The 72089-nt window shown below is 39.1% G+C and overlaps 1 long non-coding RNA gene across 1 annotated transcript; it reads left to right on the top strand.

Moving 5' to 3' along the window:
• The first annotated feature begins 32045 nt into the window (after window positions 1–32045).
• Window positions 32046–63933, top strand: LOC131492783 (uncharacterized). The gene is made up of 3 exons (XR_009252291.1): window positions 32046–32327; window positions 60576–60728; window positions 62988–63933. It is a non-coding gene; the product is annotated as an uncharacterized LOC131492783 (long non-coding RNA).
• The last annotated feature ends 8156 nt before the right edge of the window (window positions 63934–72089 follow it).

Here is a 72089-nt window from a genome sequence, read left to right as displayed (position 1 = left end):
AGTTTGGGTGGCAAGGCGACCCATTAGCAAAAGCAACAGGCACATGTGCCACTTCCAGGAAGCTCCATAAGAAGTTTCCACACGTTATCCTCCCTTCTGTTTCAACTTGACGGGAGTAAATTCCAGACACATCACGTAGCGAAGTCTCAAGATGGCAGGAGACTTAACATGGTAAAAGGTCTTAATTCTAAACAGGGACAACTTCACTGATCTGTGATATAAGTGAGGAATAAGCTTTTATTGTATTAAATTTGGGATTTGTCTGTTAACAGCAGCAAGCATTTCTCTAGCTGATGTCGTTTTCCACAAATAATTCTAATATTCCACAAAAATGATGTGTTTTTAGAGTTTGTATAGTCGCATCTCTTCTTCAGATTAAGGAAGTTTCTTTCTATTCCTGGTCTTCTGAGAGTTCTTAACATAAATGCATGTTGAATTTTATCAAGAGATTTTTTTTTTTACCTGCAGCAATTAATATAATTATACTTTTTTCTGCTATCCGATAGAGTGAATTCATTTGCAGATTTTCCATTGTTAGACTACCCTCACATTCCTTAAATAAAGTCTACTTGTTTCATATACAGTATTGGATTTGGTTTTTATTTGTGATTAAAAACAAAAAAGGGGAGCCTGGGTGGCTCAGTCAGTTAAGCGTCCAACTTCATCTCAGGTCACGATCTTGCTGTCCGTGAGTCCGGGCCCTGCGTCGGGCTCTGTGCTGACAGTTCAGAGCCTGGAGCCTGTTTCGGATTCTGTCTCCCTCTCTCTCTGCCCCTCCCCTGCTCATGCTCTGTCTGTCTCTGAAAAATGAATAAACCTTAAAAAAATTTAAAAAAAAAAACGTTTATTTATTTTTGAGAAAGAGTGAGAGAGATAGGGAGGGGCAGAGAGAGAAGGAGACAGAGAATCCAAAGCAGACTCTGTGTTGTCAGCACAAGTTCGACATGGGACTCAAACCCATGAACTGTGAGAACATGACCTGAGCAGAAGTCAGATGCTCAGCTGACTGAGTCACCCGGGTGCCCCTTTATTTGTAAGTTTTGAATCTGTAGTAAGAATCTCTCTTGATGTTTTCAGTGGGACTAGTCTGCACATATATCAAGGCACATGTAGGCTTCTGGGGAAACTCATCCATAAGCAACTGCCTTTATATTCTGAATGGAAGACACTTCCGCATTCCTTGCTTCTTTGTCCTGGGTTTCTCCCATGTCTTGGCTTATCTCTGGCTTTGGTGACCTATTTGGATCTACCTTCTCTGATTTGCCACAATTACTGTGCTCAGTTTTATGCTCAACCTCACATGTTCAACACTCTCATGGCTTCAAGTAAAAGAGAGCCATACATACATATAGACTCAACCCCACAAAACCAAAGACCTTGACACAAATAGAGGGACTGATGTGGCAACCCAACAAGACTCTTTGATGTTTGCCTAATACTCTTTGCACATCACTCTCTCTGGCTTTGAATGTATTTGTTCCTCTCCCTGAAATAGCCTTTCTCATTTCTGCGCTTCCAAATTCTACCATTTTTCAAGGTTTGACTGATACGCTCTCTCTTCCATGACATACTTCCTCATAACCTCCATAATACTTTGGGTTTTTCTTAGAAGAGTTTCGGTTATTATTAAGCTATCTATTGCTACAAACGTATTGCAAACTTAAAATGACACAAGCACTGTTATCTCAGTATCAATGGGTCAGGAGTTCAGGAGGGGTGCAAAGTGGTTCTGCCGCAGGGTCTATATGGAGTTGTAGTCAAGGAGTGGGCTTTGCTGGATTTGGAAGATCGGCTTCTATACTTGTTCCCTCATATGGCTGGTAAGTCCATGCCGGCTGTTGGCAGGAGGTCTCAGTTTCCCTCTACATGATCCTTCCATAGGGCGGCTTAAATGTTTTCACAACATGCAACTGACTTCTTCTAAAGCAAGTGGTCCAGGAAAGAGCAAGGAAGAAGCTGCATTGTCCTTTATCACTAAGCCTCGGAAATCACGTACTTACTTCCTCCGTATCGTATCGGTAACACAGATGATGACAGTTCAGCATGGAAGAGGGTTATGGGAAGGTGTTAAAACCAGGGCGTGACGATCACTGGGGACCATCTTGAAAGCTGAGCACTACACTTATTTTCTGCATTATGATTACTTTTATTTATACCATGACAGATCTAGGCGGAAATTCATTTTGGGGCTCTGATTTTCATCTTTTTTTTTAATCTGTTATGTAATTTTCATACAATAGATCCATAATTCGTGTTTCGTGAGAGAATAAGTAGAAAACAGACGATAGGTAATCCAGGGTGCGCATCACAGAGACTACCAGTACTCCCATTTAATGGTATCATCCAGACACAGGTATCTTAGTCATAACGCTCAGAATAGGAACAGAGGTGCCTGTTTGGAAACTACTGTAATTGCAAAAACAAGGTGACCTACCTCTGGCATTTGATTTCTCTTAATATGTTTCATATTTATGTGGGGGAAGGTGCTCATTCCTTGAAATATGGCGTGCTTAGAAATGTTTCTGTCAGAGCTATCTACCATCATAAAATGAATGCTTTCCTTTATGGAAAAACGGATGTCAATTTAGTTTAATCTGTAACATTTTAGTTTTGTACCTATTTATGCCAGTTTTTACGGTTGGCGTTAGAATTCAAAAAAAAAAAACAAAGAACTAAAACACAAGTCATTCTTTTTGTTGTAAAGGAATTCACAATACATTTCTATACCTACAAAATGAACATGATGCAGAGTTTATAGAGTTAAGCCAAAGAAAGAAAGCACTGAGGTTTTAACATATTCGATTATCCAGAAAAGCAAATCCATTTTGTTTTTGTTAATGGCACCGAAATTTGCATGCCACTCTTTTAATTAAAGCAGTTGAGAACACATGTTGTTCGCTTCATGTCTATATATTTCCTCTGGGAACAAGTCAAGCTTTATGATAAAGCATAATGAAAATAATTTATATGTAAAACAATAAACCCAATTCTCTAACCTAGAATTTTCCAAATGAGCTGTTTTCAGATCACCTGTCTCGGAGCCTCTCTGGGAGCGAGGGTGGTACTGGTTAGATTGTTGATTACTAGGACGCATCTGAAACCTACAAATGGAACCTCCTAGAGAGAGACCAGGGAATTTCACAAACTGGTCAGATGATGTGTAAATACACTAATTTTGGACCCCAACCTTTCAACAGCAGAAATCAGTGTATACAATAAACAATGGAGAGCAAACTTCTGAGGTTTATATGCATAACCTAAAAGACAGAAAAAGAACAGCTCTCTGTACCCTCCCCCATGACCCACCAAGCACCCGGAGATGGTGAAGACTTCCAATATATTTCCCCCAGACATTGTCATATCAATTCTCTCCTTGTGTAGAAGTCACGGCCCGAGAAGAGAATAATAATGCCCATAGCCACAAAATGAGTGAGTACATTCCTACCGAGTCTGGGACAGGAAGCAGAGGGAGGTTTTGAGTTTTTGGTTTTGTTTTCCATATCTCTGCAAGACCTACCACTGCAACAGGTGTGAGTTTGGAGTTTGGTCCAGGGATTTCCTCTGTTGAGGAAACCCTACCTCTCCTTATTTTCTTTAGGCAGCTAGAAGGCAGACAAGATAGAGAAAAGTTTCTAAAGAAAAGGAAAGGAAAAGACAAAGTAAGTGGTGCTGTCGAGGTTTGCACATACTTTCCCATAAACACTTCTCATAAACAAAAACACTGAAGGTGAGCAAATTTCTTCAGGTCTCTTTTCCACATGGCTGCGATTCTATTCACTCTGGAATCAGTAGAGGAGAACGGACGAGACCATGGTCATTCACTCCCCCACCCATTAGGTTTCCCTTACAAGAAGAGGTACGTTCAAAAAAGAGAATAAAGGAAGCCTGTGCAGCTCCATCGTCCGTTGAGTGTCAGATCCTTGATTTTGGCTCAGACCATGATTCCAGGGTCATGGGATCAAGCCCTATGTTGGGCTCCACACTGAGCATGGAATCTGCTTAAGGTTCTTTCTCTCTGTGCCTTTCTCTCACACGCTCTCTCTCTAAAATAAATGAATAAGTAAATAAATAAATAAATAAATAATAGCTAGATATCAAGCATGCTTTCTTCTAAAAAATAAAAAGAATGCTTCCAGACTGTCAAGGCATCATTTTGTTAAATTTCACCATATAACTGATGTATGTGCACAGTGGTTATAAAGACACTAGAAACAAAACATGCATGTTTTTTAATTATGTTATATGGAATTTTCTAACCTATTCTTAGCTTCGTTTCAATGACTACTAAAGTGTTGCCGCTTTAGTTGGGATAATCCATGGAAGAGAATGGACCCCCAGATCTCAGTGATAAAACAAGGTTTCCTTTTCTCATAACACAGTCCACTCGGGAATGCAGGTATAACATGACTCTATTTCCAGGTTTCCATGACTCTCAAGGCAGGAAAAGGCAACAAGAAGAAACATGTCCAATGTCTTCAAGTATTCGCCCAAAAGTGAAATGTATTTCATTGGGCCAAAGTGTCACATGCCCACATTTAACTTCACAAAGACAGAGTAGTACAACTGTGTTCCAGAAGGAAGAAATGGAGGGATATTTGTTAATGACTACAGTAACACGCAAGCAAACCTAACACCCTCCTTTACCAAGAAATTGGAGTCCCACCTTGAAGCACTTGTAATTTTCCTTTTTCTGTTTTTTTTTAATTTTCCGTAGACCATGTTTATCATTGGTAGGCATCTATTCAATTTTATTTAATATATCCTCAGACACCCTACTATTCTTTTCCTATTTGGCTCACCTTTTATTAATTGTAATTCGTATCAACATTCTCCTACTACCATTGTGGTTTTGCTAAATATTTATATGGATAGATGGTAGATAGATCAATTGATAGATATTAATACCGAGCCATTTGTCATGTAATGGGTCATGGTTATTATGCCATTGTTTACAGATTGTGTCTACATTGTAAATGGAGCAGGAGTCAGTCATATGAAGACAGATGGGTAAAGTTAAGGAGTGCACTCGAGATAAAGGGAAAACCCGTATTCAAGCACACTGACCAGAGATAACATGGAGCTTGTAGATTTACAAGCTTGTAGAATTGCAATCTATCGCTTCTTGCTTGTTAGACAATAGAATTGGCCAGAGAATGGTAAGAAACAGGACTAGAGAGCTGGACAGGAGCTGGGTCATGGTGTAGCTTTTGTCTTTGTTATTCTGAGATGATTAAAATGAAGAGGACGAAAGATAAGTGCAACAGCTGTCACCAAAAATGTTTTGAAATGATGTGATGATTAAAGTCATCTTGAACTGAAAGAAAACAAAGAACGTGTTCAATCAGAATGACTTTAATCTCAGTTATAGAGTCACCGATATTGCCGAAATTAGTATCAGCTTAGGGTTTTGTTATCCTAGAAGAACTAAGCACTATGTTTTGTTAGATCTGGGCACATAAAAATTCATGTTTTATTTCTGATTTTTGTCACCAGGTAGTTCTATATCTTTAGATAGCTCTGATAACCCTTGTGATTCAGTTCCTTCATAAATAAGATTGATATTTTTATAGTTTTCTTATTTAATGCATAAGGTTATGACATAATGGGTGTGTAAAGGTCCCATGAAAAATAAAATTTAAATTAGCATAAATAATCAAGGTATTCTTGATCCCCATGATAAACAATTCATAGGACATGCCATCAATATTCAAAGTAATAAAAATCTGACATTTAGTTCAGGCCTTCGGTACTGATGAAATATTCTTGTAGTTGTTTTTTTTTTTTTTTTTTACAATACATTCCATCAAGATTAGAATCGCTTCCTTAATAAAGAAAAATGTATTATTTGAAGATCAAGCCTTTCAAAAATTAAACTAATGTAAATTGGACCAAATTTTAAGCATTTCTTCTAAAGCACATAAGTACATACGATTCGTATAAAAATGTTTCGTCATTACTGGTTGCCTAGACTTTCATTTACAATCTCATCAAAATAATTAGCATGATCACTTTTGATTCTGGAATATGTCATTTTGTCAACTATTGTAATTTTCCATTAATTATAAATGTGACCCTTTGACCAATCAGAACATTTTCTATCAGTCCAATTATTCCTCATGAATCCCATTTACTTTGTCAATAATCCAAATAAATGCCATTAATCATGAACTTTTATGTGCCATTTAATAAAGGTTATGTTAATCTGATAGTTAAACCACTTCTGCATGTCCCTTTTGAATGTGGCGTTCATGTGCTCACTTGCACGTCTGGAGCTAGGAGAATCTTACTAAGCAAAAGTCCAAGAAGTGGCGGGTCATCTGAATAACCCAAAAGAAGAAGAGCCAGCAGATTTCTCTGTAGAATCCAATGTACTGATAGGGATTAGGCTTTGTCTTCCTTTTTAAACAAAATATTTCATTCACATGTGTTTATGGAGGCCTTAACATACACCACGCACTATAACTCTTAGAATTTCAGGAACTTAAAATTTTGTTTTGTTTTTCTAACTAAGGCAAAATGTACATAGAGTGAAATGCCCAGGCGTTACATGCACAATTGCATGAATATTGACAAAGGTATTTATCTGTATAACCAACAGCCCAATCGTAATACCTGTCATTTCTGTCACCTCACAGTGTGTCTGCAGCTCTTTCGAGTTAACCTCCACCTCTGATGGGCAACCGCTGTCCTGATTTCTAGTATAGACATTAGTTTGACCTGTGTCAGAACTACATAGAGATGGACGCCTATAATTTGTATTGTTTGTGTCTAGCATCACTTAGTGTAATGTTCTCGAGATTCATCTATTTTTTATGTGCCAGCAGTCCATTCTTTTTTATTACTCAGATGGTATTCCATTGCATGAACCTGTTGCTATTTGTGGTGTTTTGCATGTTTGAGTGAGTTCCTGTTTTGACTATAATTAATAATAATGATAAATTATAATTATAGTAATAAATAATGTAATTAATAATAATGCTGTTATAAATATTCTATAATGGACTTTTTGGTGAACATGTCTTTTTTGTTTCCCTCGAGTAAATACCTAGGAGAGAATGGCTGGATTATATGATCGAAGTATGTTTAACTTTAAAGGAAATTCCTAAACAGTGTTATAGCAAGGTGGTTATAGCATTTTACACTTAACCAGAAATATTTCGTCGTTCTGTTGGTCCTTATCCTCATCAACATTTGGTGCTGACAGTGAAGTAGCATCTTATTGTGTTGTGGTTTTTCAAGTTACATTTTCCTTTTCGTGTGCTTATTAGCTGTGTCTATGTATTTATTCTTTTGTGAAACTTCTGTTCAAGTCTTATTTACAGCTTTTAAAATTGGGCTGTTGTGCTGGGCATTAGGAGTTTATGAAGACACATTCTGACTGTAAGTCTTAGATCAATATATTACAAATATTTCCCTAAGTTTTGGGCTTATCTTTTATGTGTTCTCAAAAAAACTTTTTTAAGAAAGAGAATTGTTTAATTTTTAGGAAGTATAGTTTATAATTTTCAATTTTTGGATGGCTAGTGATTTCTGTGTCTTCTCCTAAATTTTTTTCTTACTATAAGATTGTATACCTATTGTCTCATATTTGCCAGCAGCTTCGCGATATTAGTTTTTATATTTAGGTCTATGATGTACCTTAAATAAATTTCGTATTTGATGTGAGGTAGAGATCAATGTTCACACTTTTCCATTCATGTATCTATTCATTCCAGTACCACTTACTGAACAAAAACAAACAAACAAACAACTCTCCCACAGTAAACTGCCTTGAAGCCTTGTTGAAAATCCATTGACGTCATATTTGGGAATCTATTTCTGGGCTCTGTTCTCCTCCATGGATCGCTGTGTCTATCTACACACCAGTGCCTACTGTCATTGTAACTTTATGGGAAGCCTTGAAATCCAGGTGGCATTAGTCCTCTTTTTTTCCTGGATTTCTTTGACTTTTTTAGATCCTTTATATTTCCATATAATTTTTATAACTACCTTGCCAGTTTCAAAAAAAAAATGCTTGCTGAAGTTTTGACTGGAGTTGCATTGAATCTACAGATTAGTTTGGGGAGAAATGGTTTCTTAACAATATTGACTCTTTCAATCCATGAACACACTGTTTGGGCCAGACCTTCATCATCTTCTAGTCCTACATAGAATTTCACATCTCTGTTCAGCTCTCAGTTCTGCAGCAAGCACTTTCTCCTCGGCCTCATGGATTCCATCACTGTATAGGTACAGCCCAACCCTCGGCCAAGAGCCCACTGGAAACTCTCATGCAGACTCTGGGCCATTTTCATTCCCTTCAGCAGCACTATATCCCAATCACAGATTTCTCAGCTCAGCAAGACCACCTTGCTCTGCTGGGATCCACCTCTGTGTGCACCTGCTTGGAATGTTTTCCCAAGAAGAAAGCCAGAGCAAACAAACATGACACTAAGCTTGTGTTTTCCCCTTTACTCAAAGATCAGGATCCTATGTTGCCTGCTGTCTGATGTATAAAAACAGTGGGCTCTGATTTTGTCCAATGTTATGGCCGTTTATGGTGAGAAGACTAGTCCGGGATCAGGTACGTCATCATGGCAAGTAGAAGAATTATTGCATTTTATAGTTTTAAGGAGTCAAACATCGAATACGTAATTTTTGAATTTCAGAGAGAAATACTGCACCGTATGTTTCTGTGTTTGTCAGTCAAGGGGTACATCTCTACAGTTTAGAGGTTCAAAGGATGCCTCCTGGAGCACTTGATTTTAAGTAAAGATCTTGAAAGTTGAAGCGGAGTCAGGCAATAAAGAGAGCAGGGGAGTCAAAATGCTCTGTTTTTTAATTATGAAGCATGGAGGCTGTGATCAGGAGCTATTGCCACGGAATCGGTGGGTAAGGCCCAAGCATGTGTGAACACACCATTGTATTCCTTGAATATCCTTCTCTGAAAGGCCATCATAGATGATGCTTCTAGATGAGGAACATGCCTCGGACTGCTAAGGACTGCTAAGGATTCCCAGTAACTAAAATTTAAATGGGATTTTTTATGGATGGATAGTTTCTGTCTCAAAACAGTTTAGGCCAAATTATCCAGATAATATAGAGTTACTTTTTATGATGCTGTATTTCTAGATAATTGAACAAAAAAATGCAGTTTGAAACCACAATTAACTAAGTGGCCTATCCATGTTCAAAATTTATTGAAGAACTTCAATATTTAATTTGTTTGATGAATACAGGAATCTCCTATCGGTCTTCACCTCCACTCAAAAAGAGATAACTTTAGAATATATTCATAAATTAAACTATTCCACAAAAGGAAAAAAAAAACAGTATCTATTCTATCGTATAAATGTCAAATGATCGGGTTTATAATCTCTGTCATAGACTGTCCACGGAAACTGGCCCAAGAGGTGTTAGAGGAAAGCCCTTCCTTCTCCATCATTTTGCTTTTTGTTATGTGTTGCTTAAGCTCCCTAAGAATATAAAAGACGTGTACGTAACCTACAGGGACTTACTTTTTTTTTTTTAAGTTTAGCAACGTAAAACATCAGTACAATTTTCCTGGTATATTCACTCATCTATTGAGAGTTTAAATCACATTAGGAATTCTTGTTTTCAATTAAATTTCATTTTCTATATTCTTCAAATACCAGGAGGGAAAGTATAAGGCCAAAGGAAAAGTTATTAGGTAAGAACGTAATCTCAGTGTGTCTCATTATTCTATGGTTTTTAGTGTCTTTCCTGTCTTCTGCGCCTTAGAGACTGTAGTCAAGCTACATTTGTACTTGCAATCTGATGGTCTATTTTAGATTTGTAGTTTGACCAGTTTTTTGAAAAAAAAAAAAAAATCTGTTCAGTCTGCAGTCATATATATTTATAGTGCTCTGAAGGATAACTCCTGCTGGAGGCATTAAACTTATAGACTCAGGTCATATTCAGCTCATGTTGTCTGAGGTTCAGAATGTACAAAAATATTTGGTCATTTTGGTTTGTTTTTGAACATGTACTTGCTGGTTGAAATGTCAGCAAACCTGCTCTCAAGTCAAAAGATGAAAAATAGGATTGATTCTTTCCCTGAGTCCACACACCTATTCCTAAGAACTTCTAAAGAAACTCCCAGGGACGGAAATTTGACAAGAAACAAGTTTAGTTTTTTAGAGGGCTTTAATATGAATTTAAAAATGAAATCATGTCTTAAACATTTTTTCTTAAATAAACCTTTCATTTTAGAATAGATTTAGGCTTACAGGAAAGTGGCAAAAGGAAGACCGTTCCCTTATGACCTTATACCCAGTTTCTTGTGTTATGAACATGTTGCATTAGTATGATGCATTTGTCACAATGAGTGAATGAATATTTGTACATTATTATTAACTAGGGTCTGTACTTTATTTAGATTCCTTAGATTTTACCTAATGTCCTCCTTGGGTTCTAGGATTACATTCGCTTTAGTCATCATGTCTCTTTAGGCTCCTGTTGGCAGGAGCGATTTCTCAGATTTTCCTTGTTTTAGATGACCTTGACAGTTTTGAGCGGGTACTTGTCAGGAATTTTGTAAACTGTCTCAATTTCATTTGTCTGATTTTTTTTTTTTCATGATCAGCTGTTCTTATGGATTTGGGGCAAGAAGACCACAGACTTAACGTGCCATTACATCAGATCAACGGTGTGTAATATCAATATGATTTATCACCGTAGAGGCTGATTTTTATCAGCTGGCTGAGATGGTGTGTGACAGGTTTCCCCACGTTAAGGTCACATTTTCCCCCTCCCTTTCCATTCTGTTCTCTTTCAAAGAACGTTGCTACGTACTGTCCACAGTTAAGGACTGTAGTGTTATTCTCCACCTCCTGGAGAAAGGAATATCTATAATAAATAATTTGAAATTTTTCTGCGTGGGAGATCTATGTGTACTCCCCCCTTTGTTTATTCAGTAATTTATATCAGTATGGAGTCACGGGTATTTATTTATCCTTGGGTTATAATCAAATACTGCCTTATTTATTTTTTACTCACATTCTTCTAGCTTTGGCCCTTGGGAGTTCTGTCATCTGGTCCTTGACATAGCCTCATCATTGTGGTGGTGTTGTTTTCTTTATTTTTGTTAAAATGCAATAACAAAGGAAGTGCTAAAAAATACAGATGAAGTAATTTTTTTTTTTTTTTGAGCTGGGAGTTTCATTATGAAACCAATACTAGATTGTCCCTGCAATGGTTCCAACAGGACCAAAAATATGCATGAAATTCCTCGGAAATACAAGTGTCTAGGACATACATATTGTAGGCACAATTTTATTGCCCAATCAGGGAAAACAAATGGATTGAGGTTTTATTTTTTTGTTTGTTTTATTTATTTTTTTTAACATTTATTTATTTTTGAGACAGAGATAGAGCATGAACAGGGGAGGGTCAGAGAAAGAGGGAGACACAGAATCGGAAACAGGCTCCAGGCTCTGAGCTGTCAGCACAGAGCCCGATGCGGGGCTTGAACTCAAGGACCACGAGATCATGACCTGAGCCGAAGTCGGACGCCCAACCGACTGAGCCACCCAGGTGCCCCTGGATTGAGGTTTTAAATAAACCTCTTTTTTAAGTATTATTTTTCTTTTGGAGGTAATAAACTTAATGCCAGTCTCAGAATTTTTGTGTTGTTTTTATGCCACTTCCTGGTTGAATCTCCTCTGATGATTCCTTTTAGTTAGTCCTGTTTTTTTTTTATTGTTGTTGTTTTCCCATCAGCTACCTCCTTCTCTTCCCTGGTCACTTTCCTCTGCCCTTCTAGACAAGGGTCTGTTATTGGGTCATCCTCTCACAGCGATTTCTCGATACCACCTAGACTTTGAATAAGACACTCTTCTTCCTGGACTTGAACTCCTTCATCTGAAAATATGATATATTTAATTAGCCTATGTTTCACATTCCACGTAGTTCTCAAATTTCACGATGCCGGTAACTTTGGAAGTCCCAAGTGCAAAGACCCGACGCTTTGGAATTCCCTTTTCAGCCACAAAGCGGGAAAACTGGTCACACACAAGGGCAAGTGAAGGAGTCAGCAATGGCTCCAGATTTCTGACCAGAAGCCATCTCCTGACCTCTTCACTCTCTTGGGCGTGGCGTGTATTGAGAAGATAGTCACCAAGCGAACCTCTATGGGGTTCGATCTAATGAAGGACTTTATATGCAATTGTTATGGGGCTCTTAAAGGAAGTGACTTTGAGTTACATCTTTATTGGATGGAGGAAGTGATGCTGAGTTACATCTGTAAGGTAGATTAGAACGGTTGCTATATGTGAATGGCACATGCTCAGGAACAGAGGCATGGGAGTCGGGTGTTCCAACAGCTATTTGTTTATAGAATGACAGCTTTTCAGTGATGGGCAGCTTGACTTTTTTTTTTTTTTTCTTTTTTTGCTACAGGCTCTGGGATTATTTACCCTCACAATTTCTCTGGCCTTTATTCCATTCTATTAGATCAGCACCAATAGCTTAAGAAGAGAAAATCATCTTCATGATCCTTGGTATCTGACGCTGTGAAAAGTGCCTTTACTCTTCTCCAAGCAGATTGAAATGCATAATTTTCCAGCCGAAAGGAGAAGAGGAGCAACACGGATTATTTAAAACAGTAACAAATTCCATTTCTCCTTCCAATTAGTCTGGGTTTAAGGAAGTGGAGAGAGAGAAATGCAATGATTTCCAAAGAACTGGCCCTGTTTCAAGTGCGTTAAGAGATAGGAAAGAAACATGAAATACATTCCAGGTATGAAATTAACTGCTTGCCCATAGGCAGGGCAATATGAATATGCTCGAAATGATCCATTTACCATACAACATTATATAGTTGATGACGAAATTGTGTGGCACTGCCCGTCTGCCCACTGTCACACCTAATTAATCCTGGATATCTTTTTGAATACACTTTGGTTCAGAATAAGAAAGTTATAACACGGTGAGAATAACATGAACTACTTTCTTGAGAATAAATGGCTGGCTTTTAAGTTTATTTACCTATTTTGAGAGAGAGAAAGTGTAAGTGGAGGAGGGGGAGAGAGAGAAAGAGAGAGAGAGAGAGAGATAGAGGAGAGAATCCCAAGCAGGCTCGGCACCATGAGCACGGAGCCTGATGTAGGGCTCGAACCTACGTGACCTGAGCCAAAGTCAGACACTCAATAAACTGAGCCACCCAGATGCCCCTAGAAGAAGAGTCTGGCTTCTGAGTCATTGTTCATATTTTCTCTTTCGCCCAGTCATTGTAGATGTGAACAGTGCATAGTACAGGGTGCTTTTAAGATATGTTTTCTGAACAGGGGCTTCAAAATAGTTCATGTTTGAATACTTGTGATGCAAAGGTCAGCCGATGTGGAAAGATATGGCACCGATGTTGCCATTCGGCAACAGCTCCATAAATCGACATTGTGTGGTGTGCTTTCCAGATGTTCATGAGAGACCTTGTGTTTCCTCTGTTATCACAGAAGTGGGTAAGCAGTGAGGGCTCATCAGAACTCGCGGAGCCAGCTGCCAAGATTGTGTTTCCTCGAATACCCAGTCTCTGCAGCTGCTCTGTACCCCCTTCACTTGTGCCTGGTAAGGCTCTGGTCCCCATTTCTCAGAATGAGCATGCCAGCCTTCTCTCCATTTCCTTCAAGTCTCACTAGGTCCTTTCGGTCCCACCCTCAGCCAACTTTCCGTGAAGAGAGAAACTGAAGCTGCCTGTCACAACACCTGCATCTTTCGACCTCTGCCTAGAGAGTCTCCAGAGTCCTGCTCACCATTTCCTTCTCTGTACATTTTCTCAGGGGAAAGCTTATCTGCCCTCAATCCACAGTTAGCATCTCTGTCTGCGTCCCTGGACCCTTGTGATGAGTATTCTCATTCCTTAGAATTCCTTTTCCTCATGTTTCATGTAGTGAACTCGGTGGAAGTCTTGCCCCTCCCAGGAAGCATCTCTCCTCAGATCCCTCAAAAGATTGCAGACCCGTGACTCTGCCATTCCATTTGCCCCGTGACTGAAGCCTGTTTCTTCATTAGACCAACTCCTCAAGTGAGGAAGTGTTGGCTGGATAAGTGCTACTCTGAAAGTTTTCATGTTTACTTTAATACTTTTTTGTTAGAAGTCAATAAACCTTTACTGTGGAAAGTTTAGAAACCGGAAACACATAGAGAAGAACATCCTATCTACACTCCACTTCAGAGGAATGATTGCTCTTCAATTTTATAAATTTTTTTCCTGGCGTTTTTCTGTATCAGATATATGGAAATAACGTTCCATTTCCACATTGGTAAATACATATGATTTTATATCTTCCTTTCTTAGCTCAGTATCATATCATAAATAACTATTCATAACACTAAAAACTCTTCAAATGTATAATACGTCTTTCGATAACTTATTTAACCCCTTCTATAATTTTTTTTGCAATTTTTATGTATATAGAAAGTTAAGGTAAATGTCCCTATATATAAATGTTGTCCACATTGCTTAGGATACGTTGCTTAAAGTAGCATTACTAGCTAAAATGTACACACCTCAAAATATATGATTAAAAATATTTAAGTTTCTTAACTGTTTTTGGCCTAATTGATTTCTAGAAGTTTCATACCTCTATCATACAAAAAATATCAACATCAGTGGCTACTCATTAATATTAATGAGTATTTTTGAAACCTCTGCTAACATGCTTGGAAAAAAATAGCATGTGACTTTGAAAATGGGATTTCCTTCATAATAAATTGAAACTTTTTAATATATATAGTTACTTGTGTATCTTCCTCTGTGAATCATCAATGCTGGGTTTATGGTGGGTTTGTTTGGATTATTTGTCTATTGGGGTTTGGGTAGTGAACTTTTTAAAAATTAAAGATATCAACATTTATTATTTGAATTTTCAAAAGTTTATGACTTTTTATATAATTTTTTAAAAAGCACATTTAGGACGCCTGAGTGGCTCAGTCAGTTAAGCATCCAACTCTTGATTTCGACCCAGGTCATGATCTCAGGTGAGATTGAGCAGCCTGTTTGGGACTGTCTCTCTCTCCTCTCTCTCTCTGCCCTTCCCCCGACTCATGCACTCACTCTCACTCTCTCTCTCTCTCTGTCTTTCAAAATAAATAAACACTTAAGAAATCAAATTTATCCTTTTGGCTCTAGTAATTCACTTTACTTCTTTTATGTTTATCAAATACTTTTTTTATTTAGATGAAACAAATACACGATTAAATGTGATATTTTTATGGTTTAGTTATTTACATTTAATTAAAATTTTCTCTAGAGAATGATGTTCGAACCCTGCGCTGGGCTTTAATTTTCATCTCACTTAATTTTCAATAGTATCTCTTAAGTAGCCCACTTTTCACCAGTGTTTCTCATTTTACTATTGTATATATACCAAGTTTAAATATCGTTTATATAAATTTCTCATACATACATGTTTGCATGTAATATTCACATTTTAAAAAGTTTATTTATACCTAGATTCACACCTATATAAATTATCTGTATGAAGTGCATATATAATAGATAGCTATTATATACTAATATGTGTTTGTTGTATAGTGTTATATTCACAACTGTGTTGTGTTGTGTGAATGTGTGTGTAAGTTCTCTGGGCTATCCATTCGGGGTCATTGATCCGTTGATCTATTTTTGCCATTGTAATAGTTTGTTTCATTATTGCACTTTTAAAATATCTGCTAAGAAAAGTCCTCCACTTTATTCTTTTCCAACTTGATAGCAATTGCCTATCTCTTTATATAAATAAATTATATTTTATTTTTTCTTATGTCATCTTGGCTCTTCCTTGTCATTTACCACCAGTGTCATTTAAATTCAGTTGAAATTTAATTCATTTTATACATTATTTTGAAAAGATTTGAAATATTTATAATATCCACTGTTTGTCTTTGGGAATATGACCCTTCTCTCCCATTTCGTTATCTTTCATATATTTTTTAAGGTTTTATATATAGTTCATATAGATGTAGTTTAATTTGAGGCTAATAGATTTTTTCATGTTTTATTTCTAATTGGTTATTTATAACATACAGAAAGTTATTTGTATATTTATCTTAATCTGATTTCTGGAATTTTATTTATTTATTTATTTATTTATTTATTTATTTATTTATTTCAATGTTTATTTACTTTTGAGAGAGAGAGAGAGGGACAGGGTGACTAATGGAGGGGTAGAGAGGGGGGTGGGGACACAGAATCAGAAGTAGGCTTCAGGCTCTGAGCTGTCAGCACAGAGCCGAAGGCCGGGGCTTGAACGCATGAACTGTGAGATCTGGCTGAAGTCGGACCCTTAACTGACTGAGCCACCCAGGCGCCCCTGATTTCTGGAATTTTTATTCAGTTTTTAATTTTTTTTTTTTTTTTTTTTTTTTTTACATTTTGTTTATTTTTGAGAGAGAGAGAGACAGACAGAGCACAAGTGGGGGAGGGGCAGAGAAACAGTCTAAGGTGCTCTGCTTGGGGTAGAAGGTTTTAAGTAGCGTACTTTTGATTTCAAGTTTACCTTCTAAGAATCTCTGACTTGGTTCAAACATTAAGATGAATCTATCCTGTTTCAAGTGAACTTTAATTGAGGGCCGCCTGAGGTAAGAAAATATAAAATATATGGAAGGGGAAAATTCAGATAGGAATTAAATCCTTGCTACGGGTGACTGGAGACTGGGATGTTCTACATGCAAGAGTAGTTTCATTGTTCTAAATATGTATTTTGGTGCAGCCCTACATAAAACGAGATGATAAGAAGCAACTGAGCTAACAGTTTAAATTTTATAACATTGTAGGAACAGTGTTTAGACAACATAGAAACAGAGGGAAAGAAATAGGTGCATTAGGATAAAAGTAGAGGCTCACTTTTATCATTACTCTTACACTGCGAAGTTACTCTAACGTCTTGGCTACATCATATATGTTATTTTAATATGTGCGTGTGTGTGTAATATTTACGTTTGAACACCATTGAAACTGTTAAATTTCAGTTTGTCTTAACAGCAGCTATATTTCCTGTCTCCTGGATAATCTTGTAGTCCTTAGGTGAACTGCAGTTTCTTTTATTTTCCTTTCCTTTTTTTTTTTTTTTTTAAACTTGGCTCAGGTATACCTGTTCTATTGGCCTTTGTAACCATAGAAGGAGTATTTTTTATATACTCCTTCTTTCATAAACACTTGTCATTGCCAGTATTGTAGGAAATGCAAACATACCACAAGGCATCTATTTTGCAATTAATTGGAGATATAAAGAAGGAACAGCTTATTTCTCCAATAGCTATTTCCTGAGATAAGACATCATCCTTTTTTTTTTTAAGGTTTATTTACATTTGAGAGAGAGAGAGAGAGAGAGAGAGCGCAAGGGGGGAGAGGCAGAAAGAGAGGGGACATAGGATCTGAAGAGGCCCCCACGCTGACAACAGCAAGCCGGATGTGGGCCCCAACTCATGAACCACGAGATCATGACCTGAGCCCAAGTCAAACTCTCAACTGACTGAGCCACTCAGGCGCCCAAAGACATACTTCTTTACTTACCATTGGCGAATACTTTTCCACGGAGCACCCTGCCACTAAAACAACTAAAAATAAGTCAGCATTTCAATTCTCTCTCTCCTCCCATTGAAAGACAATTAAACCATTACATCACACATATGTCATCATTTCTATAGTCTGTGAATCAGGCCACGAGGTGAAATATTAGACGATGACATCTGAAATTATTGTGACACAGCATGAATCTTTATAAAAGATATATTTAAATCTTTAGCCATTGTTTTTAGAAAAAAGGATTAAATACAAACCAACTATTAAGCCACCTTTCTTGTTGGGTTGGCCTGTATTAATAAACATTAAGAATGTTTCAGACTTGGGGCGCTTGTGTGGCTCAGTTGGTTGAGCATTGACTGTGGCTTAGGTCATGAGCTTGTGGTTTGAGCCCCGTGTCGGGCTCTTGGCTAACAGCTCAGAACCTAGAGCCTGCTTTGCAGATTCTGTGACTCCCTCTCTCTCTGCCCCACTCCCGCTCGTACTCTGTCTCTGTCTCTCTCTCTCTCAAAAATGAATCAAAAAACATTCAAAATATTAAAAAAAGTAATGATTCAGACTTAACTTTGAGGTCACTTTCAGTTGGCTTTCAGTTGCTTTCAGTTGGCAAAAATTGAGAACTATCAAGTCAAAAGATGTACTTTACAAGCTGGTCCATCGAAGGGGTCGTATATCACATGATCCTCCTATATGGTGAAAAAAATCACTAGCTGAACTCAAAATATGTTACGTGCAATGAATGGCAATGAGGGAATGCAAGTCAAAATAAATCAGGTTTCATAACTTTTTTCTCCTTTGTGTAAAATCACCTAAGAGTTTACGGAAAATACACGCTTTAACCTAAATAATATATTTACCATTACACTGAAGACAATTAATAATACAAACCTAAAGCCTACTGCTTTGTTGTTTCTCTTGTTTTCATCTAGTTTGGTTGGTGAGCAATCTACTCTCGTTCCTTAAAATGGTGCTTTCTGTCATTTAACCATAATCAATAACTTTACATTAATTCACCAAGGGAACTTTAAGGAGCTTGCTACAAGTTATTAACGGGAAGAGAAAGTCAAAAGCACTAACAGAAGAACACATTTTAAATGTTTTACTCCAATCTGTTATACCTCTACTTTTCCACAGGTTTCTATTTTGTGTTAAAAAACAGTACACGGTGGTCCGAAACTTGACATTCAGGTTACCAGGCTGTAAAGAATATTTGAGACAATAGTTTAAATAGGGTGTTAGGTAATATGAGTTTTATTCATTAGTCAAATGCCATTGGTATATTTAGAAAGATTGATTTCCCTTCAGCACTATGGAAGTTGAAGTATATCCTTTGGCAGCCACATTCTGAGGTGAATCTGAGTAAATTTACATAACATTTCATAACTTCCTAATGGGGGAAGGGAGTTTACAAAGGAATTAAGGGTCCTTAGAAAGAAGGTGCTGCATAGTGCAAACGATTGCGTAAATTAGGTTTTGGTAATAATCACATTCGGGGAGGATTTAATTGAACTTTGGGGGAGAGAGCCAGTTCAGAGGAATGGGGGACTGTAGAACTTACACTTCATTTGTACTCAGCTCAGAAACAAAATTTAAAAAAACTCCAAAGAAAACTAAGACATGGTGGTTGCTTTCATATTCTCTGTTCTCTATGATATTTCAGAAGGCATGTCGAGGTATCTGATTCACTAGCAAAGATTGAATGCATCTGCACAAGACTCCATAACTAAACCTAGAGATTAATGATACCAGCACTTGAACCAAAAATTCAAAGTCGTGAAAGTCACGGTGACTAATGACAGGGCAGGACGTATGGCTTTAGCAGGGATTGTAAGTATCCTGGGATCCTTCCTTTCAGATCTTCTCTTGACCCTTGACGTCAACTACAACCTGAGCTTGAGCTCACCCTTGAAGCTTACGTCATGCTCACCATACTCCTCAACTTTTCTTTACTCTCTTGTATCTTTACATTCTCCTGTATCCTTACTCCCCTCTGAAATGTAGTCCTTCCCTGAGCTTCATCCCAGAGTTGGAAGAAGTAGCTGTCAGGAATATGGTTGGGCTCAGAGACAGGGTGACTTAACTGGATGAAGCAAAATAACATTCTAAGGGCAATAGTTGTGGTTGTAAGCCTTATATAGACCAGGTATGGAAAGTCAAAATATCCCTACTATTAAACAATTGAGTGTCAAAATGCCATACCTCCTCTGGAAACATATTTCCTTGGCCAATGGCTTGGTCTTGGGAACTGAGTAATAAATGTGCCATAGATTCTGACTGGTTGTAGCCAGAGGGATGCAACCTGACTCCAGGGAGTCATTGGGGCCTTATGTGATTGTCACTGCCAGCTTGATTCCAAAGAGACCAAGTTCTAAATTCATCAGGCATTCATCTGCTCAAATGTGGTATAATTAGAATTTGTTCATATGACCTATACAAAGCGGCCATTATTCTATGACCAAGTAGATATTCCTTTCATAAGTGGATCATATCTTTTCCTTAGCATTTTATTATTATTATTATTATTATTTAAGTAAGACTAGGAAACATTAATTTTTACATTTTTTAGGAATTCAGCTTTTTTTTTCTTTTTCTTTTTCTTTCTTTTTTTTTTTTTTTTTTTGAGAGAGAGACCACAAGTGCGGGAGAATGACACAGGGAGAGAGAGAGAGAGGGAAAGAGAGAGAGAAGGAGAATCTCAAGAAGGCTGCATGTTCAGTGAGGAGCCCAACACAGGCCTTGATCCGATGACCATGAGATCATGACCTGAGCGAAAATCAAGAGTTGGACACTCAACCCACTGAGCCAACCAGGCCTTCCTTAGCATTTTAATATTGATGCAGTAGGATCATAAATTGTATAAGCTGAAGAAACTAGAAGGAATCATTTGATTTATTCTTTTTCACTTTTTAAGCAGGTATGCCCCAGGTTGAGTGCCAAATAGGGAGAAAACTTCTCACAGAACTCTGTGTTCCTTGTCACCATTGACCCCCACCATGTTCAGGCACATGGCTAATGGCTGGTGGATTTCTCAAGGTCAAGAATGTTGAGAAGTTAGCTGGCCTGCAACATTAGGGCAAAGTGACAAATGGAGAGTTGGTTTCTTCTGGGCCCTTAATGTCCCCTTTCTTTCTTGTGAAAATCTGGTTATTTATTTTTGGGGGGCATCCACTTTATCATGAAGCATAAGGCTTTAAAATAATGTCCTACATGACAGTATAAGTTGGGAAAACAACTATCTCATAAAGCTCTGGATAATGTGTCTGAATCAGATATTAAAGGGAAGAGTGGAGAGGGTGGGTGAAAAAGAGAAGCAGGCAGGGAGTGATGGGAGCAGAGAGAGCAAAGCACCTGTTCTTGTGATGAGCACCTTTCCAAAGTGTGACTGAGTTCCCCAATGTTCTCCTTCCCTTCTCTCTGCCCTGGGGTGTTTTAGCATTAGCTACTTGTAAATGACCCCTACATCCTTAATCATGTTTAATTTTCTAGCCCTTCTGTGGAGGATTGGACTGCCACCCAGACATGGCTTGGTCAGCACACACATCATCTCATCAAACATGAAAAGGGTTCAGGTGGCTCCAGGGAGAAGCATATGGTCTATACAGCAGCAATTCAGCGTGTCCCCCAAAACTTTTTCTTAACTGACCGGGCTTCTGAAAACACACATTCCCCTAACATATTCTACTGAAGTGTCACATCATCTCATATTTACAAATCTATGCTCGTATTTAGTAAATGAATGAGGACATTTCTTCCTGAACCAGAAGTTTACCTTTCAGTAAGCAAAGGGATAGCTTTTTTCCTGGGTTTCACAGATACTGTTATTAGCAAACTAAAATTTTAGACCATAGAAGATAGTATGCACTTTTTCTTAGGACATGAAGGAGTGGTCTCTGGAAATAATTTATTGCATTCTAATATATAACTCCTTAAAATATAATGAAAATTAGATTCTAAATATATCACCTAAGAAATCTTTTGAAACATTAAAAATGGACTTGGAAAATGTATTGGTATATTTAATAATAAAGACATAAATCATTTTGGAGAGATGTATGCCATAAATAAAATTTAAAATGCAACTTAAAAGTTGAAAAACAATTGTAAAGTACATGATCAGGAAGTGTTAATGGTCTTACTGTAAACAAGGTTCTTATATATGATAAGAAATATTGATACAGATAGTAGAAAAATAAACACAAATGGCAAAAAAGTGAAATGCTTAGAAATCTGATGATCGCAAATTGAAAAATATGTAGACTTTTTCAAATCTCAAGTGAGCCTAGGTTACACGTTTTAACACATTGTTAAAAATGAAGTTTAAGAAAAACTCTAAAATGCTTGTGGGAACTAAGTTATTTTACAAACTTTGGGGAAAGCTTTTTGGGAAAGGTGATTTTGCAATTTGAAAACTCACATCATCTAGTAATTTTGCTTCTAGAAATTTATCTTATGGAAGTTAAGGGTCAAGTTCACCACCCTTTCTTTTGTCAAATTATGTTCATGGCAGGTTTGTGTAATATCGCAAGTAACAGAAACCTACTACATGGCCAGCAAAAGAGGATTAGAGACATTACAGAGTGTCCATATGCTAGAATATATTAAAAGTTATGTCCTCATAAATGCTAATGTATTAGTAAATGTGAGGTAAAAGGTTTTTCACATAAACAACTTATACAAACAGTATTGGTTGGTAAAAATTGAAATGTACACCACTTAATACAATTCCTTTTAGATTCTTTATATAATACGTGTGTGTGTGTGTGTGCATGTGTACATGACAAGGATAGTTAGTTCTAGGTATGTGATGCCTAAAGATAGTTTGCTTCCTAGGCTCAACAAACAATTTATTAACTAAATCTTTTCTCTCTTTCCCTCTATGATTCTCACATACCTAAACGTATATACCCTGACTCTATTGAATGCCCCAGATACCACCAGGAGGCTATGGCGGTATTGGGGCAGAGAAGGAAAATAAAGTTAATACTTGGCTCAGCTTCAGTCCAAAGACAGGCTGTCACTTCCCTTGAGTCTCTAAGAAGCCAGTAGCCCACACCCTCTTCTAGCACCTTCACTGTTCTTTGGCTGGCACTTTCCCTGCTTTGACACCCTTGCGAATGCTCCAGTTGGCTGTGTCCAAGAAAAAGCAGTTCCTTCAAAATCCTCACCTTTCATCCCAAAGAAACACCGGCCTCTTTACCGATCCACAACAGAATTTTTACCACTTTATGACTTTTAACAAATATTACAATCAAAAGAAAAATATCTTTAGTTCACCCTGCAATTCATTGTTGGTACTCACTCTCCCAAAATAAACACTTCATGGGAAGTAGGAGAAAGAAGGAGAGGGGGAAGGAGGAGAAAAGGGAAGGAAGGGGCAGTTATCCCTCAGTTTCAGTGACTGTAGCTTCAAGGGTTTCAAAATACTGCTATGGTAGAGGGAGACCAATTTATCCTACATAATTCAAAATTTTAAATAAGGTTTTCAAACTGGATCCATTAGATAAATGACCCTCCTGATTGCTGGTTAGCCAAACACTGTGAGACACTGGGGTAGGAAATGCCTCCCAACACATGAGAACACGGGAGCAAAATACTCATAGTTACTTGTGCAAATGTCATGGGAGACGTTCTTATGGTCCAGAGAGAGCTGTGAGCCTATCACTACCAGTCACAAGAAAGACCCTGGAGGTACCAAATGCTGCAGAAGACAAGGAAGAACAATTTGCTGGGCATGTCTGAAAATATAAGCCAGGAAACAGTTCTAGTGTTAAAAAAATCATCATCAAAACCTAACATATTTCTGCCACACCTAAGTTTTAAGCCTGGTCCACTTTTTATTTTGTTTCTCTTTAGAACAACACAAAAGCAGGTCTTTATTTTTACAGGGGGAACCGATGGGAAATTCAATTCATTCTACAGCTAACAGCTTGACCATACTTACCGTAACATGGAGGAGAAAGAGTTGGAAAATGAATATTATTACGAAGGTAGGTTTCCAAAAATAGAACAATCATAGAGGTAAAAATGCATTTAAGCCCGAAAGCTGTAGTTTGAACATAAGGTGAACGTTAACAGTTAGTTAAAACAGTATAAAATTATCGGGAAAGCGTTCATTTGAGTTTACATTTAAACTTCCAGAAGAAAAATAATCTTAAAATAGTCCCAAACATTTGGAGTACTTCTGAATTAGTATTCTTTGAAGCATGAAGATAAATTGATTCCAGGATGATTCCACAAAGGCACCAAAAAAAAGTTATAAAGCTCCTGAGTGCATACAACTGTCGAATGTTTAGTCTAGGAGTTCAACACATTTTCTAGGCTCAGGATGATGGAGATTTTATTGCAAATGGGAAAGATGGTTTAAGTTAGGGTAAGGTTGTCATTTTGATATACTTGTAAGGCTTAATGTCTCTAATCTTTGAAAAATTCTTAAAATGCAAATGTCAATTGCACCTAATTGGGTCTGAAATTTTGGTTCATTGACAAGATTTACTAAGAGTAAAAATGTTTCTTACCTAGCATCCTGAACTAACTATGTTAGTCAGTTGTGTACCAACATATGTTAAACTTCCTAGTACAATTTTATTAAACAGCTTGAAAATCTCAGATCCAGAATGTATTATGTAAATATAGCAGCTCCTTAGTGTAAATTTTTAGGCATTGTCTTTTTTTTTCACTTCAAGAATTTGGTTTTGGGGTTCCTGGGTGGCTCAGCTGGTTGAGCATCCAACTCTTGATTTCAGCTCGGACCATGATCTCATGGTTTGTGGGTTCAAACCCTGTGTCAGGCTCTGTGCTGACAGCACTGAGCCTGCTTGGGATCCTCTCTCTCTGTCCCTCCTCTGCTTGTGCTCTCTCTCTCTCTCTCTAAATAAATAAATAAACTTAGAAAAAAAAGAATTTGGTTTTGAATGAAGGAAAGAGAACAGTACAGTAAACTATGAATGGCTACCTACAGTCAGTACTTCAAATAGCTTAAGTAAGTCAAAATGCTCATTTGGAGTCTTCTCCTCCCACGATATTGATTAGGTGCTATAATCTGTATCCAGAAATCTAAAATGGACTTGGCATTCTACTATGTAGAATCTCGGTCCATGCATCAGTTCCAAAAGAGCCGTTCATGTTTAATTGCATTCTGGGACCACATGCGTGTTCCTGCTTCTTTACAAGTCTCCTCTCCCCAGCTCCCCTGATGGCTTTGTCAATCTGCCATTTATCCTTCCAGTCTCTCAGGGCTCAGTGCCTTCTTCCCTGCAGAGAGAACAGAACAGCTTGTGTACTTCCCACGATTCTTTACAAGGTCTCATTTCTTGATGGTTGCATGGTGGCCTGTTAAGCTACTCTCATAGAGGGTACAAGATGCTGGAGAGGTGAGGAGATGGCACCAGAAGGGAAAGTCTATATGCACAGGTCCATAGACATTTGCATCTCTGGAGATATACCGGAGCTATACTGGACAAAAAGAGAGAATTTTGCCTTTGAGCAGAATTCTGCCATGTGAGCTCCATCCTCTCCTGTTTGGAAGGACAAGCTTGAAAGGTCAGCTTTGATGGTGCAGGACGAGGAATCGGGGCTCAGAGCCAGACTTGAACGATGATTCAAATCTTAGCTTTGCTGCAGTTAGTCACAATGGCATTGGACGAATTGCTTGAATTCTCTAGGCTACAGTTGCCTTCACTATAAAATGTGGACAAAAATTCCTAGCTTAAAAAGTTACGCTGAATATGAAACAATATAAATATTCTGAATTACATGTTTCCTAGTTAGAATTCAATAAATGGTAGCGATGACTGTGGTTACTACCCTACTCAGTGGTTCAGAAAACCAGTCCAGCTACCTGTCTGCATACATACCAATGGCTTATGTAACCCTGAGGCCAAGAACGACCTCAGTTATCTTTCAAGAATGACCCAAGTTCATTGGCTGAAGTCCAGAACACGAGAATCCACCTCCTCAAAAGTCTAATTCCAATAACCTGATGCTACTTCTCCTGTAGAAAAGGTTGGTTAACATGGATCAAAATCTGTTTTAAGGGAAATTAAACTCAGAAACCACAATCCAAGGAAAAAGCACCAAAATAAAACTCCCTTAGATTTTTTGGATTTAGGAGTTTGGGTTTCAACATATCCATATACGCTCAGAGAACCCAACATACGCATACGGTGCCATATTAGCCCCGTGCTTTCCCTTTGTTCTTATTTTTTTTTTCTGCTGCTGCCTCTAAAACATCATCCAGAGTATTTATGCATATACTTAAATATGTACATACATATATGTGGGTGTTCATTTAGGTATAGGCATAAAAATACATAAAACTACCTGAAGGTTTCACAATCTATCATTGACTGGTAACCATGGAGAAGTGGGATGGAGTGCTTGGCGAATGGGGATGTTTAAGATGTATTTTATGTACATCTGTATTTTAATTTTTTTCAAAAAGCATATTTCATGTATTATTTTTTATTTTGACTCTGAAAGAGTAGTACTCATTTACCTTTTCCAACTCTTCATCTTCCATTTACTCGATAACTTACTGAAACCCAACTTCTGTTCCACCATTCCAGAGAAACAACACTCATAAATCTAATCAGTGACCTAGTAATTGTTAAATTCAGCAATCCCACTTAAGTTTTGATTGTACTTGACCTCCTGTAGCATTTGACACAGTTAAGCATATGGCCCCTCTTTGATACTCTTGCCTTTTTTGACATTACACTCTCTTGCTTCATCTCCTACTTCTCTGATTATGCTTCTTTCTCTTTAATTTTATCCTTTTCCTTTGGTTCCTTAATTAAAAGCATCAATAGAAATTTTTTTAAGGTATTCTCTCTTCCTAAGCAAGTTCAACAGTACTCAGGGATCTCACTGTCACCCTTTTTAGCAGAAGAGTCATAAATAGCATCCTAGTCTCTCTCATGATTTTCTGCACTATATTTCCAATTGTATTCCAGAGACTTCTATATCAATATACAAGGGGTAATTTATATTCTACATATAAAATACTGATCACATAATTTCCCTTCTCACAACGTTGTCCCCATCCTTGGTTTCATATCTTACTTATGTCATCTCCCAGGGGGTGAGCTCACATAATCTTTAGTCAAATGGAGTTGGAAAGCAATTCCTCAAATTTATCAGCTATGTCACCGGGAAGTTGTTAAAACTCTCAGAATCTTAGATTTAACATCCAAAAGGGAAATATCAATAATGATAATTTCCTTCAGTGGTTGATGTGTGATGTTTATATAATATGTATGACATATTACAGAAAATGTAAGTTTATATAATATACATTATATATTATATCATATCTATTGTATTTACATATTATATACATTATCCATATCTTTATATAACTCAGCAGGGTGTGAAAATGTTTTTCTTATAATCCTCCCAGACACTGAGACTGGAAACTTTGTGCAAGAATTTCTTTCTTTCTCTTCTCATGATTACCCTTCCCACAACAGGCGATTAAAAGGCCATCAATTATTTTGCTAAGTTGTCTACTTATTTTACCCTTTTCCTACAAGGACCTCATGTTTTCTTTTTTTTTTTTTTCTTTCCTTTTCTTTTTTCTTTCTTTTCTTTCTTTTTTTTTTTTGAGACACACACGCACACACACACACATACACACACACATACACACACACATACACACATGTGAGCAGGTGGGGGAGCAGAGGGAAAGAGAGTGAGAATCTTCACCAGGCTCCTTGCCCAGTATGGAACCCAAGGTGGGGCTCAATCCCAGTACCATATCCTGATCTGAGCCAAAACCAAGAATCGGATACTTAAGCAACTGAGTCACCCAGGCACCCTGGACCTCATTTTTTTCTGCCTTGGTTTATGACAATGCCCTTCATTAGTTTCCTTGCTCAATGTCTCAATAGCATTTGTTAGCTCCTATTGCCATCAGAAAAATGTCCGCATCCATCAACACTGTACTCGAGCACTTGGACCATCAAGACCCAATTTCTCCTTCCAGCCCGATTCCTCACCACCAACTCTATGCTCTAATCATTTTAAACAACATACTTCTTCTTTTAAATCTTCTACACCTTTACTCATGTATATTCCTTCGTCTAAATACCTCTTTTCCTTCTTCCTTTATCTATTGAAACCCTACTTTAAAGTTCATCTCAAAAGCTTTTCCCACCATTAGACAAGTTCTGATGGACTCTCATTCCATAAATAATTCACTGTCTGCTCATTTTCACGTCCATGGCCATTGACTTTTACTTCTCTGCCATTTTTACATTATACCTTCTTTCTACATTCATGCATTCATTCATTCAATCAATCCTTTCATAATGGGCTCACTCTGTTGGGCACTGTGAATTACTCTGGTGACACAAAGGGGAGCAACCTGTGTTCTTACACTGTTTAAATTCCTGGAAGACACTTCTGAGTTTTTTTCCACCTGTCTTCTTACACTCTGGCTCATTCTTTGCCTTCCATAGATGGCTATCAAATGTTCATTGATCAAACCAGGCCAGTAGATACGGCTCTTTCTGCAGTGTCTACCTCTAGAAACAAAGCATAGAGGCAAAGATACTTTCTTCAGAAAACTAGTTTCACCTATTTGCCATCCAATTCTCTCTGAACTTCAAAGAAAGAACTGGGCTTCCTTTTCTCAGGGAGCCCTAACCCTGCCTCTTTGAAGTCCACTTGTGCCACACCTATGAGAGCATATTGACTGAAAGTATGCCTAAGGTCAGGTGTCTCCATGGAAATATCTCTTCTCAGACCTGGAAGTTCCGAGGTACTCCAACAAACATTCCCTTGGGAATATGCTCATTAAGCCTCTGTGGAAATATGTAAACCACCTAGAGCTCTCCAGGAAAGGTGACACCACCATATCGCCAGTCCTAGATGATGTTATCCCTGACTTTTGAAACCTGGATGGCTCTGGTCTTGCCTTAAACTTTAAATCTTTCTAAGGAGGGTGAGAAAAGGAAATGAGGGTGTAGGAGAGAGTGATGTTAGGAAAGTCAGAGAGTGAGGGGCTAGTGGGCACAGGGGCCAAGCAGAGAGCTTAGAATCCTTGTTCTAACTCAGCAGAGCCTGAAGAGGAAGGAGGGTTAGTAGCAAGTTGTGTTTCGCAGACTGTAAATCATGTCTGCACTCCATCGGGTCAAGATGTTGTTCCAGATTTCCCTTAGTATCTTGTCTCACGTTACACTCACCTTTTCCATGCAAAACGTTAGAAGTATGTTATTTTTTTCTGTATGTGCACATTTACATATGTAAAATGTCTCTAAAAATTAATTTCATTTAAAAAAAAGTCTTGCACAGGAATTTAAAAATTGCTGTATATTCAAATCCTTATTCTGCTTGTGAACCTTTCAAATATGTAATTCTGTATTCAATGATAATTCGTAACCTTGTAACTTTATAAGAGGAAAAGGAACAAATGCTTTGAGAAATAATGATAGCATTTCTTTTTCAAAGTCAAGTGCTTATTTTTTTAAAGGAGCAGATAAAATTATTAAAATCTGGACTTTTTTGATCTATGTGATTGTACTAATTGGCTCTGTGAATTTTTTATAGTTACTATTCTTACATATATAATATAAATGAAAGGGCTTATTTTTAATTAAAAACAGAGAAATAACTATGAATCTATAATCTCCAGAGAAAGGGAACAATTATATCACTGCAATAATGAACACATATGCGTAAAAGTATTTCTGAGGTAAAGAGTTTTAGCTTTGGAACAAGATCATCAAAGTTTTCAAATCTGACGGAGTGCATGTTGCTTTTTGACTTGTTTAGCAAACAATCTTGAAAATAAAATTTGATAAAGGAAAATCAGGATAACTTGGCAACTGTATGTAGTCATTCTAACATTTACCATTTCGTTAAATTACGTCGAGGGTATCAAAATTAACAGATCAGAATTATCTCGAAACAAATTTGAGGGTTTTGTGGAAAGTGTCTGGAGAACCAAAAACAAAAGGATCAGCTTAAAAAGGAAGGAAGGGAAGATAGATAGGAAGGAGTAGGAGGAGAAGGGTTGGGAGGAAAGGAGGAGAGGAGAAGAGAGAGAAAGGAAGGGAGGGAAAGGGGAGTGCGAAAAAGAAAGACAAGAGAAAAGACATTAAGAAATTCAGGAGTGGTGACAGGACTTTTGTAAACACTTGGTTTCTTGGAGCAAAATAGTTTACTGAATATCGTTCTATGGTTTGATCCATACATTACAGAGTATTTGGACTAAGTAACATCAGGTCTGGTGAATGGTACTTGATTTCCAAATGTCTAGGTGTCTGATGTTGAAACTACTTTCTTAAAACATTTGCCTAAAGTAACAGTAGCTAACATTTATTAAGCACGTGTGATATGCCAAGCATGGTTTTAAGTTCTTCATGTTCTTCCTTCAAATGAATCACTTAAGGACCCTGTGAGTGGTTATTATCATCATTTCCATTTTATGGATGCTTTAAGCGCTGTCTTTGTGCATATGAAAGAACACCTTCCATTCAGAAGCAGTCATCACTAAGTTTCTTTTAGTTTTGGAAGACTGAAGTTATATTTCTGTCCTGCAGAGGCGATTCAAGGGAGGCCGGAAGCAAGAAATAAATGCGATCTTTTTTTCCCCAATCACTTCTAAAATCTTTTCAAGCACTCTCATGATAAACTCCGTATCAGTGTATTACCTACAAATAGTTGCTAAGGTCTAATGTTGGACAAAAGCTTTGAGCTTGAGAAGATAGATTATTCCTTCTGTTACTTGTCCCCTCTCCCGCCCTGACCAGCTCCATTTAGGAAGTTTGGGTGCACCCTTACCAACGTACTCATTTAAGTTTCAAACATTTAAGCATTTACTCCAGGAAAGTAAAATACTGGTTATCCTGAAAAGCTGCCTTGGCGTTTGGTCCCTTATGGTCTCAGTGAAGTGACCTTGGCTTCCCAAAGTGACTGAGCCCGTGTAAAGTGGCCCACGGGTCCAGTGGCTCTTTTCATACTCTTGCTGTGAAAGGAAGCCTCTTAGCAATGCTGCCTTTATGCTCCCTCTTAATGCAGGAAACGTTTTGCAGATTGTATGGTATTCCCCACCGAGAAAAATGAAATGCTGCCTTTAGACAGCCCACATTTTAAATGATTGAATAGGTACTCAGCACATTGTAGTTGCTCAATAAAGACTTGTTGAAAGGAATTAAGTTTTATTGATGGCTCGATTCCAAGAAAAACATCTGTTAGGATGATGCAAGTCCAAATCTAGGTGCTCCCTGTGTGGCATATTTAGGCCAGGTGTTGAGTAAAGGGACTTTAACCTGAAACACGAAAAAGAAGAAGGCCGGGGGGGGGGGGGGGGGGGGAGACGCGTTTTAGAAGCAACTCGATTATGGCGATGCCTTACCTTCTTACCACAGCAGTCCGTGTTCCATTTTCCTGAAAATACTAACTCCCTTCTACGGGTGACACATTTGAGACTTGGAACAGTACAAGTGCCATCTGCGAGATTAGCCAGTTCTTGCACGGGACAACCTTAGGCTCCAGGTGACCGCACCACACTGCCCCTCAGAAGAAAACTAGGCAACCCCTGAGTGCGGTCTCTGTGCCAGATCTCTTTACCTCCATCTGAGTTGTCTCCCTCCCACAAGTCTTTTTTTTTTTTTTTTTTTCCAACATTTTTTATTTATTTATTTTTGGGACAGAGAGAGACAGAGCGCGAACGGGGGAGGGGCAGAGAGAGAGGGAGACACAGAATCGGAAACAGGCTCCAGGCTCCGAGCCATCAGCCCAGAGCCTGACGCGGGGCTCGAACTCACGGACCGCGAGATCGTGACCTGGCTGAAGTCGGACGCTCAACCGACTGCGCCACCCAGGCGCCCCATCCCTCCCACAAGTCTTAACCACGCATTGCGAGCACCGTGCACATTGGAGAGTCATGTGTGTGGTGTTCATTAAGAGAGAACGAAACATAAAATAGCTCAGAGATGTATCTGCTTCCCCCAGGAAGGGTGAAATGACTCCCACAGACAGCAGAGCCTTAGGGTGCAGATGATGGAAACGGGTGGGAAGGGAGGAGGCGGCAGGAGACAGGGGTCTCGGTGTGTGGGGTGGCTGTTTACTGAAGCTCCTGCCTCACTCCATCAGCTTGGTGACTCACCCGTGCGAGAAGCAATTACGCCTCCTTCCCTGAGAGTTCCCTTGGACGCATTGGCTCATTGTGTTGCTCACATTCGTAAGCTTTTTGGGGGGCGGGGGATGAGTACCCTTGAAGGTCAGATAAATTTTGGTTAACAAGGGATTCGTCTTGCACAATTCTTACAATGCAAATGAAGCTTGACTTTCAGGCCCTATGTGGGCCAGACTGGCTGGGTTTAGCATGGAACTCAGCCAGGCAAGAGCTTTGTAGTGCGTGCATTAATACCCAGATTGTTTGCGGTTCAGCAAAGGAATAATCCCAGACTCTGCCTCCAAATATACATTCACCTGATTTCTTTATTTTCCAGATTATGTTGGGCCTTTATTTAGGAGATGAGGTAGGAACCCTAAAATCTAGGAACTCAGCCGTGTCTGCAAATAAGAAACATTGAAAATGAGGTCCAGTGTTTTTTGAAAACATATCAAATCTGTTTTGGATATCCAAATAAATGCAGCAGAAGTCACTGATTGATTTACGCAACTCTGGAAACTTGCAGAGTGAAGAACACATACGTTAATTATTATATTTTCTCATGGCAAACCTCCGCTGGGAACAGGAATTTAAAACCTCACTGCCCCAGGAATACAGACCCAAATTCCAGGAACTGGGACCCATATTCCAGGACCCCAAGAAATGACATCAGCCTGAAGAGCCGAGGTGAGTCTAGAGACACTTTAGCCATTGGCTCTCCTTTGGCTTCCCTTTGTTGTTATAGCAACAAAACCCTTTCAAGGGCAAACACTTCTGTAGGTGAAATAACTCCGCCATGAAAACACTACAATCACAAGTCTCACATATCTGGGCTCTGAGTAAGCGAGTGGAGCACCACAGAATACTCATAGTTAGTTAGTCCATGACTGGGACGTAAACTGAAGCCCTATATCAGGACAGCTTTGAATCTCTTTTCAAAGAATAGATGTAAGGGTGTCATTTATCTGCCAATCGTACCAGCCTGGGTCACTCTGGCCACTGGTAGCCAAGAAGGAAGTCGCAGTGGAAGCTCCAGGGCCAAGGGTGCTGGGGAAAAATGATCTGATTAATCCGGGTAAAATAATGCTCATTCATTTTTCTTCAGCAGAATATACATACGGAGCACCCACTAATACAAGGTGTAAGTCCAGTCACTTCAGCACGTCGACTTGGACATATATTTTACTCTCACTGGATATAATATATACCCATAAATACTGCTAATGAATGGCAGAAAGTAATACATTTCATAAAAGTGTAATAACAAATGTGCTACGTCAGCTCAAAGCAGGCTAGAATCGCTCCCAATATGGGAAGCCTGGTAAAGCTTTTAAGCCAGAATTAAAGAAATGTAGGACATGTCGAGGCCCAGGGCATTCCAGACAAAGGGGATATTATATGAACAGATTTATTATATTATAAAACAAAATTAACAAGTGTGTAAAACTGCGAAAGTATAAAACGGGCATATGAAGCTATCTGCTTGGCTAAAGAGATACAGAGAGGAATCAAGATAAAATCTACGTCAGGAAAATTGTTTAGAATTCCTTCTTCAGGTAATTATTAGCGAAGGTTTTATATATCTACTTACCAAACAGGGAAGTTACACAGGGGCTGTGTTTAGGATTAATACGGCAGATGAGTGTATGTCCCATTGGTGAGGAGACCGTTGCTACGGTTTCAGTTCGAGGTACTAGGGTCATAACATGCTTCATGGTCCTGGGCAAAAGGAAGAGACAAGGACACCAAGCATTTGGGGCAACTTCCCAGAGAAACTGGTGGCACCATTAACAGAATTGGGAAATCAGAAGGGGAAGCTTTGCAGGGAAAATGAATGAGCTCAGCCTCAGATAATGCCTTAGAGATCACAATTCGGATAATCTAGCTCCAACAGGAGTTCGAAATCCAATCTTGAAACCCAGGAGAGAGACCAAGATGGTAAATACAGATTCGAGAGTCATCCGCTGCCTAGATGCAATCACTGAAACTGACAGATGAGATGAGAGTTTACAGGAGTGATTGCTCAGGGAAAAAGGCAAGTCAAGGACAGAGACCCTAATGTCTTTCTTTTCGGAGTGAAGATGCTGGATTTCTAAACAGTCACTGCTTCACCAGCTGCAGTTTTTTTTTGTCTTTTTGTTTTTGGTTGTCCCCAAAGATATTAGGGTTTGTAGCAGCCTAAGGGCAGGGGTTCTCAGTAGTTGCTTAGCGGCAGTTAGCATTTTATCCTAGAGACTGGAGCTTCTAGTGTCGCCCCGGTGTGGTTGCGTATGGCAGTGGTGACGGGGCTGATGGTGGTGCATGCGTGTATTTTGGGGCGTGGGATGCAATAGCCAGATTTATTTATCAGAAAACCACTAAGCGTGTACAGAAACGTATACCGTGTTCGCCGCAATCGTCGCGGTTATTACTAAAAGCATTAACAGCTAAGTACAGCGCGTTAGCATGTACCCTCACAACAACTTTTTGAGGCGGGAGTCATCGCCACCTGCGTTTGATAGATGAGGATGTGAGTCTCGGCGTAGTTTAGCATCTCTCCCCACATCACAGAATTATTAAGTAGCAGGAAAAAATTCTAATGACTGACCCTAAAACTCAGATCTTAATCATCATGTTTTTCCTGCCTCAGGGTTATTTCTGAAATCAGCGGTAAATCGTGGTCTACTAATTTATCTTAATATCATTATGTATTCATTTATACCTTGCCTGATTCAATTCCATTTTTTTTTTTTTCAACGTTTTTTTTTTTTTTTTATTTATTTTTGGGACAGAGAGAGAGACAGAGCATGCACGGGGGAGGGGCAGAGAGAGAGGGAGACACCGAGTCGGAAACAGGCTCCAGGCTCCGAGCCATCAGCCCAGAGCCTGACGCGGGGCTCGAACTCACGGACCGCGAGATCGTGACCTGGCTGAAGTCGGACGCTTAACCGACTGCGCCACCCAGGCGCCCCTCAATTCCATTTTTAAATAAGTATGCAGTCAAATCGACTCCGTTAGTGTACAGATCTGTGAATTTTAACACACGTGTAAGCTCGCGTAACACTCACCGTGATCAAGATACGTACCAGTCCGATCACCCCAAAAGCTCCATGGCGCTCTCTCTTTGTAGGTCAACACTCTAACCCCTGGCAACCACTGATGGGGTCTCCATACTTGTGGCTTTACTTTTTTTTTTTTTTTTGAGAGTGTCTAATCGAAATGGAATCATAAGGTATGTAATCTTTTGAGACTGGCTTCTTTCACTCAACATAACATCTTTGAGATTCAGCCAGTGTGTTGCATATGGCACTAGTTTGTCGAGTGGTTTTCTGTTATGTGGAATCCGGTTAGTTGATCCACTTACCAGTGGATGAACATTTGGATGTTTTCTCAGGTTTTCACGATTGGGACTAGAACTGCTATAAACGTTCTCGAACATGTTATTATGGGAACTTAAGTTTTCATTTCTCTAGGGTAAACACCCAAGAGTGGAATTACCGGGTCACAGTGTAAATTTCCTTATGTTATTATTTTTTTTAAAAAGTGTCTGATTGGGGCGCCTGGGTGGCTCGGTCGGTTAAGCGTCCGACTTCGGCTCAGGTCATGGTCTCATGGTCCATGAGTTCGAGCCCCGCCTCGGGCTCTGTGCTGACTGCTCAGAGCCTGGAGCCTGTTTCGGATTCTGTGTCTCCCTCTCTCTCTGCCCCTCCCCTGTTCATGCTCTGTCTCTCCCTGTCTCAAAAATAAATAAACGTTAAAAAAAATTTAAAAAAAAGTGTCTGATTTAAGAGCAACCTGTTGTGACAGCTACAGCAAGCCATCTTAGTTTTCTGTGAAGGAATTCTTCGAAATACGCTGCAAGACAAGAGAAAAGTATCACACTACTATAACTGCTGGGGCAGATAAAGTCCGGCAAAGAGTCACCTGAATCTCCAGAAGTTTGTGGAAATCTTCTGGCACATCTTCCACAACCTACTAAGAAAGGCAACTGAGGCCCCCAATGCACTGTGACTTGTCTATAGTGAGTTTTGGCATGACTGAGGCCAAAACTAGGTTCCTTACCTCCCAGGCCATAAGAAAGAGGCATTCTGGAAAAGAAAACGAAACTCTTAGGGAAAGCCACAGCCTTGACGACAGTACAGCTAACAACAGCCCTTGGCATGTTTTAAAGATGAAGATATATATGCTCTGTTTGGGACTTCAAGGATTTTTCCAATGGCATACATGAGTATGTTTATTGAAAATTGCTCTATTCCAATGGTCTGAAGTTATAAACACTAATTTAAAGTCTTCTATAAATATTTAAATATGAATGATATCCTTCTGTAAATATAACATCATATAAAGAAGCTGTGAAGAGTTGGTTCCATTTGAGGTATTTTGAGGTCATTATATGTAAAACAAATGTTTAATGCTAACAAAATACCCCACTATGTTAATAACTTGCCTCAAGTTACACTAAACAACCTGAAGTATAATAGCTTATGATGTCTGTATGTTTAAGAGCAATGTTCATCTGTTATACATAGAGGAATTATTGTAACATATTTGCCCATTAGTAGAATTCTTCGTGAAATGCTTTAAGGTCTGCTGACTTTGGCAGTTAAAAAATACTAAAAATTCTAGTATTTTCCCACACAAAAAAAGAGAAACATAAAGGAATGCAGTGCTTGATAAAGGCATATTACAAGTTCAGGTATACCTCAAATATAATTTCAGTGAAAAGAAATGCTGGTCCCAGAAGTACAAATTTAGTGGGAGAAGAGATGGCAGAAAAGGGTAAAAATGATGAGACCGTCACCCACTTTACCTGAAAGATTGTTGATCTCATTGCACAGAAAGTCACCGTGCACTTCTGGTTTCCAGTTGTGCATGTAAAGAGCTTAGACATCACCGCTCCGTCCTAACAATAAATAAAGAGCGGAACAGACACAAAATCAACAATTGTTCTTGGATCCATAAGAGAAGGGAGGACACAGGCCGAACTGCTGTCTTCAAGATTTAGAAAGCCAGAGGAGGAATACAGGAGACACGGCTTCCTGGAGGCAAGACCCAGGAGGAGCGGGATCAGCCTCGGGAACCAACCAGCTCCGGGATGGAAAACCCGAGCTATAAATGATAAATTGATGGAAGTTCAGTGGGGAAAACTCTGAGAGTTAGAAGCTCCAGGGGGACCCAGTCACAGCCCCACCCCCGCTCCGATTTTATGAGATTTAATTCCAGAAAACAACTGTGGCTAAGAGACCACCACAGATGTGGGACCTCTGAGAATCTCCTATGCTTTTATGGTGTGGGCCAGTATCCTACTTGCTGCCTAGCTCTTGATTGTAAAGACGACAGTTCAATTCTGGGGCAAAGACAGAGAATGTGCCACGTGGATGATTTCTTTTATAATAAATACAAATAACTAATTGCTTTAAAAAAAAAAGAGAGAGGAGGAGAATAATGAAAGTGCCCCTTGGAGAAAAGAGTAGACAAGACTCTGGGTGACAAGTAGAGAACCTGATGAGGAGGAGAGGAAAGGTGGTACCCAGAGCACAAAATGGTTCCCGGGAGAAAATTCAGGTCCCTATCATCTCTCGGATGACAACGGGCAATCTCAGTGTTTCTTGCAGAAACTAGTTCCTTGCAGATTTTTAAATATTCATGGGCAATCTATTGACTGAATGCTTCATGTTGTTTTATTGCAAATGAAATACATGTTTTTAATGGCTTGAAGGACCCCTCTCTAAATTCCAGGATCTTATTCAGGTCCTGGGGAACTAGTCCACTGGGGACAAAGGTCTGCTCAGGCTGGTCACCTGTGACCTCTCCTTCTGGTGACCTCTGTCTGCAGCTCACTTTGGCAGGCAGAGTGTGGAAATATTTGAGGGCAGGAAAGTGGAGAGGAAGTGAAGCAAGAGGAAGATGGGACTCCATGAACTGGAGTGGTTTCGTCTCCGTTCACAAACTAGCTGCTTTCCCAATATCATCCCCATGGTGGTCCTGCTGTTGAAGGACCCCATTTTTGGACAGAGATCAGGTCATCATCATGTGGCTGAAGTCTAGAGTGAAGAAGACTTACTCAAGGAGAGAACGTATGAAGACCAATTGAGTCAGCCGAGAATGGAGGTATGAAAGAGTATTGGACGCCAGAAGAACCCAAAGTTCACAAGTCTGAAGGGATCAGAGTAAAAATCTGGGATTCCAGAGCAAATAGACGCATTCACGGAGAGCTAATTGCAGATGCTAGTATTAACAATCATTTTGAATAAAACTAGGCTGGTTGACTACCTGCGATTTTTTTTTTTTTCTCCCAGCTTGCCTCAATTATAACATTCTTTTCAAGCCAGATGTTGTAGGGATGGATCCCTGGTTTTAATTCACTGATTAACCGAGGGTTAACTCTTGTTAATACCATTGGGCAAATTTCTATCTATGGGCTCGGAGAGCTAGAAATGGCAAACTGTGGAACAAATCGTTCTCGCTACCCTCTGGAAACACTGCCATAGAGATCTAAGCAGTCAGTGTGAAAGTGTAGGTTCTTTTTGATTACTGTGCATTCAGACCAGACGTACTAACTGGAGAAGTATCTGCCATTGACTCTCACTCTTCTCAAGGGCCTTATTTCTCACTGCTGGAGGGAGTTTACTGGCCTTAAGAGATACGCTGCCTCGCTCACAGTGGAACACACATGAAAACAGCCAAACATACACATTACTGTCCATTTATCCTACACACACATACCAGTGTGAGAAGGGTAAGTACAGTCGTACTTAGAACCAGATGTAACCTTTACGAACGCTGTTTCACAACAGACAATTGCATTGTTCATCCTTGGAACTGAGCTGAATACGGAAAGAGTATTTGACCATCTATTGTCCCTGTCAATTTTTCCAGATCCTCTCTAAACGAGGGCGTAAAACTCAAACTCCCACATTTCTAGACGCCACCTTTTAATTTTTCTCAAAGAAATCATGACGTGCCAATCATATGAGAGAAAGTTCTGGCATAAGAATCCCACCCTCAACCCTCGAATACCAAGTATTTCTTTTTTTCAAGATATTCCTTCATCATTTTCCAAATAAATACACATTTTCATAGTAACAGCCATCGTATAATCTACTTCTTCCCCACATTACCTCCTAATCTTCTCTGTTTTCACTTAGTTTTCAGACTGATGATTTTAACAACTACTAATTAATAGTTTAAAACTGACAATATCTGCCTACCTGATTTAAGACAAGGACAATATGGTGTTTATTTACAGAGAGAGAATAAATACAACTGTAATCTAGCTATGGACGCCCATTGCTAAGAGCACATTGAAACAACAGATTTTGGGCTCTATCACTTTAAAGAAGGCTCCATTCTTGATTTGACAGCCCAAGCAGTTTGATTTTCTTTTTTAATGTTTATTTATTTTTGAGGGAGAGAGAGACCCAAAGTGTGAGCAGGGAAGGGTCAGAGAGAGAGAGAGAGAGAGAGAGAGAGAGAGAGGATCTGAAGCAGGCTCCAGGCTCTGAGCTGTCTGCACAGAGCCCGATGCGGGGCTCGAACTCACAGACTGTGAGATCATGACCTGAGCCGAAGTTGGACACCCGACTGACTGAGCCACCCAGGCGTCCCAACAGCCCAGGTAGTTTAAAATTGGTTTTGTTTTTTGCCATGGTCGATCTGAAATTTAGGGATACCTTTCTGGCAGATAGTAAGAATGTTAGATAGGTCTAAATGGATGTGAAAATCCACCATACATGACCATTCATATTGTTACATGTAAGAAGGAAAACGTACCTAAATATGTTTGTGGATCACCCATCACTAATCTCCTTAACACTGAGTGGCAAGACTCTCAGGAGTGCCCCGAGGAATGTTTTGAGAATCAGTAGGCCTTTGTACTTGATTCTTCAGCTAACTCTTTGGGTCGATGACAGCTGCTCTTGCAATTAGCCCTTCCCTTGACCTCATGGTCAACCACAATAGCCTTGGAGATTTCAGGAAGGGAAACTATTACTTTTAAGGTATCTGGACAAGACCTGCATGTGTGCAAATTAATAGGGGAACTGTTTTCTGTGCTTTATTCTCCTTCTTCTCTCTTGGTTACAAATTGTCCCCATCCATATGTGACAGGCACATCTGGTTACCTACTCTGATGGGTGAAGAAATGGATCTAACAGGAAGGGGAAGCCATATAATACTCCCCAGGAATGTGTAAAAGAGGATTCCTCAGCCTTTTTCTGAAAACAGGAGTCTTAAGGGGACATCCTGGGCTGAACGATAAGTTATTTGCTCAACTTACCCCTCTTAGTTCAGAGGTAGAAATATGTAAAATATGATGATACTTAGTAGGCTGAGTACCAACAGTATAACAATACAAGAAACACAGTTTTAACAGATTGCAATGATAGGTTTGTTATGAGCTAAACTTCCTTCCCTCTCCTTATCATCCTCGAATCTCCCCATCTCTGGATGGGGACCCGGGAAGGGGGGGGCGGTGAGGTGTCGCCGGCCATAAGCATCCACTCTCTTCAAGTCTCTGTCGGCTGAGCCCTGAAGCTAGACTGTGATTCAAAATCTAGTTAGGAGTCATTTTGTGGGTAGTAAACAAGGCCAGCTCTGTCTATGTTTCATGCTGCCCTTTGATTTCGGGCAGGTAGAGTTGTCTCCAAGCCGAGAGGAACAGAGTTGAATTGGAGACAGTCAGTCGTTCAACAACCCATGTCCGCGGAAGCCTGCTATGTGAGAAACCTAAGCGTGAGGAACAGAGTTAGGACAATAAGAAAAGAATGGCTGGGGAGGGAGGCACTAAGAGTCGTGGTGCTGGGGGCTGCGGGAGACAGAGGATGACGGTCAGATTGATAGCGGAACTGCAGCGCACGTGAGCGGTGAGCTCTCTCAGCAGAGCTGACACAGGAAGCAATGATGGCAGAAGCTAAGGACTAGATCAGAATACCATAGCACAGCAAGGCGTGTTTTGAAGCCCTTTCAATTGGTGACATGTACCAACTTGCCTAAACAGGGCCAGGAAAACAGGAGTGACCGAACCCAACAATAGTCTCAAAGGAAGTGGAAAAATGAATTCTCATTATGTTTTTACAGGTCTGCGGACACGACATTCCTGAAATGCTGCTCACTCTATTCCTTAGTCACACCCCCAGAATCTTTCATAACGAAGAGAGATACACTACTACCTTTGCCAAGTATATGTTGTGTATTATGACAACTCTGCCTCACTTACTTTTCAGAAAAAGATGGAAATATAAATTGATAAACACCGGGAAAGGCGATTTGATAGAATACAGGGTATTTTTATGTAGTAGTAGCCAAATAGCCCCATAACATGTTATAATCAAATGATCATGACAAAAATCATCTTTTGAATTATAGTTTTTTAAATGTTTATTTTATTTATTTTTGAGAGAGAGAGAGAGAGAGGCAGAGTGGGAGTTGGGGAGGGGCAGAGAGAGAGGGAGACGCAGAATCTGAACTGAGCTCGAACTCGTGAACCTTGAGATCATGCCCTGAGCTGAAAGGTCAGACAGACGCTTAACCAACTGAGCCACCCAGGCGTCCCTGGAATTATAGCTTCAATCGACTTTTGCCTGGAAGAGTTGCCACACTGTGTGTAACAATTCTTTCAAATGTAGAAAATGCTTTCCAAACTTACCCTCTAAGCTTCCTTAGCTCCCAAGACACATATGGAAACCAATGCCATAAAGAATATCAACTAAGTACTTATATGACAATGTAAGGTGACAGTGGGAGCTACGATATTGCACGGGAAGCATCCCATAAATATTTGTCAAGTTAAATAAAAAATAAACTGGGCTGCAACAAGTCTTTAAATAGCACCAGCTGCTGTCACATAAATGAAATACTTTAAGGTAGCTCTAAAGGGGGAAGTGCCCTCCTGCCAGGGATACGACAAGGAGACCCAGGTACAGACAAGGAGTAAGTCATTAAGGACAGTGCTCATTCCAGGAATTCTTGATGAAATTAGCATTTTAAAATATTTCCAGTAGAATTAAAATCTAAATCCTCCTGTGAAACATCACTTGGCAATAGGGTCTTCACCCATGGAGGTCAGAGAGCGGTTCTCCAGAAGACAGGAAGAATAGATCACTCTTTTATCTCAAGTCTCTTACGCACACTGCCAAGCCTTCGGTGTCTGTTTTTACTTAAGCTGCATCAGAGCGGTGCCTGAGAGATTTTGGATTAGCCTAACATTGCTGCTTTGACTGTATTAATCATATTAAACCAATAAGTACATGGATTATTCAAATCAGTGTCCTTGAATGAGCTAAAGATCTTTTAACAGGTAACTTCTAAGTGCCAAGAAATTTGACTTAATTAATGCTAATGGCATTGATCTTTAATGAGAATTTTCCTGTAAGAAAGTTAATTGTTATTATGTTTTTTAAAGGTAGAGCTATAGTATGTACTCCAAGCGGTTCTTGCCCGGGGTCAATTTTGCCCCCGGACCCCAGGGATCACCTAACAATGTCCAGGGGCATCTGAGGTTGTCACAACGGAAGGGAAGGGTGCTTCTGGCATCGGACGGGTAGAGGCTAGAGATGCTATCAGACATAATGCACATAACAGTTCAATCTCACACCACAAGGTATGTCCAAAGTATGTGAGTGCCACTGTTGGGAAACCCTGGGGTACAAGTACAAAGATAAATTATCATGCAATTTGAGAGAGAGCACACAAACAGCTAAAGACACTTTGAAATTTTGATTCATGGTCATGAAAAATTCTGAAATAATGCATTTCTTCTGTGCCTAAACTACTTCCTAATAATAAATTAGACTTCTTCTGACGCTGCATTAACTGTTTAAAGCCACTAGGGAGCTATTCAGTATGTTAGTACTTTGGTGTATTAAATACAGCCCTGGGGTATTTAAAACGTTAATGGAACTTTCAAAAGTACCTAATTTACAACTGAGCATTAAGAGAACCAACACATGTGAAAAAGACATAAATGCGCTCAAAAAGAAACACATAAACAAGCTTAAAAGTTCAGAGGACGCAAAGTGATCTGAGTTAGGGGTGTGTGTATGTGTGTTGAAGGGAGGGGGTTCATTAGTTAGGAATGGCCAGACGTGAGTTTTGACCTGGGTTTAAAGAAAAAGAAAACTGTGGGTTAGTTGAGAGAATCTTCTAACAATTCAGGAGCCCTTGTTAATGTGAAACAGAAAGTGGTTAATTGCTAATTCAATTTCCGGAGGGTTTTCAACAAACAGGAGTTGAAGAAAGTGATTAGTATCTACTGAGTGAAAACTATTTAAAATTAATTCATCTTTTGATGAATTTTAAGTGAGTTTTTATGATAATGCTTATAATGTTCTGGGTACCTAGAATATGGTTGATTACTTTATTGAGGTAAATCTGCTAATTAAAAAAAAAAAAAAACTTGTCATATGTCACAAATTGAACACACTAGTCACGAGGGGGGAAAAAGCTGATTCAGATCTATGTTGGTATTCTTCACTGAAAATAATTGACAAGTTTTATAGGTGGTTCCTATAACCATGGGGTTTTAAATACAACGAGGATAGGTGCCATCTTTGCTTTCCACAAAGGTTTCTGGATAAGACAAGAAACAGCTCTGATGGATCCTTTCTCTTCCTTGAATATCCAGCAGAGCACTTTCTGCACAAGGAAAGAGACATAGGAAATGGTATCAGAGAAGTTTGTGAAAACTAGGAGATGCACCATTGATAAAATAATATAGTTAAGAGCAGATTTTTTTTTTTCTTCTCTAAATATGCTTTACACATTAACTTTGGGAGACATGATATTTCAACTTTTGGGAGACCTTGAGGAACGAAAATAATTTCATAACTGAATGATTATTAGGGTAAGTTAAGAATTGTGGAATATCATGTCCTCCTCTGTCAAGGCCCTGCTAATGTTTGGCCTCGTTGGTGACTAGCAACCTAAAGAGAACATAATTAATATTATAGCTATCAACAGACTTATGATAGTTAATCTTACGTGTCAACTTAGTTGGTTATGGCACCTGGGTAGCCTGTTAAACATTAGTCTAGATGCTTCTGTGTGTTTTTAAGTTGAGATTAAAATTGGAATCAGTACACTTTGAGTAAAAAAGATTATTCGCTATAATGTGGATGGGCCTCACCTAACCAGTTGAAGGCCTCAATACAAAAAGACCTTCCCAACAGAAAGAGGAAATTCTAGCAGCAGACTGTTCCAGACTCACTCACTCAAAGTGCAACTCTTCCCTGGCCGGTTCTACCCGGCAGATTTGGACTTGCCCCCATCTCCACAACCATGGGAGTCAATTTTTAAAAACAGATCTTTCTCTCTTGATAGAGAGGGAGATCATATATATCATATCTGTATCTACCCATCTATTTATCTATAAATCTACAGGACATAGTATTCTCTATTCACATACGTGATAGTAATTGTATACATATGAAAGAGTAATTACATACATGTGTGGTGGTAATTATGTATCACGCGTATATCCTATTTGTTTTGTATCTCTGGAGAACCCTCACTAATACAAGATCGCAGATCTAGAATGCAGGGCATGTATATTCTCCATTCTTTCACACACTCCTCCCTTCCACAAATATTTGGTAAATCTTTCCCTGAACCAGATACTGCGGTAGTGTCTGGGGATATGACACTGAGCAAAATCAGACATCCCTGCTCTTACAGGGCTAAAGTGCATATACGAATCTATCTAAAAGTAGACTGTGAGGCAAGAAGAAATACTGGAAATAAGAAGGGATATTTCATAGTTGCTAGAGGTAAACTGGGACGTCTGGAATATATTACAGGCCTAATATGAATATACCAGATGCCAGAGCTTCTAAATACGTAAATGGAACTGATAGAACGAAAAAGGTAGGTAGAGGAATATACAAAAATGGTGAAAATCTTCAACACACCATAACTGGGAGATATAAAATGAGTAAGGATATCGAAGATCTGAGTAATTAACAAGAATCAGAAAATTATAAAAGTTGACCTAATTCTTATATATGTGATTAAAGTTTTCTTTTCATGAGTGCATGGGTGTTTATAAAAATTAACCATAGTGTTGATCATAAATAAAGCCTCAAATTTTTTTTTCAAAACTTGAACTAATTTAGGGTATATTTTCCCAGAAGTTTGAAAGTAAGCTAGAACCAAGTAATTAGAAATTCCATCAACAGCCTGAGCATTAAACAGAACACTAAACAATAAATTTCACATTAATACATAAGCTAAAGGAGAAAAGAAAATGACGATAAGAAAATATTGTTAAATGAGTGGTACAGAATATCTAGAATACAGCTAACTAAAGCAATTCTTAGGGGGAAAATGTATACTTGAAGTACATATTAGATAAGAAAACTAAAATAAATGATCAACTTTCCATTTCAAGATGTTACCACAAAAATTAAAGTAAGCAAATTAAGTAGCAAATTAAAGTAAGTGGAAGAAAATAAATTACAAATAATAGACCTAGAAATAAAAACTTTTTGAATGTATCATAGAAAATTCAAACAAAGAAAAATCTTGCTGGATCTAAATATAGCATCTTTCCCATTAATCCTCAAATCTATCTCCTGGTCAATCTCAGTTTCCAGAGGAACTAACTTGACCATAAAGCCTTTCCTCTCTTTTTGAACTGATGTCATCAGCCAGATGTCAGCTCAGCATAACATCTGTGTGGCATCTCGAATCACCTGCAAATCGGATAGTAGAGAGAGGCAAGACATACGATGAACATCACAAGTGTCCTAAGAAAATGTTATAACTTACTTTGTTTCCGGCTTTCTTACTGGCCTAGGCCTAACCAACAAAATGTTCTCAAGGATCAGTATGACCGACCTTAGATAGCTAGGTGATGTATTATCTTAATTGATTAATTGTTTGTTTTACTTTTCCTGACTGTCTCTCCAAGATAAAACCAGATATTTTAGTAATTGTGTAGACTCTACCTTTGATGGCCAGTAAATGGTTGAGGACAAATTTATTGCCTAAACTATTTTAATGGGTTAATGTATACTGCCATTCGCCCTCTCACACTTGTGCTGGTTTATTTACTATCTGGGCCGTAGTCACGGATAAATTGTAGAATACATAGCTCATTTTGGGAACTCCTAGCCAAGGGAGAAGTTTGTACAAACCAGTGAAACCCAGGGTCTCAGAACCCTTCTAAGAAATGGGCATAGTTTTATCTTGATAAAATGCAAGCAGCTTGGAAGTTTGCATTGCAAATGAGCCAGATGGCCAGATGCAAGGCACAAGTCTGATTTCGAGGTGATGAACACAAGAGGGCATCTGATTTCATAAGAATAGCCCCCTGGGTACAAAATGAGGGGATACAAACACTTTGCTTCTGGTAACTGGTTGCTGCAAATCGTTGTCTGGACTTAACTGGTCTTATCACAGAGGAACCAATCTTTTGGGTAAAGCTAACTCATGCGATCATTTCTATTAAACATACTTATATAAAAAATAAATGTAACTATAAGTCCAGTTAAGACCTGTAGTTCTGCTGGAATTAAAGATATTTATTCTGCTACTAAATACAACAGGAGATGCGATTATTAGTGCAGGGCTACATTGGAGCTTCTACGTCTGGCTATGAAACTCTTATTAGAGGGTCCTGGTACCAGATGACAAATCTCACAGCTGGAAAGATTGGAAATTGCTGTGAATGTTCGGGAAAGAAAAATTGGGGGCTCAAGGTTCAGAAGAAGTAAGATAATTGAGAAAAGGGCAAAAAGACTACATGGTCATTTTAATTGTTTAATTTATTGAACCAACCCAGGGAAAGAGTACAGTAAGCAATCAAAGAAATGACATATGAGAAAGAAAATAAGAAACTATAAGACTGTTGTCTTCATCAAAGGTTTGAATTTGAAGGTCTTAGAAGGAAGTTATCGACACCTGGTAACATACTCTTGATCTGGCGATATTTGGTACAACTCTCAACTTTTAGACTGAAACTATTTTGAGGAATGTGAACACATTTAACACAGATCTAGCCTCAGAGCTAGATTTCCAGTGAGAATGGATATCCGCGTTGTAAGATCTGTGGCACATTTATTCTGGGAAGTATGGGTTCATGGAAAGCATGCTCTGGAGTCGGAGAAATTGCTGAAGTAACAAACATGGCCCTTTCCAATGGCTTCAATCTGCGGCCTTTTCTGTATATCTCATTTCCTGGTTGCATATCATGAAGGAGTATGTCCAGTTGTGTCACTTAAGAGTAGTGGTTTACACCTGTTAGGCAGAAGGCTGTGTATGTGATAATCATTATTTATAATACCTCACAGAATCAGAATAAAACAAGGTTGACTTTGATAAGAAGTCCTTAGATTGTCACTGCTATTAGAAACAAATGCCGATTTACGATACACAGCCCTTAAATTCTTTTCTTCTCATTTTCCTGTTAAAAATTTTAAAAATGTTTCTTTATTTTTGAGCAGGAGAGAGGGAAAGTGAAAGAGAGCATGATCAGGGGAGGGGCAGAGAGTGAGGGAGACACAGAATCCGAAGCAGGCTCCAGGCTCTGAGCCGTCAGCACAGAGCCCGACGTGGGGCTCGAACACACGAACCGCAAGATCGTGACCTGAGCTCAAGTCGGACGCTCAACCGACTGAGCCACCAGTTGCTCCTTTCCTTCCCAGTTTCGCGTGGGAACTGGAACTCATCTTTCCGGAAGTTTGCCTTCGGTATGAATTTCATTCCAAATGATCTAGCCAATAACTTACATGGTTGTTTCACCCTCACATGCCATGTCCATCCCAACCCTCGAATCAGTGGGTGATCTGTGCCTTCACCTCCCACCAGATCGGAGAACCAGTCTTCCATCTCCTTGACTTTTATTTTGTCACCCACCATCCATTCCCGTTTCCAATCTCTCTAACAATTAGCGACCGTGACTGGAAACGTCTGACTCTGACTAACTTAATCCAGGGAAGAATATATTGGCTAGTCATAGCATCAGCAGGTATCAGGACAACATAGTTCTAAAAACTGGTGGAAATAAAAGGTCACCACAAACGCTGCAGAGACCATTGAGAGGGTTAAACGGGTTAAAGAGGCCCTGGCCATTGCTCCAGAATAATGCTCACACACACCGACTAATACCGTCACGGCCACCGCCACGACCTGATGCTGGCCACCACTGCTAATGCCACTGCCACGGCCACAAAACTGCTGGGTATAGAACAAGGGGTTTTCTGACCCTGCATCTCTGTATCACGACATCTAAACTCAAAGTTTAGGATGGGAGCACTGGGGTGGTCAAGCATAGACTTTTCATTTGTGTTCTAGATGCCAGGGATCTGGGACAGTTGGAGACACAATAGACTATCTCACAAATGCCAGGCAAGTTTTAGATCCTGGCAGAAGAAAAAAAAAAAGATGACAAATTTCTACTATGGAAACTATAACATGATTTCCTGCTAGATTAGATGGTAAGAAATCAATTGGTATATAGATACATACATACATACATACATACATACATACAAAGAACAAAGATTTCTCAGGCTTTGAGAGAGGAGCCCTTCCTTTATCTGGCTTAAATCTTTCATGCTTCTTGTCTCTTTTATATGTTTACTATGACATATAGTCCTAACCATAGTGTAAGGTCCATAGGAAAGAGAAAATATCTTCTAAATCTAGTATCCTCTACAACTTTAAACAGAAGATGTTGTACAGAATATGTCCCTGATAAGTAACTATTGATTTATTGATCCTTTATGTCAATATCTCCTTGAGCACTAATTGATTCAAGAGCAAGAAGAAAGGCTGGGATGTCAGAAGTAACCCACAGGTGGGGAGGAAATTATGGCTCTCAAGCCATGGGCAAGTTCAAAGAGGGTGGCATTGAATCCAGTAGGTATTAAAAAAGACTCATGGATTTCTTTCTTTGAAATCCAAGGAAAACATCATTAGAAATCATAACCACTTAAGATTAAGAATTGAATCGACATGTTTCATTTCTTTAAAAGCATACTCAATGGAATTATGATATCTACTAATTATAATACTATATTTAACTATCTTAATAACATGCAGTTTTTTTTCCCTCTTTCCAAAAGCACAAGTAAAGGAAAAATATGCTATTTTATCCCAGGCTAGAACCAGAGTCACCTGCTTTTAGATATGTACAAATTTAACTTGTAAATCTAGACTAAAAAAATCTTGTGGAATATCTCATACTGGCTTATTTCATGGCTTCCATTTGTATGCTTGCCATTTTGTACTATTAAGTATCGGCCAACAAAATTGTACTGACACCAAATGATAAGTTTTACCCACACAAGTAGGGTAAAACGATGGCAAGTTATTTGCATGGCGAGCCTAATTGTACTTTTCAGGCAAATTCTGAGGAGGCAAATTCTTACAGAGAAATACATTGAACTCTTAAAAGCCCAAGAACATTTCTTAATTAAAATGTCATTGCTGAAAAATTCAATTATGCTTTAATGTTTACTCAGCTGGCTATATTGACATACAGAGATGTATTTCAACATGATGGCAATGTTGAATGGTCTACAATTTTTAATATGCAGGAGTTATTAGCGATTATGGAAAATAACCATGAGGCAGATCAGCGAAGGTCTAAGTAACCTAGGTCATGGGTAAAAACTATAAGTGAGAAAATGCAAAGACAAAGAACAAAACAAAACAAAACAAACAAAGCAAAAAGGAAACCTGGAGTCTTTAAATCACTTATCAAAAAGAAAACAAAATAGCTGATAGAAAGGCATATAAATAAGAATGATAATATTTGTACCTGTGAAAATAAATCTGTCCATGCGTACAAAGATGCTTGTAAGGCGAACCTGGGGGGTGACGGTGAGGTGTGCATGAGGAGGGAAGTGCAAAGCTGAAAACAACTGGTAAAACCACAGCTACCTTGTGTCTTCAGGGAGAACGTGGCTGGGTTGCTCACAGGGGAAGCGTGCCATGGACAGTGGACTTGGGGATGGTCTCATGGTCAGTTGTGGTAGAGATGATCTGGACCAGATATTCATGTGCTACTCCTGATCCCTGTACGAGATCAGTGGACAGAGGAGGATCAGTGGACTGGAGGATCAGTGCACAGAGGAGTCTCTAAGGGAAAAGGACATACATTAGCTATCACCAGATAGCATTTTGTTCGCAACTCACAGAAGGGCCTCCTACCCCTGAGAAGCTGAAATGAGCCTACTTAGCCACAAGGCTCTCCTGGCCTCCTTACTGCAAATCGTGGTCCACAGGCAGATTTCAGTGGTCTTTGTCATTGTTCCTTTTACCCAGGCCAACACCTGGACACTGTCCCTTTGGGTCCCTATAAACTCTGAGGTGACGGGCAGATGGCTGCGGGGAGCCCTTTAACTCAGACTCAAAGCAGATGTGGCCCTCTCCACTGATCTTTTCCCATAGACCTTGCCATGCTTCCCACGTGAACTTTCTAGGATTGGAGAGGCCAAATGATCCAGGCCACTGATTCTCCTGTTCGGCTTGCATTGAAATCACCTGGGCAGATTTAAAAACTACAGCTGCCTGGACCCAACCTCCAGAGATTCTGATTTAATTGGCCTGGGTTTATGGCTTGAGTGTTAGTTAAAAGCTCCCCAGGTGATCCTAGTAGATAGCCAAGGGCGAGAACAACTGATTTAGGCCAGGGGTAATCCAAAAGCTGCAAACAATGAGTGCCCCGTAAGAGCACACGCTACCCTGAAAGGTAGGAGACAGGCAAGAAAAAATGATGTAGTAAATGGCAGAAAGCCATGTGAAAGAGCCTTTTTTGATTTCTTTCATTTTTACCACAGAGGTACACTCCCTACCAATTCCAATTGCCTAATCTATTTTATTTTTTCTTTTACTCTGCTTTGAATTGGGGAATCGATGATCGCGCCACAAAGAGATTTCTCTAGATGTAGGAGCCTTTGCTTATTGGCCTTTTTGTTTTCACCCAAAGACACAAACCCAAATTAATTTCCTATCATCATTTTCTTCAACAAAGTTGAGTCTCGGTTAACATAAATGGAAAAGAGGGAAAAACAAAAACAAAAACAAAAACCTATCCCTTGAAAGAGTATCTTAATCACTGTAGGCGGCCAGGATTCCTCCGAAAGAAACTTTTAAACTTTTTGCTAGCATATCCAATAGCAGCTGCCCTTCATGATCAAGCAATAGCTTTGCTCTAAGGAAGCATGATGACAGGAAGGAACTCTGCACATGTTAATATGCTTGGGTGCCTGGAAACAAAATTCAACTCAAACAGGCTAAATAGTATAAAGATATATAAGCTTAGATAAAATGGAAAAATCTAGAAGTCAGGGAGATGTTAGCTGCACTTTGGGCACCGGATGCCACCTCAATTTCCCTGTAGTCCTCTAAGTTCTGGCTTCTTTTCTGTTCTGGCCTTGTCCCCAGCCTAGCTTCCCTTAGGGTGCCCAAGGGCAACAGCAGGTACAGGGTCCCCTCTGATGGTCCTTTTCATCTGCGGCAAGAAGACATCTTCCCTTCTGGCTGTGTGTGCTCTTACAAGAGTCGGGAGAGTCTCTTTTATACTTTCACCCCCTCCCCCAGCACCCAGACCCTAGAATTATTGTCCTCCATTCAACCAATTTGTTGATCCCTGAACCCATCACCGTGGCTGGTAAGAATGGCTGGAGCAAGTCAGGGCTCATTCATGAGTCTGGTAGTAGGGTAGACTTTCTGGAATCATAGGAGTCCCCAGAAGTGGGGAACAAAAATGGAAGAAACAAGAGAGAAAGAGAGAGAGGGAGGAATGAGGCAGACAAATCACAGACACGTACAACGTAAGCTTCGAACAGGGGGCCCGTGGAGAAAGCAGTGCAGCTGGGTTCCGACTTAAATTCTGCCAACTACTTTGGTGCCCTTGGCTGCACAAGTCACTTCCATTGTTGAAATGAAGTGTCGGACAAGGTAAGCAGGTGATCTTATCGCTAAGATCCCGTTCAAACCTAGAATCCCTTACATTTATATCTCCCAAATAACTTGCGTCTTAGCTGCTGTTTTCAGTCCTATTTTTTGAGAGGCATTTAGAGAAATCGATCTGATTTATGGCCTTGGGCAAAATTGTCAAAGGGAATTAAAGAATGTTTCCACTTGTCTTTGGTAACATGGGTACGTCTGGTCCTTCTAGCATCTGCTGATGTTTCTCTTCTACTGACTGCCTCCCTGGGCAACTGATACATTAGAGCAATTGCTCTGACTTGTGTAAGAATGGATTTTCCTATATTTGTCTTAAGACTTCCTAGAATGATTCACTTCGCTACCACAATTCTGTTGCACTCGCAAAATGGTATGTGACACTGCTAAGGTAAATTTATTGAGGCTTTCCATTTTAATTAGTTTTTTTTTCTCATATTTTCCCTGAAAAGTTAATCCCCTTTTAATGAAATTGTAAAATATAAGCAAATCTTACATGACACGTTTATCACCTGCTCGTTTGAGATCAAAAGTCTCCCTGTACTGCCTTCTAAAATTATACCAAATTTTAAGTGCATATTAAAATGGTAATTTCTATCTCAAATCAATGGTTGGACTTTAATTTATTTGAGCAAAATAAAACAATGCAGATAATGGGTTAGCGCTGCATTTCAACATGTCTTATAGTACTAGGATATCATTTCGGTGATTTTATCAGTATTTGAAGTTTGGTAGGAAGCAGATTCTTAACTTGAAGACTTAATAGGTTTAAACTTTCCATCAGAAAGGAATCTGCCAAATAGCTTCCCCATAATGAAAAAGGGAGACGGTCTCATATCTCTTCCAAGTTTTATGATGTAAAATAGTACCTGCTGTTACATTTTGATGATTGTAAAAATCCAATGCATGTGTGAGTTTGCCAGGTTAATAGGGTTATTACTTCTGCTCAGTGATAAAGAAAATATTTGTACTCTAATCTCTCTTCCAATTTTCCAACCATATCTCTTACCTCTAAGACCTGAATGGCATTTTTGGATCCATGAATGGGTATAATCATATCCTCTATTTAGTTGGGGTGCCCCAGTTCATATTGTTTCAGCTTTTGTCTTTGTTTATGATCAAAGTATAGTCTCACTTTGTAGCGTTATGCTGACAATTTACAACCAGCTCATAAATGCCTCTTGTCTTGTGATTTATGGTGAACGCCCTGCTTGCTGTCCCTGACCTCTTTCTCCTGGGTCCCCATTCATTGCTCATCTCAGGCAACCAGTCGAAATTAATTAGCTCAGGTACCTGTTGATAAAGGAAAACCAGCATTTAAGCAATGTCTACATCACCTCCAGGCTCTTGAGGCCAGAGCGTCAGAGTGGAATATCACTCCTTGTAATAGTTTGACCTGAGAACTGCTTAGAATATAACTGAACTTTGTTGACAATTCTAGGTAACACTCACCAGAGGAAAAATAAAAGGCAAAACAAGTTTTGGTAATGAAATTAATTGAGAAAAAGCCAGTCTCACTGTCAAAAGAGAGGAACCTTGAGAAGAAAGGCAGCTTCTAAAGGTCAATACTCAGCGTGTGTAATCTTTACCATCTGTGTGCAGGCTGGTAAGATTCGGAGACTGTCATACGCAGTCTTTTTTTCTGAAAATAACAGACAAGGAAAAACGGGGTTGCCCAACAGGGAGCCTGGATGTACTTAGCTGGATAGAAAATGAAAACACTATATGGTATAAACTTAGGATGACCTTTAATTTTCCTTCCCCTTGACCTACATGGGTCCTCGGATAGTTTCAGAAAAATAGTGCCATGGCGAATTGAAATAATTCCATCACCAATGAAACGTAATGTTATATTTACAAGGTGTAACATTAGGCAGTTCGATTCAGTGTAAGCACTCACCATCGTCTGACTGTATTCTGAAGGCCAACAAGACCTTCTCCGTTTTTTTCTAATAGGAAATTAAAAAAAAAAAAGAAGGAGAAAATGGACTTGATATCACTTTGCCTAAATGTTTGACAATTGTATTGAAAATCTAGAATGTCGTGATTCTACATGTAGTAATACAAATTTCTCCTGTTAGAACACATTTAGAGGTTTGATGTTCTATAGATTTTTGAGATTTGTACTAAATATATGAATGCTTTCTTACTAAAACTGATGATATCATAAACTCTAATCTCTATGACTCTGTAGTGTTTTTACACAAATTAGGAAGTTATGAAAAAGAAAAAAAACATATTTACCTAGATGTATGTATAGTATTTATATATGTTTACATATATATTTATATATGTGGATGTAAATATTACATAAGAATTACATATATATTTGTTAGATTATCATACATAAACTTTATGCAATTTTATTGAAATTTTGTGTATTTTGATTAATTAAGGCATAAAATGATTTCCCACCATTATAAATAAAGTCAAATGTTTTTAATATTGTTCTTAGAATATCAATTTCCATCTTTTTCTAAAAAGCCAATCCTTTAGAGATTTTGAGCTCTCATTCTAACTTCTTCTGTGATTCCACATCCATCTATATATCATCCCATTCGAAGGGTTCATTTTTTATGCATATTACTCCATTTGTCCTCACCACATTCAGGAAGCTCGTGAATGCCATATGATTTTAAAGATCCATGATGCCCACGTGCTGTCATTTAATAGAACACAGTCCTTGTATCCTTAGTGCTATTTTCACGATGGGGGCGGCAGGTCTTACAAAGTATGCTGATATCTAAACTTCATAGACAAGGTCGCAGGCTAACTGATTTGTTTTGCTCTTCTGTGGATTCCTTGCTTTGTTCTAGAAACACGAAATAGGAGGCTAGCCTCTGCAACATTTGTCACTGCTCCCACAGCCTCCCAGGAAAGTAGGACCTATAAAATCTTAGGTGTAACACGCAATAGCACTCTCCAAATGCCAGTTAATAAGACGTCCACCTCTTTAGAGGAAAGAGATATTTTATTTGTATTCATTGGGGTGACCTAACCATTCACTGGTATGCTTGATGATACCTCTCCTGTGTGATGTCATAGTGTGAACACGTGAAAAGGAGGTATGCAGAATGAATTGTCTCCTCTCTCCACATATTTAAAACACAGCACCCTTTATTTTTCCCTTTCTCCAGCCTCCCTTTTGGTTTCCTCCTCTTCCCCTTCCTCTCCTTTCTCCTTCTCTGCCTCTTCCTTGCTCTCTCCACCAATGACTCCCCTAGTGAGCCATTCACTTTTACATTCTGGAGGCAATTTTGTTGGTTAAAGCTCCCGGGAGATTACACAAGTGGGTTAGGTTTATTTTCTTGCTGTTGCTTCGACGTCGTGAGTTACGTATTGTTCTCCTCAACTGGTTATGCTGATCTAAAGACCTTTTCTTTTGGAAGAATGTATTGTTTGATAACTAATCATTATGAGTAAATAATCTCAATTCACGAAACTATAAGCACAGAATGAAAATCTGGTTCTAGGAAAAAAGAAACAGAGACAAAAGCTGTTTACACATAGGCTGCTAAATAAATGTCTCTTTCTCTTAGTTTTAGGGAAAGGGATCTCACCATTAACAAAAGATACTGCTCTGAGCCCATTATGTTGAATATTATATGTCACTGTCAATCACTTTGCAATCCACAGGGCAATAATTCTCCATAATAACTGCCAACTCTAGTCAATATATTTGCATCATTTTACTTTAGAGGCTTATGAAATGCAAATGAAAATTCTAATAATAATGCTTCTTATTTAATTAGTTCTGCCTGATGGATATTCTCTTTCTTTAGCAAAGCTTTAAAAATAAGAATTCCAGTTCCAAGCCTGATATGGCCACTTGCCCATTCTTTGTTTGTGCTGCTGGCCCATTCATTGCTTTGAAGTTGCTGACCAAGGAGACAGGAGTCGTGACACGAGAAATGAGACCCTTTTTTGAAAAAGGGGTCACAACATGGTCCGCCGTATTATTTTAAACCCAGAGAAAATACCATACCCGCATCCTGTTTTTAATTAATTAAGGGAAAAAAAAATCTTCGAGAAAGGGATACTGTGCGTCCTTCAGAAGTCACTGTGAATGTCCTGCCCTGTTACTGTACTTGATGTGTGTGCATGTGTATCCAGCATCCTTCATTTTGGGAAAATACTGCTCTTCCTCACTCCATAGTAATTCTGCTTACACATGTGGTGGTTAATACTCCATTACCCTGAGCACAGTTAGGGAGAGAGGCTGTACAGCTCCTTGTTATATTTACAAGGTGTAACATTAGGCTCCTTGCTTATGGAGCCTGGAATCTGCCCTGCCCTGCCCTACCCTTACTCACCGGATGTCTACATTCTTTCAAAAAGCTTTGGCCCCGTGGAGCATGACCTCTGGTCAAGATTACCAAGGAGGCATGGAAGTTGGAGCATGCTACAGGAACATAGGTGTTTTGGGTCCCAAATGTTTATTTATTTATTTATTTATTTATTTATTTATTTATTTATTTTTGAGAGACAGAGCGAGTGCACGAGTGGGAGAGGGGCAGAGGAAGAAGGCGAGAGAGAATTGTAAGCAGGTTGCACGTTCACGGTGTGGGGCTTGATCCCAAGAACCGTGAAATCATGACCTGAGCCGAAATCGAGAGTTATACAATGAAACGACTGGGTCACCCAGATGCCCCAGGTTTAAACCATGAGGATGATGTGCTTACCAACAGTTGGGAATGATATGTCACATACATATGGCATGAAAAACCTTTTATAAGACATTCCAACCTATCGCTGTCACTGACGCAGCATCGTCCTAAACTGATTTCTTTCTTTTTTCTGTTTCTCTTATAACCCATTTATAGTGACCAATTTCACATGAACCGAAAAATACATTTTGTAAAGAAGTGAAGTTGCTCTGTTGGAGCAACCTAGAAGTCTCCTCTCCCCTCGTTCTCTCTCTGTCTTTTCCGCTAGATCTCCTCATTTTCCAGTCTCTTCTGCTCTACATGAGTCTCAAGATCATTCTATGAAAACATAAGCGTCTTCAGAATAAAGGCTTAAAGTTACAAGATGAAGACATTGAATTATTGGATCTCTTCAGGCTCAAACATTCCACATAATATATACCTATAGTGACCATTTCATTAATAAAAATATATAGAAATGGGTGGATGGGTGGTAGAAAGGACGGATTGCTGAAGGCAGTTAAGTATTGATGAAGAAAAGAATGGGTGTAGATCATTCTGCAGTTCTGAGTAGAGTTGATGGTAATGCTAAACTTCAGGGGAGCACTGAAATGCCAACAGCATTATAACAGATTCCCTAAAGAGAAGAAGTTAGTTTCAGAAAATTGTAAAAGTAACAGACACGGAGTCAGGAATACATCTCATCTACTTACCAACTTTGCTGGGGGAGGGATGGGTCTGGCACAACCCATTTCTTCCTTGACTCAGTATTATATAGATACAGTCATTTCTGAAAATAAGGGTGGACCCATTTGGGGCATTAAGAAACTGCCACCCACACCCATATGTGCTAATTTGTTTCCTGCCAAAACACGTCTTTTAAATCGTGTAGGCTGTGCTAGGGGAGAAATCAGGCAGCATGTTCGATGGGATGCAGAGGAATATTCATGAACTCATGGGTCTGTGACTTCCCACAGGAAGTTTTGGTTTCTGCTTTCAAATTAACCTGTCCAGGCGCTGCTCACAGGCTTACAGATTATGGAGATCAATCCAAAATACCTGCAGTAACTGCCTTTGTAATTAAGATCCTGAATTCCTATTAGAAAATTCTTAAATTGGTAGCAGAACAATAGGCAGAAAATACATGTCACAGTGCTTGAAACATTTATTGGGCACAAGGGTCTACGTGGGTTGGTTGTTCCAGTGTCAAAGAGGGACAAACAAAACAAAAACAAAACTTGTAGATCACACTTAAACCCTCAGGGTAAATATGAACAAAGAATAGACTCTATTTTTCTAAGCCATCTGGGTGTAAACCTTCCCCGCCCCCCCCCCCCCCCCGCCATTTGCCAGAAACCATAGTGTTTATAGGCTTGTTTTACTGGAAATCTGCTGCTTCTCACAATGTTTCCTGCACAACTGTCTTAGTAAAACTACATCTGGAAATGACAAGCACACAGTTGTAAATCTGGAAGTCAGGGTGTTGTTGTAATAGCTTGCAGCTACAATATGGCCGTCTCGCTGAATGCCAAAGAGAGTTACAAAGACAGAGGCCAGCTGTAGCTACTGAAATGGATGCTATTTTTCTGAGGGCATAAAATGGATTTTAAGAGGGTTGTAATGTCGCTTGCCAAGCTATCAAATGAACCAGGGTAGCGTTGAACTTATTGTCTCTTGGACGCATCAATCATTTCAGAGACCTGGACAACCAGATTGGATTGAGCAAGCATGATCTGTTGGATGGTAACAAAACAGGTAGAGAGCCATTGAACTGTAGCTTTCTAGAGTTCGACTGGGTCTGAGAGCCCATCTAAATCAGATGCCTCCCGGGATAACGAACCTCCCTTCTGAAGAGGTACAAGATGTCATCCTGAAGTATAAGCTTGAACAGCTCAGCAGTTCTTGGTCCTGGATGACTGGTGTAATCCATAGAGGTTCCTAACAAAGCATCCTCTGAGGTAAGCCTGAAGCTTACTGCAAGAGTGTTTCTTTCAGTTTATATTAACCTGGGGAATCAAAGATTTGTCACTCTGGGAGGTTCCTCAAATCCCATTCTGACATAAAAGCCACCAGAAAGAATGGCAGTAATTAGTTAAGTAAACCTATTTAGTAACCAACAATAATTTAAAAATTCAGGCAAATCCTTACATGTTTCTTATTTATGTAATAATCACGTATTGGTTAAGTGAGACAATGGGCTTTCATTGTTACACTGATGTATCTTAGTTTTATCTTTTGAAATGGTTTACACTTTCAGTAGTATCTCTAAGCTTGTTTTTTAAGAGGTATAGAGTTGATATCCACAATGGAATATTACTCAGCCATCAAAAAGAGTGAAATCTTGCCATTTGCAATGATGTGGCTGGAGCTAGAGTGTATTATGCTAAGCAAAACAAGTCAGTCAGAGAAAGACAAACACCAGATGATTTTACTCATGTGGAATTTAAGAGATGAAACAGATGAACATAGGGCCGGGGGATAAAAAGAGAGGGAGACAAACCATAAGAGACTCTTACTGATAATGAACAAACTGAGGGTTGATGGAGGGAGGTGGGTGAGTGGAGGGCAGGCTAGATAGGTGATGGGATTAAGGAGGGCACTTGTGGTGGGCACTGGGTGTTATATGTAAGTGATGAATCATTAAACTCTACTCCTGAAGCCAATGCCGAACTGTACGCTAACTAGCTAAAATTTAAATAATGAAAATATATAGCGGCACTTTGTTGGCTCAGTTGGTTAAGCATCTGACTCTTGATATTGGCTCAGGTTCTGACCTCACGGGTCCTGAGATGGAGCCACGAATATGGGCTCTGCACTGCCAATGTGGAACATGCTTAGGATTCTATCTCTGCCCCTCCCTCACTTGCTTGCTCTCTCTCTCTCTCTTTCAAAAATGAAACATAAACTTTGAAAAGATATATATATATATTAATATATATATCTTAAATATATAAATATATATAATAAAAACTAAATAAATAAATAAGAGGTGTATATTTGAAATAACTACAGTGTTTTGCCTTTTATTTACCTCTACTCTGTTTCTAACGTGTTTCTTATTTCCTTCCTTTCTACCCAGAAGAAGAGAAGAACCATTTCTCCTTGGAAGGCTAAACTCCCTTCCCCTAGTTCCTCCATTCCACTTCCTCTGTTCCACCTCATTCTACTTCCAAAGGGACTTCTGTCTTCCATGACTGGGGTTTTTTTTTTTTTTTTTTTCCTTTTTCATTGTTAATGTTTAGGTTTCATTTCTAGGCCTTTTCTCCTTGCTTTTTACCATGCCCAAATCTCTCCCATGTGAAGGTGAAGGTGGTCAAAGGCACAAAGTTCCAGTTATAAGAAATGTAAGTTCTGGGGATGTGATATACGGCATGATGAGTGGAGTTAATAATACTGTGCTGTATATATGAAAGTTGCTAAGAGAGTCCATAAGAAAACTTCTCATCACACACACAAAAAAACAAATTTGTAGCTATATGAGGTGATTAAAGTTCACCAAACTTGTAATTGTTATGCATATGTATGTATCAAATCCTTACATTATATAACCCAAAGTTACACAATTTTATATGTCAATTACACCTCCAAAAAAACCTGGGGGAAAAATGAATTTTAAAATGAACTATACCTCCTAGTAAATCTGCCAGAATCAGAATAAAACATTTTTTTTTTTTTTTCAAATAAGTGCTCTTATAAGATCCATGAGGGTGGGAACAGTGTCCGTGGTTCATTAGTATTTCCTGTATCTAAAACAATGCCCAGACACAGGACATGCTCACTAAATATTTGTCCAACAAATAAATGAAAACATTAAGTGAATAAATAGATAATAAATGCATGTAGATGAGCTGCCTCAACTCCCTCACAATTTATTGGCTATTTTTATTTTCCCCGTGCCAGATTTCTCAAAAATCACCCTCAACTTCTAGATGACAAGTCATGATTCCTATGGCGTTTTTTTTTTCCTATCCCAACAGAGAGCAGAATGGAAAGGTTTCAGTAGAAGTTTGTAGTTGGAGAATACTTTTCTAAGTGACCCCAATAGTTGCCCCTCTCCTCCTGCCATTCTCTGTTTGCCAGATTGTGGCCCCTGCACAACCCATGTCCGAATTCTATAATTATATTGATTTTCAGCCTCAACTTTGGTCCCTTGGGTCTACTGAAGCTGAATTACAACGCTGGGCCCTCCAGAATATCTATTAAAATACAAAAAGTCCTCAGATGATTTTGATTTACATCTGGGTTTGGGGACCACTGAACTGCCTGATACGACAGACATGTGGAGGCGGATACATTTAAGGACAAAAAAATGAGGGAGGAAAACTTATCCATTCAATGGCTGCAGCACCTGAGTCATTCATCGCGACCCACAAAATGATCTCAGCCCTCTCCCTCCCAGTGTAACAACAGTCCTGCGTGAGTTCAGCTACCTTCAGAAGATTATTATCGACCCACGTCTTACCTTCACCATACACTGATGCCTCATTCTGTAGGAGACGGCTCTAGCAAGTAGTGCTTTCCGAGTATGGATTTCCAGAAGAGTTTCCTCAAGGTAAGTGCAACACGGTCCAGACCCGAGTTGCACGATTAACCAAGATTTCAGTACTTTGATTTCATTCAAACTTCTACACAATTTTGCTTTTCTTTCATCTTTATCTTTACTCTGTATCTTTACGACTAATATTTGGGTGAGGATATTACACGTGTCAGCCACAAGCCTACAGTTGCTCCTAAAAATTTAGGGTGAAGGGATCGCTCCAAATAGTTGATACAGGACATGGTTCATTTGCAAAGCACAAGCATATGATTGGGACTCGTTTGTTGCTATCCCCCAGTTTAATGACATTTCTACATAGTTACACATGTGGAGTAAGAAGAAAGAGAAAAAGAAATAAAAACCGATTAGCAACCAATGATACTCTCATTAATATCTGTTTTGTTGATGTACCTGCAATTTTACTCTGTGAGACTCTTGAGAAACAAAAGGTCTGCACATTCATAGGTTCTAGTCCTGCCCCGCCGCCCAGTCACATTCCTCTGGGGCATTCAGTACTGACAGTTCTCCTGAGTGGTTTTGCTATGGCATATCTCCTCTGTATGAGGAGAGGAAATACCGCCCTCAGAAATGGGTAAAGCTAATGCCTTCAGAAGGACACCTTGGTCAAGACCCCACAGCTTTCTTATCTGGCCCTTAAGTTAGAAAAAGGAACACCCAAAGTTTTTAATAGTAATGATACTCACCGGGTCTTATTTGGGACTCTTTATTCTTTAATTTGCTCTGTTTTGTTTTGTTTTGTTTTGTTTTGTTTTGTTTCTTTCCAAACCAGTATTCTTTGAGAGCCTCCTCTTTGCTATCTGGCATGAGATATCAGAAAATAGGATTACAGAGTCATAGACGTTATTAGACAGCTGGGTATGCTATAACCTTGACATTTCTAATATGCGATTCAGTCTGAAATACATATGCGTTGTTTGCACTCTAGTGATTCCCGAAATTTGGGTGTCGTTACCTATCTTGACCTCCCTCTTACACTTGGGAAAAGCTGTATCCTCATTACTATCTTTACCTCTCCTTCCCTGTATTCTTTTGCTAGTTTGTTAATGTTGCACTTCCTAAATATATTTGGAAAAATATGGAAAAGTCTAATGAAAATAATAACTCATAATATAACACTACTCATAATAGCATCGCCCAGAGGCTGTTGACATTTTAATACTTCTTGCCAGTCCTTTGCCTTCTCTTTGCCTTTTGAGAATTGAAATTATAATGTATATTTTTTCTATGTTGCTTTCTTTTCCTCAGCATTTTATTATAGGTATTTTGCATTTAATTAAAAACTCTTGATAAATATCACTTTAATGGCTGCTACTCTACTAAATGACAATAGCATAATTTATTCAAACATTTTCCTAATTGGGAGACATTTATACTATTTTCAAGGATGCGGATTGCATATATTTGAAAGATGAACATAGAAAAATACGTGTGTATATGTTTTTTAACTAGTTCATTTTCGTAGAATGGAATCACTAATGTATTATCAGTAGATCGGAGAGTAAAAGCATTTTTTATGACTCCGGATACCTAAGACTCTCACCCATTTTCAAAACGGATTTTTTTATTCTACCTAGCTCCCGATTATTGTGACTATGTGTAATCAATATTTATTTATGAGAATTGTTAACTAAAGGTAATGCAATGTAATTGAATAGGAATTTAAAAGGAGAGAAGTAATTTTCTAGAAGTGACTACTTTGAGGAGTGACCTTTATCCTTGATTAAATCATACATGAGTTTTAATTCGACTTTTCTGACCATAGGGAACAGGCCAGCCTTTTTAGTTTTGCTATAAAAACAATCTTCAGGATCCTGCTTGCCTACTTTCTCTTTCCCTTTGTAAATGAGTTTAGAGGGGGCTCTTCCCTTGTTCTGATGCAAACATCTATGTGGTCTGAACAAAGAGAAACATTCTTCTTTCTTCCTTCCCTCCTATTTGGTTCACTTTGATCTGTAACACAAGACAAGTTGTCCCTCATTTCTAAATATTCTTGTGCATTCATTCACTCCTACCCTGTCCTTCAGATTCCATTTTTGGCTGCCTTTATTAATTCTCCCAGCTGATTCACACAGACATTTCAGGCTGATACTTGTTGGTTCAGGTTAATAGCCTTATCCAAACTGCGGCTTGAGGATTATATGCTCAGAAGGTCGTCAAATGTCATCGTTCCACAATCTTACAGTAAAATTCCTTTAGACTGTGTTAACGCGTTGTTCCCAGTCTGACATAGTTTCCTATCTTTTCTCTTCTCAGCAAGCAGAACTTAGTTCTCTAGCTGACACCCTAGCCTGGTGATCCTCCCTGGAGGCACAGCCGCCGAAACTCAAGAACAACACTAACCTTCCGTAGGGGGACTTCCGTTAAGAACAGCCTGTCAAACAACCAACAGGAAGTTGGGTAACCGTGGCTGCTCTTTAATTTTTGAGTTTTGTGCATCTCTGTGTGAGTGGCGGATGGCAATAAGACGGGTGGCGCCTAAGAAACTATGCCTTTTATCTTCAAGTTGAGGAAATTATCACTTTACTGACGTCATTCTGCATCTAGCAACCTTTCTGAAGTGAGTTAGGACTTTAATTGCAAGGGTCACCGGTGTTCTGCAGGAGGACTTCACCAGTCTTGCCCGTAAATGACAGAGCACTGGTATGTAAAGCATTTGGTTTTTCACAAATGCTTTTACTTGGGTTGGAAGCCGTGATCTATGTTTCAGGTCACAGGCAAGAACACGCTTTCCCCTATCTGTTTCCAAGCGATCAATCATTTATTTCCCAGGGGAATTGTAGTTCTTGGGCATGTGGCCTGTTTTCCATTGGCTTCTATTATCATTTGCTAATTAGATTACAACCTAGTATTTACCTTACTCTGTGGTTTCGAGACCTTTCCCTGCAGTGTTTTTCTGTTAGCTTTACAAATGCTGCAAATCATGCTTTCTCTCGGCTTATTGTGTGAAACCAAGAAGAGTGGGGAACTTTACAGTCGCATCTTTTTTTTTTTTTTTTTTTTTAAGTTGGGGAAAGAGGTAAAAATGTTAAAATTAATCTTACTTTATGTTTAGACATGACTCAACTTTAAAGATATGCAGTGAGGGCATTCCAGAGATTTTGTCATCCAGGGAATACTTCAGGTTTAAAACATAACTGTTAGCTTAAATTGACAGCCTGCTTAAGCTTAATAAAAACTTCTTCTTTAACATGGAATAGTATCATGTCTCACAGTGATGATTAATTTTATTTATTAATTTGCCAGAGTGTGGTGTCCTGTTCCCTGGTCAAACACCAGCCTAGATATTGCTGTGAAGGTATTTTTTAGATGTGATTAATATTTATTTTTTTAATGCTTAATTATTTTGGGGGGGTAGGTGAAAGGGCAGAAAGAGAGAGAGGGAGAGAGAGTGGGGGAGAGAGAATCCCAAGCAGGCTCCATGCTGAGCACAGAGCCCAACACGGGGATTGATCTCACAACCATGAAATCATGACCTGAACTGAAATCAAGATTCAAAAACTTAAATGACTGAGCCAAGCAGGCGCCCAGTGTAATTAATATTTAAAGCAGTAGGTTTTGAGTAAAGCAGATTACTCACCATAAGGTGGGTGGGCTTTGTCTAATCAGCTGGAGGCCTCAGAAGACTGGGTCTCTTACAAAAATCCTGCCTCCAGATTTCAACATAGAAACTTCACATGAGTTTCCAGCCTTTGTACTCAAGAACACAAGAACACAACTTCAACTCTTCCTGAATTTCCAGACTGCCCTGCAGATTTTAGACTTGTAAGTCCCCCACCCCTGGTCACATAAGCCAATTTCTCAAAATGAATCTCTGTCTCTATATATGTATACGTGCTATCGGTTCTGTTTCTCTGCCCCTTTTCTCTCTTTTTTCTAATTTTCCCCCGAAGATCCTATTTCTCAAGGAACTTTCTTCTAAAATACTTTATGAATCCAAAGCCAATACACTTCAGTTTTTATTCTGACTCCCAAGGGATAGCTAACTTTATTTTTTGTACATTACAAGTTCTTGGTACATTTCAGGACAGTAGGCATCACAGAAAACAAAAGATAGCCCAGATGCTAAATGCAAGAACAATTTTGCTATGGCTCAGGGGAGACATTTATTATAAAGGGATCATTGGCTGTAAACTGTCTCAGACATTTTTACACAGTGGATAGAACCTTGTTTACCCCAAAGCTTGCATATTAGATAACAGTTTTAAGTTGGCTACAGAGGTTTCTGTGGGATTGGGGGAACAGCATGGGGCATGAAAGACGATCTCCTGTGAGCTTTCCTCTCACTTCTGAGAAAACACCTCGCTGGGTGCATCTCTGCTCATGCTGCTTGCATGAGTTTTCCAGGATATCCCGGCTATCACAAGTCCTCTCTTTCTGTACTTGGCCCATGCTGTCTTCCACCACCATTTAACTACCACTCGTAGGACGAATAAAACAGGCAGAAAAGAGAGGGCTTTCTGATGCAGAGAAGGCAGAGAACATTTCCACCTGAAGGGGCGATCCAAGTTTATTTTAAACCTTCCAAAATACTCTGGACTCTCCTAACTGGGACTGGTTTCAGCAGATCAGTTGCACATTTCTTTTTAGGAGTCCTGACAGGGTTGGCCATTTCTGTTTTACTCTTTAACCCCCAAAACTCTACCACAGTCTAAAATATGGGGTGGAAGTCTTTGGGAATAGCCAAGTGTAATGAATGCTCATTAGAGAGTTCACTAATGGCTTGGCTCCCACGGAGTATTTCTTCATAAGTGACATATCAGGTGAATGCGTGTAAGGTAAATGTGAGACTAAGATGATGTCCTCAATGTACAGACTAGCCAGACAGTAAGACATTTCACATGGATGAGTACTTAGGCAACACTAGAAAACAAGAATCTGGTGCATTTCCTACTGTTACCAAGACTCCAATTTAGTTGAGAACAGAGGACAAGAGACCCCCAAAACATAATGATAGTACCCCAGAATTGAAGGATTTCTCAGTATGAGGGTCCTTTAGTGCTAAAACCCGAGGAACCCCAGGCAAACAAGGCTGAATATAAACCTCAGACAGGAATTAATACCAAAAATACTGGAGAATAAAGAGGAAACATCCAGATCAGAAAAGACTTCCTGGAGAATGGAGAACTCCAGGAATTTAAGAATGGGAAGCCTAAGTAGAAGGAAGGAGATGTTTCAAGCAGAAAGCTCAGCAAGGACCAAGAAACAGGCAATATTAAACCTAACTGTCCAGAGGACAGTAGGCAGTACTGGCTGATGGCCAGGGGCAAGGGTGGGGGATGAGGGGTAAGGAAGGCAACTGAGTGGGGAGGGGGTAGTAAGAGATAAAACTGGAAAGGCTGGTTGTGGTCATGTCCAGGAGTCTAGATTTTATTCAGTTAACACTAAGAACCAATGAATTTTGAGCAAGGCTCTGCCATGACCTAAAGAATGTTTTGGTTTTAGGGTATAAAAAAAAAAAAAAAATGGAGAGGGAATAGGAGATAGGACAGACCAGAGTCTGGGAGATCAGGTATTTTCCTAATTAAAGTTTGAGGAAATGGTAAGATAAATTGGTTTGATTGCAGTAGAAATACATAAGTAAGAACAAATATGAGAAACATGTCAAAGAAAAGGTTGGCAGAATCCTGTAACTGATTAAGAATAGGAGTAGATAAAGAAATCAGAATCAGTGATATCATCAGACCTTCTGGAATCTGAATCACTATGAAAATACTGGCAACCTGAGAGCTCACTGCCTTCTGGGGAAAGCTAGTGCCCTTGGCACTTAGGATGATATCTTCCCTTGAGACAAATAAAGGAATTTAGTCTCCAGATTATTAATACATTAGATCATCGGGCGGCTGGTTTTGAGTACATGTTTGTTTTGGGTATGTATTACTCGTTGGCAAACTAAGAAATATATAACTCTATTCCAACCTAATTTTTATCTTTAGCTTGTTTAAGTCAGGGTAGCAAAGTATTAAACTCAGGGTTTGAGCCACAATTCTTTCCCTAGGACTGTACCTAAATTCAGAGTCTGAGGATTGAAGGAATGACAAAAAAAAAAAAAAGCTTGAGGGAAGGGCAGCCATAATCTGGCTTTATGTGTTCTTTCCAGGGAGTCTCTGAGATATCAGTCATATTCTGGGGTTCCATAAAGATGGCTGCTGAAATGACCCTTGGTTTTTCCCAACCAACCTTTGTGCAGCCAATGTCTCGTTCAACTATGGCCGCACCTCTTCTTGGGGACTTACATTCTGTGCCTTCCATGACTTGTTGGCACATAGAAATCTGTGCCAGTTGATCTAGGATTCCAACCACCTCAATTTACTGTGCAGCCACCAGTTTCCTGGGGTCTGTTTGGCCCCATGATGTTCTGTCGCAAAAAAAGACACAGAGCCCAGTAGCTGGGTCTGACTAAGTATTCATGGTTTCTTTTCATGCCTACTATCTATTTAGTCCAGAGCCTCTCAACTAACTGTGTTGAAGCATCAGTTTCCCCATCCCCCCCCTTCATCACGGATCAATACTTTTATAAACAAAAATGAAATAAAGTGAAATCTAAAAAAGACAAGGCTATTTACTTTATTGTATGAAAGTCAGCAGACAAAAAGTTACTATCAAATTGTTATAAATATTTCTAAATGCTTCCTCTTAATATCTCAATACACATGAAGACTGTTCATATGCATGGGCCCTAATCCGTAGTCTATACCCCAACTGGCACAAATCTAGCCCTCCGTTTTCTGCCTGGAAGTGTCTTTTCTGGTTGGGGATAGAGTGGAAAAGAAACGATGTAAACTCTGAAAAAGAAGATAATAGGCTAATTTGCCACATAATCGGTGTCCAAGTCATGATTCTCTGAGAATTTCACACATCCCTCTACCCTCCTCCATACACATGAAATCATTTTGAAATTAAAATCGGGGAAGATTACTGAAAATCTGAGTTCCTCCCTCACCTCAGCTATAAAATGTAATCAAACAGTTGTACCTAAGGGGGTTAATTAGGTATGTGAAGAATCCGTAAGGCCACGTCCACAGAACATCTGGCATGCCATAGGTGATTGGGAATGGTAACCATTACTGTTACCATGAAGACATGAGCTCAGGGAAACATGAAGTCAAGGGCAAAGGGATCCTGCATTTCATTTCAGGAGGTAGACTTACCAAAACAAGAAGGATCAGACCTACTTGGTATGTCTTCAAGGTCTTGATCATGGAGCTTTAAGTTCTTGCTAAGTGTGATCTAATTCATCTTCCCCATACTTATAGAGGTGACATGTACTAAAGTATAGTGTAAACTGTTGGGTTATTAACTACTGGGAGCCTCACCACTCTGTGACTCAGACACCTATCTCCCAGACTGTTTTACCACTTGAAAGTTAAAGGAGTCCCTTATATTTATGGTTTTTAAAGCACTTTTGGATGTGGGAGGATTAAATGCACTCTAAGAATGTCTAGATTGCAATAATAATATCATAGCTTATTCTTGCAATGTTAAATACCCCAACGTACAGGATATTCAATATACTCTAATGCAAACAAATCTTTAGGCCATCTTTCTTTTTAACTAAAAATGACACAAACTTAAATTAATAACTGATACAGTAATAAAGCTGCTAGAAGATAGGATTCATTGTGCATTAAGCTCTAGATTCTTTATTTAGGCTGGAAGTGATTATGTGATAATAGAATAAATGCTTTGCTAAGTGTATAAAAACTAAAATACTCTGTATATCACAGAGGCACATTACATTTGCAGGGCATTAATATACCTCATTATGCAATAAAACTTTTCTTTTTAAGTGAAATATCAAGGAGAAATCACTTTGCTGAATGGATCTCAAGATATGTTAACCTTGGATAAGAATCTGCTTTTGGCATAAGTTCCATGTCATCCAAATGGCGTTCTCTTGACCCTTAAAAAGATGAAAAGATTTTAGAGAAATCCAAACACATCTTGGCAAAAAGTCAAGTATTCTATCCTACTCACCCAAGAATTTTTCCTTGGAAGAATCATGCCTAATCCCTAACACCTACAGGCAATGAATTAATCATCATTTTGAACACAGACACAGCTACAACTCAAAATAGGTCATCACTATATTGGGAAAATACTTTAGAGTAAATAGTTACAATTTAGTACTAACTACAAAGTTGGTGATTCAACAAATAACCAATCAACCTGTGTAACAATTTGGGTCAAAATATTCCGCTTCATATCATTCAACGATTTAAAAAGATACATCTGGTTCCGTTTTGATAGTCTTTGTTTAGGTAGCCATGGAAGTAAACAGAAGCATAATCTACTAAGTTGTTCAAATCAAAAGCCAAGAGTTAGCTCCTTCCTCTTTTTCTTTCCTTGACTCTCCTTAATCCAATCCATCACCCCGTTCTGCCAGTTCAATTACCAAACTTTATCTCAAATTCATCCACTTCTCCCTATCTTTACCAGAATCTCAGTCCAAATCATCATCTTCTCTTACTTGAAGTCTGCAGTTGCTTCCGAACTGGGTTCTCATCTATGTGTCTTGCCCCATTAAAGTCTATTCTCCACATAGCAGCCAGAAGTATACTTTATTTTATTTAAACATTTTTTGAGTTTATTTATTTATTTTGAGAGAGGGAGAGCAGAGGAGGTGCAGAGAGACAGGGAGAGAGAATCCCAAGCAGGCTCCACGCTGTTAGTACAGAGCCCAGTGTGGGGCTCCATTTCATGAACCATAAGATCATAACCTGAACCAAAACCAAGAGTCGGGTGCTTAGCCGACTGAGCCACCCAGGCGCCCCTAGAAGGATATTTTAAAAATGCAAACCACGCTCTACTAGTCCACTGGTCAGGCTTCCGGTGACATTCTTATACACTGTAATAAAACCCATGCCACTACCTGGATCCACTTCTCTGCTCTGGTCTCGTACCACTCTACTCCCTTTTCACTCTGATGTGTCCTTCTTGACCTGCTTCCTTTTCTTCAGATACTCCAAAGTTGTTTCTATTTTAGGGCCATTATACATGCTATTCACTCTGCCAGAATGTTTCTCCAAAATTCTTCCAAGGCTGGCTCCCTCTCATAAATCAGGTCCTACCTTCTCAGAAATGTCTTCCCCAACTGCCTTATATGATATGACCATTCCTAGTTACTTTCTTTTCTATTCTCTTTTCTGTAGTACTCATCACTCTCCGTGGTTTGTGGTCTACTTCCTTGGACATGACGCTCCATGAAAGTAGTGATTAGGTCTTTCTTGCCACTGTTGTAATCCTAGAGCCAGCACTGTGCCTGGAACTCAGTAAGCCCTCAATAAATCTTTATTGGGTATATTCATGGACAAATGCGTGTAGATTCGATAAGCACAGTGATAGCCGGCGAAAGACTTTCTGGCCTGTCCAAAATAAAAATGTGAAAGGAAAAGTGTCTAACCTATTTGCATCATTTTATCAAACCTTCATCAAAGACCATTTTCAAACAAGCTAACTCATCTAGAAATGATTGGGTTACTAAGCCCTTTGAACCGTCTCTAGAGGCTTATGATTGACTGATGGCATTTCCTGCACCTTTCGAGAGGAGTTCTTAATGTTATACATTCTCTCGTGGACTATTTCAGAATATGTGTTTCTTTTTGCCATTTTTATTTTTACCCCATAAAGTACATAAATCAAAAAGGATGTTGCTATCACGGATGATAGGCATTTTATCAATTCTTGCTGCCAGCATTAAAAATAATGTTTGGACTGTTCCCCCAGGAGTATCTTTAATTCTCTTGATAAATTAATGACTGGCCTTGGCCTCTGACAGAAAAAAAATGAAACTCTTCTTAATCTCTGCAATTAATGAAATGGGCTCCTCTGTAAGCTTGCGTCAGGATACTAACTACACGGGCGGTACAACCACCAGAAACAGAGACACCAATAGGGGAAGCCACTCGGATTATTTACAGCCAGATTTACTCAATTTGCATCAAAGTGTTTAAATAAAGCCAGGGTGGAATTGAGAGCTCACATTGGGAAGGAGGTGGACGAAAGTATTGCTGGGAAGGAAAGATGACATGGAGAAAATAAAAAAAGCAAAACACAAAAACGAACACATTGGTTTAAAGTCTTCAGTAGTATTAAGTAGAAGAGAACATATTTTGGAGGCAATATACATATTTCAGTGTTTCCTAATTGGGGATCCCCTCGAGATACTGTTTAATCTAGGTTTCATTTAGCATTTTCTTCTGTCCCTTTCTTTATTTTTCGATTACTTCATCTGGGACATACCTGTAAAGGTCAGCCTTCTCACCAGAATGATCCACACACTTTTTAAATGTCAGGGATCAATGGCTGAGGTGGGGGGGGGTACAGGGAGTATATAGGCACACGTGGGACTTGTCAGCTCTGCAGGAGTGTGGAGGATCAGAGAGACAAGCTCAAAGAGGTGGAGAGAAGTAAAAAGTGCAGAATCTTGGCATAGGGACTTCAGGAGCCAGAGGGAGCCACAGGGTGGCCTAGATCCAGGTGGGGGTACATCCTTCATGTGAAGCAGTAACCCAAACAGCACAGAGGAATGGGACAGGATAGGAGACTTTCTACCAAAGTACATTCAGAGTGTACTTACTTCTAAGGTCCACTGAACGTCTTCCCGAAACCAGGGCGGTCAAAAGAAAATTAGGAAGCAACCTCACAGGAATATTGTATACGTGTCACTTCTCCTCTCTTGAGTTTGGTTGTTTTCCAGAATCTCTCTTCTCTCTCTCTCTCCTCTCTGTCTCTCTTTAAATTTAAATTCAAGTTAGTTAACATACAGTGTGATCTTGGTTTCAGGAGTAGAACTCAGTGATTCGTCTCTTACATATGACACCCAGTGCTCATCCCTGAAAGTGCTCTCCTTAATGTTCATCACTCATTTAACCCATCCCTCCACTCACCTCCCCTCCCCTCCAGCAACCCTCAGTTTTTTCTTTGTATTGAAGAGTCTTTTATGGTTTGCTTCCCTCTCTGTTTTTAATCCTATTTTTCCTTCCCTTCCCCTGTGTTCATCTGTTGTGTTTCTTAAATTTCACATGAGTAAAATTGTTATTTCTGATTGATTTATTTCACTTAGCACAATGTACTCTAGTTACATCCATGTTGTTGCAAATGGCAAGATTTCATTCTTTCTCATCACCAAGTAGTATCCCATGGTGTGTGTGCATATATCTATATCTATATCATCTATCTATATCTATATCTATATCTATATCTATATCTATCTATCTATATCTTCTTTATCCATTCATCAGTCAATGGACATTGAGAGTCTCTCTAAGGAACCCTGTAAGTGTCTTTATGCTGTTAACATGTATCTGGTATATCCATTTTCATGCTCCATTTCCTGCTGTCCTGTTAGGTTCTTCC

The sequence above is a fragment of the Neofelis nebulosa genome, chromosome 2 (assembly GCF_028018385.1).
Source record: "Neofelis nebulosa isolate mNeoNeb1 chromosome 2, mNeoNeb1.pri, whole genome shotgun sequence".
NCBI lineage: Eukaryota > Metazoa > Chordata > Mammalia > Carnivora > Felidae > Neofelis > Neofelis nebulosa.
The sequence above is the reverse complement of the archived record's forward strand: the minus strand, read 5'-3'. Positions and strand labels throughout refer to the sequence as shown.